Below are 72089 nucleotides of genomic sequence, written 5' to 3'. Positions count from 1 at the left end.
CATTGGAAATCAGTCTCTTATGAATGAAGTATTGATTCATGCAACAGTGTGGTTAAGTCTCAAAAATATCATGCTGAGCACCCCCAGCCCTAAAAAGCCAGCCACAAATGGGTAAAATACCATGTTGTTCCATTCATATGAAGCTCTGGAAAAGTCAACACTAAACTATTGTGATAGAAAGCTGGTCAGGGGTGGCCTGAGGCTGGAGGTAGGCATGGGGTTTGCCTGGGAAGGAGCAGGCAATAACAAACTTTCTGGGGTGATGGAAATGATTTCTCGATCGTGGTGGTATTCACATTGTGTGTGCATTTTTCTGAAATTCATGAAACTGAGCACTTAAACCAATTTTATTGGGCGAATTTTATTTTATATAAACTATTCCAGAATAAGCATTATTTAAAACTTACTTTTTTTTTTCTTTTTCAACGTTTTTATTTATTTTTGGGACAGAGAGAGACAGAGCATGAACGGGGGAGGGGCAGAGAGAGAGGGAGACACAGAATCGGAAACAGGCTCCAGGCTCCGAGCCATCAGCCCAGAGCCCGACGCGGGGCTCGAACTCACGGACCGCGAAATCGTGACCTGGCTGAAGTCGGACGCTTAACCGACTGCGCCACCCAGGCGCCCCTAAAACTTACTTTAATAAGCCTTCTGGGGCTCCCCGTTCTGGTACCCTCCTTTAAAATGAAAGCCGTTTGGAGAAAGGCAACACAGGGTGACGTGTGGATAGGAGCACAGTAGCTGGAGCCACGCTGTGTGGGTTTGAATCCTAACTCCACTACTTACCAGTCGTGTGGAATGAGCATGTCGTTTAATCTCTCTGGTCCTTGGTTTCTTCTACTTGTAAGATGCCTCAGCATTTTACTGCACAGAATTCTTGTAAGGCTGAAATGAGTTCATTAACGTGAAGGGCCCGGAGTAAATTGTCTAGCACACGGCCAGTGCCAGCTAGTTTGAAACCGATTTATGATGGACGTGTAAATGGCCCTTCAAGTTGTCTACTTTTTTCCAGTTACTGTTTTTTTCTCTTTTTTTTTAGAGTAGTGTTAGGTTTACAGAAAAGCTGAGTCGCAAATATAAAGAGCTCTCACATATCCACCTTCACCCAGTGAATTTCCCCTCTTCTTAACATCTTGCATGAAGGCGGCACATTTGTTACAATGGATGAGCCAATACTGATACATTATTATTAGCCAAGGTCCATATTTACGTTAGGGTTCATTCTTTGTGTTGTGCATTCTGTGGATTTTGACAAATGTATAATGACTTGTATTAACCATTACAGTACCATGCAGAAGAGTTTCACTGCCCCAAAATTCCTCTGTGCTCTGCCTGTTCATCTCTCCCTCCCCTCACCCCCTAGCAACCACTGATCCTTTTACCGTCTCCAAAGTTTTGTCTTCTTCAGAATGTCATATAGTTGGAATCATACAGTACGTAAAATTTTCAGATTGGCTTATTTCGCATGGTGATGTGCATTTAAGTTTCCCCTATGTCTTTTAAAGGCTTGATAGCTCATTTCTTTTCAGTGCTGAATACGATTCCGTTGTCTGGACGCACCAGTTTATCCGTTCGCCTACTGAAGGCCATCTTGGTTGCTTCCAAATTTAGGCAGTTGTGAATACAGCTGTTGTAAACATTCATGGACAGGTTTTTGTGTGGTCCTAAGTTTTCAACTCATTTGGGTGTAAATACCCAGCAGTGCAGCTGCTGGATCACACGGTAAGACTATGTTTAGTTTAAATGGTATAGCCATACAATGGAATATTATATAGCCCTAAAAAGGAAGGAAATCCTGACGCATGCTAAAATGTAGATGAACCTTGGGGACGTTATGCTCACTGAAACAAGCCAGAGACAAAAAGACAAATACTGTGATTCCACTTACATGGGTTACTTTGAGAGTAGTCAAAATCATAGAAAAAGAACGTAGAGTGGTGGTTGCCAGGGGTTGGGGAGATGGGAAATGGGAAGTTGTTGTTCAACGGATGCAGAGTTTCAGTTTTACAAGGTGAATGAGAAGGAGTTACGAGATGGTGTAGAGAGTTCTGGAGATGGATGGTGTGGTGGTTGCACAACATTATGAATGTATTTAATACCACTGAACTGTACACATAATGGTTAAGATGGTAAATTTTAAAACTGAGAACAAACTGAGGGTTGATGGGGGGTGGGAGGGAGGTGAGAGTGTGTGATGGGTATTGAGGAGGGCACCTGTTGGGATGAGCACTGGGTGTTGTATGGAAACCAATCTGACAATAAACTTCATATTTAAAAAAAAAAGAAGCCACGAAAGGACAAAAAAAAAAAAGATGGTAAATTTTATATGTGTTTTACCGTACTAAAAGCCATTGGGGAAAAAAAGCCACATAAAGTAGAGAGGGGCACCTGGGTGGCTCATCGGTTAAGCATCCGACTTCAGCTCAGGATAGGACTTGGAAGGGGGTAGGTTCTAGGAGTAAACACAACTTGATGCAGTCCTCAAGAGGCTTGAGAGCAAATCACATAGAAATTAAATAATAAGGCAGTATGAGGTCCAGGACACAGTGGCTGGCACCACACAGTGAATAAAGATCAGAGGGACTGGAGAGTCCAGGGGGCTGTGTGGTATCCGGGGAGTGTGCCTGGGTGGGGGTGAAAAGGGACAGTTTCTTCCGGGCCGGGCCGGACCGGGTGGGAACGTCAGGGGAAAGGCACACCTGGGAAAGCAGCTTAATCCCTGCTCAGGAGGGGCCCCTGGGACATCTGGGAGCAGGTGGGACGTGGCTGGGCATAGAGTGGCCCCTGGAAACTTGGCAAAGGCACAGAATATGGGGTGACAGGTTCTGGAGACAAGCTCCGCCCACATTGTAGTTTTGCTGCTCTCCTCACTTCCCGCTTGACCGCTCCACCGGGGGAGTCTCCAGCTGCGGGAAGAGGGGGACTCTCGCCTGGCAGAGTCATTTAGAGGGGGCCTGGGGGACAGTTCCACATCTCATGCCCAGACACCTGGCTTCTGCCAGCTCTGACCACCTTGGCTCAAAGATGCAGCTAAAACAGGGAGGGGGAGTGCCGGACAAAAATGAGAGCTTTTCTCCAGAGCGATGGGCTGGCATCTGGCAGGGCCCGCGCTCCGGGCCACAGCCCAGCAAAGCCTTGCCGCCTCCCAGAAAGCATGTGAGCGGCCTGGCCAGGTCACTCGGGGTTGGCCGAGGACACAGACTGACTCTGTTCCATTCCGGCCGGTGGCATTTAGGAAGCTCCTGCATGCCAGACCCAGTTCAGCACTCTAGGGGAGGGAGAGGAGGCGCGAATCCTGTTGGCCCACCGGCCCCTTGCTCCTGGGGGAGAAGACCCAGGAGGCGCCTGTCTTATATTTTAAATATCTGGATGGGAGGACGGGAGGTTCAGAGGAAGGCATGCTTCCAGGAAAAAGTCCCCAAACCCCAACCGTCTTGTCACCAAAATGGCAGGAGAACTGCTGCAACTGAACTGTGGCCCCCCATATCCACATGCTGAAGCCCTACCCCCCATGCGATGCTACTTGGGAAGTAATGGGTTAGGTGAGGTCATGGGGGGGGGGGGCTCATGATGGGATTTATGGCTTCCTGAAGACAGGGAGACAGATCAAAGCTCTCCCTCTCTCTCCTCCCACCAGGTGAGGACACAGCAAAAAGGAGGCTGTCTGCCTGCGGGCAGGGCCAGAAACAGGTTGCCAGGATCTGGAACTGCGGGCACTTTGATCTTGGGCTTCCAGCTTCCAGAACGGTGAGAGATAAGTCCCTGTGTTTAAGCTGCTCAGGGTGTGGTATTTTGTTTCAGCAGCCTGAGCCGACTCAGACAAATGCACAGATGGCGGATGGCGCTTCCTTCCCAGGCCTCCCCACCACAGCTGACCATTGGCAACACTGTGACCCTGGGGCTTTGGCTTCTCTGACCCTTCCCCTTCACACACTCCTCTGCTACGCACAGGGTCTCTCGCTGAGCCCCCATTGTCTACCTCCGATGTGGGCAGCATAAATTAAGGTGTCCCAAGTGTGTGAACAATGGTCTCTCCAACACCCCCTTCCTTCCGCTACTGCCCTAACTCTCATCCAGGTCACCACCTGTCCCCGACGGGTGGCCCCTAATGCTCTAGGCCAACAGTGCTTCTCAAAGTGTGGTGCAGGGACCACTGGGGGCTACCGTGACCTTTGCAAGGAGTCCACGAGGTCAAACTATTTTTATAAAAAGAAGATCTTACTTTCCTTTTTATTCTGATTTTCTGGAGCTGGCAATTTGCCAGGAGCAGCAAGCGCCACTTCCTCCAGATTGGCGAACTGGTGTTCTGGAGCGCTCCGGGAATGTCGGGCAACTTGGATTTCAGTTTCAGTTGTTCTCTTCAGGAAACGAGGGGTTGAATTAGACAATGCAGGCCCCTCCTAGCTATAAAAATAGCGTTGTTCTATTTTCTTTGAATCTTGGTATTCTTTCTTGTAGACTGAGATACAGTTATATCTTCCCCACTGACCTCGCAGAGCGATTGAGAAGGCGAAAGAGATTAAATGTGCATGTGCTCTAAACAGGGAAAGTAACTCCATAATTATTGGATGTGATTATGAAGAGTGGAACAACCCAAGAAACATCAATGTAGTCAGAGGCCCATCCCCAGCTACCAGCCTCCTTGGTTGCTAGGAGACCATTGCAGGGATGCTCAAGCCAATGCAGCCTGTGTCTCCAACAGCTTCTACTTTAGGAATTGGAATCATTTTTCCTTAAAAGATTCCTGGAGCTCTCGAGCTGAAGTAAAACAAACTAACAAACAAAACCCCCGCTGTCTGTGGCTCAACGTAAATAATTTCTGGCCATTCAATTTCATTCTCCTGGTTTTCCTTTTAGCCCATTATCTGTCTATTTATCATCTCAAAACTTTTAAAATTATGAAATATAACCTACATACACAAAAGTGGATAAAATACAAAAATGAGCATAATGAAACCGTCATATAATTACTGCCCAGCTCAAGAACTAGAATATTACTGGCATCCCAGAAACATTCCCACAACACACATGTTCCTTCCCAAAACTGCCTCCCAGCCCTGAAAGTAAACACTCTCCTTTTTTTTTTTTTTTTTCCTGTAATGACTTTCCTGCTTGTCTCTCCTTGGTCTCTTATTATTGGAGGCTCCAGGGCTCAAAGTGGGTTATCCAGTTCAGGCCCCCATCTTCAACTACTTCTGGATGCTCTCAATTCCCCAGTGTGTACCTCTAGCCTGCTCCTCTCTAAATTCAGACTCCTGTGTCCGACTCTATGCTTCACGCCTCCCCTGGGTATCTAAGTGACGCCTCAATTCTGCTATGTCCCAAACTTTACTTCTGATCCTTTCCCCCAAATCTGCCCACATCAGCAAGGGTAAGGCTATCCTTCCTGCTGACTCTTTCACTTTTAAGCCCCCGTATTCACTCCAAATCCTTCACTGGATCTCCAGAATCCAACCACTCCTCACCTCCTGTACTCATCATCTCTCCTTTAGATGACTGATACAGCCCAACTGATCACTTGGCTTCTATCTTCACCTCAACAGTTGATTTCAAGCCTATAGACCAAGTAAAGTATCAGTCAAATTCCATCTCTGCTCTGACATTACCTTGTGATAACCTCCCATCACTCTGAGCGTAAAGCCAAAGTTCTTACAACTAACCCATGAACTCCTATAAGCTCTGCCCCCCCCCCAAGTACATGCCTCACTGACTTCATCTCCCCTTTGATGTTTCTGCTCTAGTTCCTCTGCCCTGTCCACTGGTCCCCAAGTGCCCCAGGTCTGCTCCTGCCCCAGGGCCTTTGCACAGGTGCCGTCATGCTGGAACTCTCCCAGGGTCTCCTTGGGCTTCTTCCCTTGCCTCCTGCAAGATTTTGCTCTAGTGCCATGTTCTCTGGAAGAGCATTCTTGACTGTAATATTTTAACTTCCAACTCCCACCCCTATGGCATTTCCTCTTTACCATCTCAGCTTTATATTTTTCTGTTTAGCCTTTAAATCTTCTAGCCTACCATATACATTATTCATTTATTTTCTTCTCCACTGTCATGTAAGTTCCATAGGGTTGGAGCTTGCTTTTTTCTTTTTCTTTTTCTTAATTTGTTTTCTTTTCTCACTGCTGTTTCCAGTGGAATATTTGTGGAATGAATGGATGGGTTTCTCTGAAGTCAGGGGAGCTGGAGGAGCAGAAGCCAAGCTGGTCATACTGTCCTGCTTGGCACCTCATGCCAGAACTCTCGATCATACTCACCTCCTGAAATCTCTCAGAAAATCACAAGTTCACACCTCTCTAGGTTTCATGATAATTTTACAGACATATTCACTCCCTCTCTACAAAGTCAGAAAAGTCATGTCCATTTGGCTGAAGGAAAACTGAGGAACAGAGGGAGTAAGCATGCTATTCAGAGCTTGGCTGCATTGCAGGAGCCACGGACTTCTTCAGAGTGTGGGTGTGTTGGGGGTGGGGGTTGTTGTATAAGAAAGGATTTGTGTGGTCTTCGTCTTTGGTTCTGGAGAGTAAGCCTCTAAAACTTTGGAATTTCCCCAGTGATGGGGGTGTGTTTTTTATTTACGGTAGGTCCCAGATCACCCCTGAGCATGCTAGGTGAGCCTGGGTGGGGCCTTGGGTAGTGTCAGGATGGGGGCTGGCCGAGCCACAAGGTTAGAGAGCTAGAACTTGGGCTGATGATATGGGGGGTGAAATTCACACAGGTACTGTTTTCCGAGATCTCTTTTCTCTTTATCAGCCCTGGTCCCCCTGTGTTGGTTTCATTTCAACAAAGGCAAAAAAAAAAAAAAAAAAAATTCTTTGTGAGTCTCGGGAAGATGGTGAATCTTTATTTCAGTGATTGTAATTTTTAGCTCTAGAATTTTGTTTTTCTTTTTAGTCTTTGTCTTTATTAATATTTCCATATTATTCAAACATTGTTTTCTTGCCTTTCTCTACATCATCCTTTAGTCCTTTGAGCACCTAGGACAGCTGTTTTAAAGTCTATGTCTAGTAGGTATGCCATCAGGCCCTTTTCAGGGAAAGTTTCTGTTGATGTATTTTTTTCCGTTCAATGGGCTATGCTTTCATGTTTTTTATATGCCTTCTGATTTTTTTTTTTTGTTGAAAACTGGACATTTCGATCTAATAATGTCTGGAACTCAGGAAACTCTGGGAACCAGATCTTCACCTTTCCCCAGGGCTTGCTGGGAGTTTTTATTTTGTTTTTGTTTGCTGTGTTTTTGTTTTGTTTTGTTTTTTAATCGTTATAGGCTGCCTCTGTGCCAAGGATCCTCCTGCAGTGTAGACCAAAGGTCTTCTCAGGTCTTTTCTAGGTAGGCACATTTCCCTGGGCCCATGTGTGGTAACTTTCCAGTTTTCCTCGGGAATATGATGTCTTTTACTATTTCTTTTTTAAAAATTGGCAGCTGTCAATGGTGTGCCACTCAAGACACAAACTCACCCAGGTCTTCATGGGAAAGGAGTGAACCTCAGATTTACTCTTGCTTCTTCTTGGGGACATACAGCCAATTAACTCGCCCTCCATCAGAGCGTTCTTCTTCATGAGGCCCACTAGATCCTCACAATAAGCCTGTGAGGTGCCCAGAACGGGCCTCATTTTTCCCATTTTACAAACAAAGTGTAATGAGATGGAGGAATTTTTATTCACTCAAATTTCAGGTGGAGGGAGGTGTAGTTTGGAAATTCCCAGCTACCTGGTGGGCTCTTCTACATCAGAGAAGCAGTGGGGCAGGGAGATGGGGTCACAGCTCCCCAAGGGCTGCCTGAGGCAGGGAGGGTCACGCTTCAAGTGCAGACTTTGGAGGGTGTGCAGTGTGAGAAGGTGGTCTTGTGCAATGGCACAGAGCTGTAGGCTGTCTCCCGGGGGTATCTCAACATCTTCGGAAGAGGCACTGATCCATGAAAATGCTAGGGGCACTGGATTTCTCGACCAGAATTTTGTTTTGTTTTGTTTTTGTTTTTGTGTTTTCTCTTCCCTCCCCCTACCCCCAACAAGACCTTTGAAGGTCATGGCCTGGCATCTGAATATGGTGTGAAATGGACTGGAGGTTGTACAAAAGACCATAGGAAGGCACTCCAGAAAGGACAGATGTGAGGGACATTCACCACTGTAGTTTTGTTTCCCCCGAAGGGACAGGAGGAGCCCTAATGGACCCCTGTGCTGCATTTTATTGGCACATAGAGCTCATATAACAATTTGAACTTTATGGAGGTAAAGGGATTAATCTTCTTCCCCCACCCCCCAAATCCTTCCCTGAAGTAAACAGTGTAAAATGTGTGTATCCTTCCACGTGTGTGTTTTAATTTGGACTCCAGGTGCCTAGAACCACACTCTTCATAAGCCCCGGTTCATGACATACTCTCATCCTTGGTTCCTTGTGCATGGCGGGGTTTATTCTGTTTTACATCATTATTTATTAATAAAAGGAACGCTCATGAGTACAACATCCAGTCAAAGATCTGGAGCACCATCAATGAATTACATTTACCTACACACCCCTCTCATATTGTGATGTTCTATACCTCCACAGAGGCAACCGCTATTCTGAAGTCTATTTGTCAGATTATAATTTGCTTATGCTTATAATTTCCCTCTTTTTAACAAGTTAGAAATGATCCACTTCCTCACCAAAATCTACCAGGCCTCTTAAATTTTGCCATTTGAATGAGTGTAGGATGATATCTCATTGTGATCTTGATTTGCATTTCCCTGATTGCTAGTGAGGCTATTTCTTCATATGTTTATTGGCAGATGGGTGTTTCTCCTGTGCCTATTCATTTTTCTCTTGGGGCTGTTGGCCCATGTTTTCCCTGAACTCTTTGTCATTTTTGAGACATCCAATGTTCATGGATTAAGAAGACAATCTCATAAAGATGCTGATTTTCCCCAAGTTGCTCTGTAAGTGTATTTCAATGTGGGTAAAAATTCTACCAGAAATTTTACAATATGACACGGAAAAGCAACATATCAAGAATAGTGAAGATGCATCTGAAGAAAAAGAATAAAGTTGGAAGAATCGACTCACCAGATTTAAAGATGTACTGTAATGTAAAGTATATTAATTAAGAAAATGTGGGGGGCACCTGGGTGGCGCAGTCGGTTAAGCATCCGACTTCAGCCAGGTCACGATCTCGCGGTCCGTGAGTTCGAGCCCCGCGTCAGGCTCTGGGCTGATGGCTCAGAGCCTGGAGCCTGTTTCCAATTCTGTGTCTCCCTCTCTCTCTGCCCCTCCCCCGTTCATGCTCTGTCTCTCTCTATCCCAAAAATAAATAAACGTTGAAAAAAAAATTAAAACAAAAAAAAAAAAAAGAAAATGTGGTATTGGCATAGGTGTAGACAAATTGACAATGAAACAAAATAGAGATACTGCAAACAATCGCACTCATGTATAGATTTTTTATTTATGACAAGTTTCAGACAAATTACTGGCGGAAAAGGGACTTTGAATAAATGAAGATGAAAATTTAATTATCTATATGGAAGAAATGGAATCCCAGTTGTCACCACACACAAATTCCCAGTTGTCACCACACACAAAATCAATCCCAGATTATTAGTAACATGAATGTCAAAGTCAAAAATTGAAAACTTTTAGAAGACAGTAAAGGGGATTACCCTTCTAACTTTGGGGTGAGGAAGAATATCTTAAACTAAAAACCAAAAGCATAAACAAACAAAAAAAATTGATACATTTTATTGTGTTGAACTTCTGTACATCAATATACAGCTTTAAGAAAGTGAGAATACAAGCTACAAACTAGAAGATGTTTATAACAAATATAGCCTCCAAATATTAATGTTAATAACTTCATTATTTGATCTACTATACAAATATATAAAAATGGATCACATATTTTTTTTGTAATTTAGCTTTATTTTTTATTTTTTAAAATTTACATCCAAATTTGTTAGCATATAGTGAAACAATGATTTCAGGAGTAGATTCCTTAGTGCCCCTTACCCATTTAGCCCATCCCCCCTCCCACAACCCCTCCAGAAACCCTTAGTTTGTTCTCCATATTTATGAGTCTCTTCTGTTTTGTCCCCCCCCCCCGTTTTTATATTATTTTTGTTTTCCTTCCCTTATGTTCATCTGTTTTGTCTCTTAAAGTCCTCATATGAGTGAAGTCATATGATTTTTGTCTTTCTCTGACTGACTAATTTCACTTAGCATAATACCCTCCAGTTCCATCCACGTAGTTGCAAATGGCAAGATTTCATTCTTTTTGATTGCCGAGTAATACTCCATTGTGTGTGTGTGTGTGTGTGTGTGTGTGTGTGTGTGTGTGTATACACATATATATATATACATATATACACATGAGATATATATATATATATATATATATATATATATATATATATCACATTTTTTTTATCCATTCATCCATCAGTGGACATTTGGGCTCTTTCCACACTTTGGCTATTGTTGATAGTGCTGCTCTAAACATGGGGGTGCATGTGGATCACATATTTTTTTGAAATGGTTTAATAATATGTGAATTACCAGAAACTTGCTCATCTACATAAAAGTATATCAGAGACAGCTTTCCAAGGTCTGTTTTATTTATTTATTTATTTATAATAAAAAGTCCTAATTTTTTGGAAAATTTTGTTTATTTATGTATATAAATACATGTACAACATAGTGATTTCATCAATTTGGTACATCATCCAGTGCTCCTCATGACAAGTGCCCTCCTTAATCCCCATCACCTATTTAACCCATCCTCCTCCCCTCCTCCCCTCTGGTAGCCATCAGTTTGTTCCTATAGTTAAGAGTCTGTTTCTTGGTTTCTCTCTCTCTCTCTTTTTTCCCCTTAGCTCATTTGTTTTGTTTTTTAAATTCCACATGTGAGTGAAATTATATGAGATTTGTCTTTCTATGACTGACTTTACTTCACTTAACATTATACTCTCTAGCTCCATCCATGTTGTTGCAAATGACCAGATTTCATTCTTTTTTATTGCTGAATAATATTCCATTGTATGTATATATCACACATCTTTTTTTAAAATTTAAATCCAAGTTAGTTAACATATAGTGTAATAATGATTTCAAGAATGAAATTTAGTGACTCATAATTTATATCTAACACCCAGTGCCCATCCCAAAAAGTGCCCTTTTTAATACCCATCACCCGTTTAGCCCAGCCCCCCAACCAACACCTTTCCAGCAGTCCTCAGTTTGTTCTCTGTATTTAAGAGTCTCTTATGGTTTGTTTCCCTCTCTGTTTTTATATTCTTTTTGTTTCCCTTCCCCTATGTTCATCTGTTTTGTTTCTTAAATTCCACAGATGAGTGAAATCATATGATTTTGTCTTTCTCTGACTTATTTCGCTTAGCATAATACCCTCTAGTTCCATCCAGGTTGTTGCAAATGCAAGATTCCATCCTTTTTGATTGCCAAGTAATACTCCATTGTATATCTATACCATATCTTCTTTATCTATTCATCAGTTGATGGACATTTGGGCTCTTTCCATACTTTGGCTATTGTCAATAGTGCTGATATAAATATTGGGGTGCATGTGCCCCTTCTAATCAATACTCCTGTATACTTTGGATAAATACCTAGTAGTGCAATTGCTGAGTCATAAGGTAGTTCTATTTTCAATTTTTTGAGGAACCTCCACACTGTTTTCCAGGGTGACTGCACCAGTTTGCATTCTCACCAGCAGTGCAGGAGGGTTCCTCTTTCTCTGAATCCTCACCAACATCTGTTGTTGCCTGAGTTGTTGTTAATGTTAGCCATTCTGACAGGTGTGAGGTGGTATCTCATTGTGGTTTTGATTTGTATTTCCCTGATGATGGGCGATGTTGAGCATTTTTTCATGTGTCTAGTAGCCATCTAGATGTCTTCTTTGGAAAATATCTCTTCGTGTCTTCTGCCCATTTCATGTATTTTAGGTGTTGAGTTTGATAAGTTCTTTATAGATTTTGGATACTAACCCTTTATCTGATATGCCATTTGCAAATATCTTCTCCCATTCTGTCAGTTGTCTTTTAGTTTTGCTGATTGTTTCCTTCACCGTGCAGAAGATTTCTATCTTGATGAGGTCCCAATAGTTCATTTTTGCTTTTGTGTCCCTTGCCTCCAGAGACATGTCAAATAAGAAATTGCTATGGCTGAGGTCAAAGAGGTTGTTGCCTGTTTTCTCCTCTAGGATTTTTTTTTTTAATTTTTTTTTCAAAGTTTTTTTATTTATTTTTGGGACAGAGAGAGACAGAGCATGAACGGGGGAGGGGCAGAGAGAGAGGGAGACACAGAATTGGAAACAGGCTCCAGGCTCTGAGCCATCAGCCCAGAGCCCGACGCGGGGCTCGAACTCACGGAGCGCGAGATCGTGACCTGGCTGAAGTCGGACGCTTAACCGACTGCGCCACCCAGGCGCCCCTCCTCTAGGATTTTGATAACTTCCTACTTTATATTTAGGTCTTTCATCCATTTTGAGGTTTTTTTGTGTGTGTGTGTATGGTGTAAGAAAGTGGTCCAGATTCATTCTTCTGCATGTCGGTGTCCAGTTTTCCCAATACTATTTGCTTAAGAGACTGTCTTTTTTCCATTGGATATTCTTTCCTTTGTCAAAAATTAGTTGGCCATACATTTGTGGGTCCATTTCTGGACTCTCTATTCTGCTCCATTTGATCTATGTGTCTGTTTTTGTGCCAGTACCATAATGTCTTGATGATTACAGCTTTGTAATACATTTTGATGTATTACAGAATTGTGATGCCTCCAGCGTTGGTTTTCTTTTCCCATATTACTTTGGCTATTCGGCATCTTTTCTGGTTCTATGCAAATTTTAGATTTGTTTTGGGGGCACTTGGGTGGCTCAGTTGGTTAAATGTCCAACTTTGGCTCAGGTTATGATCTCATGGTTTGTGGGTTCAGGCCCCACGTCAGACTCTGTGCTGACAACTCAGAGCCTGGAGCCTGCTTCGGATTCTGTGTCTCCCTCTCTCTCTGCCCCTCCCCTGCTTGTACTCTGTCTGTCTCTCTCAAAAATAAATAGAACATTTAAAAAATTAAAAAAAAAAGAATTGTTTATTCTAGCTCTGTGAAGAATGCTGGTGTTATTTTGATAGGGATTTCACTGAATGTGTAGATTGCTTTGGGTAGTATCGACATTTTAACAATATTTGTTCTTCCTATCCATGAGCATGGAATGTCTTTCCACTTTTTTGTGTGTCTTCTTCAATTTCTCTCATAAGCTTTCTATAGTTTTCAGTGTATGGGTTTTTCACCTCTTTGGTTAGGTTTATTCCTAGGTATTTTATGGGTTTTGATGCAATTGTAAATAGGATTGAATCCTTGATTTCTCTTTCTGCTGCTTCATTATTGGTTTATAGAAATGCAAACTATTTCTGTTAAATGTATTATTTAGAACTCACTTCTTTTAATAACTGTATATTTTGTAGCATGTAGATTTCATAATTTATTCAACCATTCATTCCACTGTGGATAAGCATTCAGATGATTCCAGTTTTGTGATTACAAGTGGTTCTGTATTTAGGAATGTTTGCCATGGAGACAGATTGCCTAGGTTGGAATCCTAGCTTCACCCTAGCTATGTGCTTTACCAAGCTGCCGGAGTTAAGTTTCATTTCCTTATGTGGAATATGGAGGCAGTAATAACTCTTGCTTTGTGGGATTGTTACAGGGATTAAATGAGTTTATGCACATAAGGAGGAGTGGAGAACCATGCCTGGCTACAGTATGAAAGCTCATGAACGTCAGCTATGTATCCGGCAAAGTGCAAACATGTTTTTCTTTCTGTAGTACAGACTTCTAGGAGTGGTCTGATCTAGCCAAAAGGGAGGATTATTTCAAATTTTCAGTTGATGTCATCAGGCTACTCGTGCTAAAGATTGCTGCAATTCATATTCCCACAAGGAAGCCATACACATGAGAGCACCCGCCTATTTCGCCATTCCCTCACCAGAACTGGAGGGCACCCAGTTTTGAATGTTTGGCAATCTGAGGAGAAAAAAAAACCCAATCACTTAACCTAATTAAATGTCTTAATTTGTACATCCTGCTGGCTGTGTTCAAATTCAGGCATGTAAACCAGCTGTGCTTCAAGGTCAGCCATCTCCTTAAAGTGACACTGAACCAACAGACATCCCCACCTGCCAAGTGATCATAGCCATGGGATGAGAAAGCAAAAATGAGCCCTGGATGGAGCACACTATCCCCACTACACTCTCCTAAATGTTAGCAGAATAGAACATGTGGTAACATTAGAATGAAAGTCTTTTTTTTTTTTTAGAGCATTTTGGCTATTCTCTTTCTTTCTTTCTTTCTTTCTTCTTTCTTTCTTTCTTTCTTTCTTTCTTTCTTTCTTTCTTTCTTTCTTTCTTTCTTTTAAATCGCCCCCAGTTGAGAACAACTGCTTTATTTTTTTTTTAATTTTTTTTTAACGTTTATTTATTTTTGAGACAGAGAGACACAGCATGAACGGGGGAGGGGCAGAGCGAGAGGGAGACGCAGAATCAGAAGCAGGCTCCAGGCGCTGAGCCATCAGCCCAGAGCCCGACGCGTGGCTCGAACTCACGGACCGCGAGATCGTGACCTGAGCTGAAGTCGGACGCTTAACCGACTGAGCCACCCAGGCGCCCCTTTCTTTATTTATTTTTATTTGAGAGAGAGAGAGAGCGCCCAAGCGGGGGGTGGGGGGTGGGGGCAGAGGAAGAGAGAGAGAATCTTAAGCAGGCTCCATTCTCAGGGTGGGGCTTGATCCCACGACCCTCGGATCATGCCCTGAGCAGAAATCAAGAGTCAGACGCTCAACCGACTGAGCCACCCAGGGCTTGACCATTTGTTCCTCCATATAAATTTTAGAATCAGCGTTTCTATTTAAAACCCTCTTAGAATTCTGGCCGGAATTACACGGAACCCATAGATCAGTTTGGGGAGGATTGATTTTTCATAATCGATATCTCAGCCATCTTTGCCAATGAACATGGCATATTTTTCCACTTTTGATCTTCCTTACAGTTTCTCATTAAATTTGTATAATTTTCTCCATAAAGGTCTTGCTCATCTTTTGTTAGATTTATTCCAAGCACTTCATATTTTTATTGCTATTATGAGGGGCATTTTTCAAAATACTTTTCTAATTTGGTTGCCAATGCATAAAAATGCAATTGTTCTTTTGATATTAAAGCCTTGCTGGCTTTCTTATTCTAATAAATGAAGATTCTTTTATTAGAATCCATGTAGGCAAGCATATTATTTATGAAAAATGATGCTTTTATCTCTTCCTTTCCAGTTCTTATAATTTTGTTTGTTTTCCTCGGCCTCATGCACAGACTTGGTCATTTGGTGAGAGGCTGAATAGAGGTGGTTGTAGTGGGAATCCTAGTTTTGTTTCTGACTGTACAGAGAATGTGTAACTTTTCACCATTACACATCAGGCTGGCTGCAGGCTATGGTACATAACCTTTATCAGGGTCAGGGAGCCCCCTTCGGTTCCTTACTTGTCTGTAGATTTTTATTATCATAGGTATCTTGAATATTGTCACATACATTTCCTGTATCTACTGATGTGATCATATGGTCTTTATCTTTTTTTTTAATGTTTATTCTTGAAAGAGAGAGATAGAGTGTGAGTGGGGGAGGGGCAGAGAGAGAGAGAGAGAGACAGACAGACAGACAGACAGAATTTGAAGCAGGCTCCAGGCTCTGAGCTGTCAGCACAGAACCTGACCAGGGGCTCGAACCCATGAACCACGAGATCATGACCTGAGCCGAAGTCGGACTCTTAACCGACTGAGCCACCCAGGTGCCCCGGTCTTTGTCTTTAATTAAGATGTTCAATTACAGAAATACATTTCTTAGTTTTTCCTTTTCCTGCTGTCTTTTTCTAGTTTTAGCATTAGACTAGCCTCATAGAAGGAGTTGGGGAGTGTTCTCTCTAGTTCACATTATCTGGAAGAGTTTGCGTAAGATGGGAATTATCTGTTCTTCAAACACTGGTAGAATTTTCCTATAAAACTACCTGGCCCAAAGAGAAGATTTTAGATTATTAACCCATTCTTTTCTGAGTGTAGGACTTTTCAAGTTCCTTATTTCTTCTTGAATAAGCTTTGGAAAAGTTGAAATTGTATGGGATTTGTTTATTTTACTTAAGTTTTTAAACTTAGTGGCATTAATATTCTTATAATTTTCTCTTATCTTTTTAATATCTGCTTTATTTGTAGTTATATCTCTATTTTATTTGTAAAATTATTTGTGCCTTCTTTTTTTTATGAACAATTTTGCTAAAGTTTCATTCATTTTTATCAGTGTTTTTTGTAAAAATTTTTAAAAATGTTTATTTATTTTTGAGAGAGAGACAGACTGCGAGTGGGGGAGGGGCAGAGAGAGAGGGGGACACAGAATCTGAAGCAGGCTCCAGGTCTGAGCTGTCAGCACAGAGCCTGACGTGAGGCTTGAACTCACAGACTGCAAGATCTGAGTCGAAGCCAGATGCTTAACTGACTGAACCACCCAGGTGTCCCCATTTTATCAGTGCTTTCAAAGCAAAAACTTTTGGTTTTGCTGATCCTCTATTTCTATGCTTGTTATTTGCCTTACTCTATTTTTTTCATTGCTATCCTTTTTTCTACTTATTTATTAAATTTTGCCATTTATGCTTTTCTAATATGTACATTTTACAGCTATAAACGTTCTTCTTAAGCACATTAGCTGCACCCAGCAAGTTTTCAGATGTAGTATTTCATCAATGGTCAGTTCTAATTATTCTCTAATTCTTAATATGGTTTATTCTTTGGCACACCAGTTGCTTAGAAATGTGTTTTAATTTTTCTTTTTTTAAAAAGTTTACTTATTTTGAGAGAGTGAGCAAGTGAGAGAGAGTGTGCATGCAGAGGAGGGGCAGAGAGAGAGGGAGAGAGAGAACCCCAAGCTGGGCTCTGCTCTGAGAACACAGAGCCTGCTTGGGATTCAAACCCACGAACCATGAGATCATGACCTGGGCTGAAATCAGGAGTCAGACGCCCAACGGACTGAGCAACCCAGGCGCCCCTGTGTTTTAATTTTTAAATACTAAGAGCTTAAAAAATTATCTTTTGTTATTAATTTGATGTAATGATATTGTGGTCAGAAAACACGGTCAGTGTGAAGTGAATTGCTCAAAATTTGTTAGGCTTAAATTAAAAAAACATTTTTAAGTTTATTTACCTATTTTGATAAGAGACAGAATGAGTGGGGGCGGGGCAGAGAGAGAGGAAGACAGAGAATCCCAAGCAGGCTCTAAACTGTAAGCATAGAGCCTGATGCAGGGCTTGAACTCACAAACCATGAAATCATGAACTGAGGCAAAACCAAGAGTCAGATGCTTGACCTACCAAGTCACCCAGGTGTCCCTGTTAGGCTTAAATTTTTTAAATGTTCTACCTGTGCTTAAAAAGTGTGTGCTCTATAAATGTTCAGTTATTAAGTTTGCTTAGTATGTTATTCAAGTGTAGTAAACTGACTTTTGCTGCTTGATCTATTAACTAGGAAAAGTGTGGTAAAATCTACTGTGATAGCAAATTTGCCCATTTCTCACACTGGTTTCCCTACATTTCTGAGGGGTCCAATTACCCATGTCATTTCAAGAACCCTTTCTTTCTAGAAGATGCTTAATAAATAATCTGCTGTTGTGGGTTGAGTTCTGTCCACTGAAAAGATATGAAGTCCTAACACGGGGACATGTGAACATGACTTGTTTGGAAATCAGGTCTTGGTGGATGGGATGGACTAAAATGCGATTGTATTGGGTCGTAAGTCCAATGATAAGTGTCCTTCTAAGGAGAGATCTGAAGACACAGAAGAGACCCAGAGGAGAAGGCCATGTGAAGACAGAGGCAGGGCTGGAGGGATGTCTGCCACAGCCAAGGGCGCCAAGGATTGTGGGCCACCACAGGAAGCCAGGGAGAAGACCCTTCTCCAGAGCCTTGGTGGGGAGTGTGGCCCTGTGAGCACCTTGCACGTCCAGCCTTCAGAACCATGAGAGTAAATTTCTGTTGTTTTAAGCCACCTGAGTTTGTGGTAATTTGTTAGGGCAGCCGCTGGAATCTAACGTGCCTGCTATTCCAAGGGGTTGATCTGAAGTGAATTTCTTGCAGGCCTGACGTTCACACCTCATCACCACGGTTAGGGCTCGTCTGTGTGAGAGTGAAGGATGAGTCTGTTGTGCTCAGCCTCTGCTCTCCAGATCTTCTCTGGCGAGCAAGCAGTGTGGGGGCGCCTGGGTGGCTCCGTCCATTGGGCGGTCGACTCTTGATTTCAGCTCAGGTTATGCTACCAGGGTCATGGGATCGAGCCCTGCATCCAGCTCCACACTGAGCGTGGAGCCTGCTTAAGATTCTCTCTCTCTCTCTCTCTCTCTCTCTCTCTCTCTTTCTCTCTCTCCCCCTCAACCCTTGTCCCCTCCTCGTGCTCTCTCTTTCTCAAGTAAAAAAAAAAAAAAAAGAAAGAAAGAAAGGGAGGAAGAAAGAAAAAAAAAAAAGACAACCCCCAGCATTATCCCCGGGGAACTGGGGAACTACCTGGTCGCATGATCACATCCTTTTGGTTCCCTACTCACAGTGGAGTCAAAGCGAGAGCCTGGAAAACTTCATATGTATTATCTTTATCACTTTGTACAATTCACACATTTCTGGATTTCCACCGATAAAATGAGTACTTTTAGGTGATTATGCTGCAAAGGATACAAAGCTTCTTCAGTGGGGAAGTTCAGGTTCTCACACAGAGAGCATGGGAGTTAGAGCAGCCACCAGGTGGCGACATGTCTTTCGGCAGCTGCTCAGCTGGCGTCTCTGATCAGGGGATGCCCCCTTCAGGCTCTAGGGGGGAAACTATCCAGATGGGATGACTGAGGCTGCACCTGGAAACTTTTATCCAAGAAAAATGGTGGATCTGATACTTGATTGTGACTGATTAGATGGAGAGAGAGCGTAGGAAGAAATCATGTAGAATGTTTCCAGGTTTCTGGTCCGAGTTACTAAGGTGGTGCATAGAGAGAGGAAGTATGGGGAACGAGGGGTTCATGCTCAGACAAGAGTTTCAGGATCCTGGGGACACTTAAGTAACACCTGGTAGGAAGCAGAAATCAGGGGCTGTAACTCTCAAGCAGAGTCTGGAAGGAAACGAAAGGCAGAGAATGGTATCTTGGAGGCAGGATGTGTTTTCTTAATATTAGCCCCAGCACAGCGTAGGGTCTAGAGTAGGAGCTGGAAAATTTCAGCCCATGGGAAGAACTGGCCTACCACTGCCTTTTTGTAAAGAAAAAAAATTTTTTTGGAGCAAATCCACACCTATTTATTTACATATGGTCTGTGACACATTTCCCACTACAAAAGCAGAGTGAAGTAAGTTTTGGACAGAAGTCCTACGGTCTGTGAAGCTCAAGTATTTACTATCTGGCCTTTTGGTGAGAAATTGTGCTGACTCCTGGTCTAGAGCAGCACTCTCAACCTTCAGTGCGCGTTGTCCAGTGACCTGGAGACCCTGTCAAATGAAGAATCCGGTTCCAGAGGTCTCGGTCCAGCCCTGAGACTTGGCACGTCTATCAGGCCTCTGAGATACTGGTGCTGCTGGTCTAACTGAAGTTTCTAGCGTCCCTATTAAACAGGTAAAAATAGGTGGCATTAATCTTTTATTTAACTCAACATAGCCAAAATATTACCCTGTCTTATGTAACCAATATAAACAAATTGAGACCTTTTAACTTTTCTGTGCTAAGTCTTTGAAATCTGGCGTATATTTTGCACTTACAGCCCCTTTCAATTAGGCCTGGCCACGTTGGCTTATTGGCTAGTGGAACTCTAGAATAGGCTGCCAGATTTCAAATCCCAGCCCCACACTTACGAGCTGTGTAGCCGTGGGCAAGTTATGTAACCTCTCCATGTCTGTTTCTCCACCTATAAAATGAGAATAATAAACGCACCTCCTCATGATGTTGTCTTGAGGATTACGCACACTAATAAAGTGTTTAAACAGCCTGCTGGGCACACTGCAGACCATTATTAGGCTTTTTGGATGATTCTGTACAGGAAGCACATTCTTTCCCTCCGGTAAAGGAAGGAGTCTGAGCCCTGCTGGGGCAGAAGGTGTTCAGCATATTCCTCAGTTCTCAGCCCACAGTTACCCCTTCCTGCAAGGATCTTTTTTTCTTTCGTTCCACAAATGTTTATTGAGCCTTTACTGTGTATCAGACCTGGTGTCAGGCACCAGGGATAGAACACCAAAATGAACACGAAAACCTTCTGTCCCTGTGGATTGCACTCTAGTGGAGAGATTCACAATGCATATAATGAATGTAGAGTATGCTAGAAGGTGGTACCATGGGGGGAAAACGCAAGCAGGGTAAGGAGGCTGGAAAGTGCTGGGGAGGGATGAAGTCAGTTTTAAGTAGGTGGCCAGGTGGCCCTTCACGGGACAGCTGTCATTGAAGGTCCTGAGGAGAGTGGGGTGGGAGCGGAGAGGGTCAGAGAGAGAACTTAACAGTGGGCAGAGAGGTGCGGAGTTGGGGCAAGCATATCAGGCAGCTTATAGGCCATTAGAAAAATTTTGGTTCTTCCCTTGAATGAAATGGAGAGCCAACTGGTTGGATTCTGTGGAAGTTTTTTTTTTTAAGGCTGCCATGTTGAAGGACAGCGTGGGAGTGGACATCCGTGTTGGCCCTGATCTGAGGCTTTACTGGGACATGTGGCTCTCAGTATGAAAACCAGGAACGACCTGGGCAAATAGGTGTGGTTGGTCAGCCTAAAACCATAACCAATTCTTTGTCCTCCTTCCATAACCAATCTGTGTCCTCACAACATGCATGTTAATATTGCACAGTCACAAGAGGTGTTCCCTCGTGACACGGTATTTTGTGCCAGTTACATAAACGGCATCATACTACACATTTCTTTGTTAAGTGCTCAACACTTTTTCTATGATCCATCCATGTTGCTGTACTTAGTTCCAGTTCATTGTTTATTTTTTAAGAGAGCACACGAGCAGGGGAGGGGGAGAGGGAGAGGGAGAGAGAGAATCCCAAGCAGGCTCCGTGCTGAGCATCTGACTCTTGATTCAATGCGGGGCTCGATCCCACAACCCTGAGATCATGACCTGATCCGAAATCAAGAGTCAGAAGTGTTAATCGACTGAGTCACCCAGGTGCCCCTGGTTCATTGATTTTAACAGCTGCCCAGTATTCCACAGTAGGCACCTGCCCCTTTCACTTATCCAAAACCTTGCTTGCCTCCAACAACAGACACTTGAGTAACACTGCTGAAAGCAACCATTTGTACCTCCCTCGTGGCCCCAGGCGGACATTTCCCTGGGGAGCACTGGCACTTGGACATAAGTACCACCAACTGTAAAGCACTTTCTAGAGCGCCTGCAGTGGTTTAATACCTAAGTCACAGTCCCCACATCACTGCCGACACTTAAAGTTTGGCATTTGAGGGGCTCTTTATTTTCATTTGATTTTCTCTGGGTCTTTCGTTGATCTCGTTAACCATTTGGGTCTGCCCTTCTGTGAACCATCTACTAAGACCCACAGCCCATTCTCTTCTTCCTTTTTTCTTGATTTGCAAGAAATCTTTTTTTTTTTTTTAATGTTTATTCATCTTTGAGAGACAGAGAGAGACAGAGCATGAGCGGGGAAGGGGCAGAGAGGGGGAGACACGGAATCTGAAGCAGGCTCCAGGCTCTGAGCCGTCAGCACAGAGCTCGATGGGGAGCTCGAACTCATGAACTGGGAGATCATGACCTGAGCCGAAGTCGGACGCTCAACTGACAGAGCCACCCAGGCTCCCTGGTTTGCAAGAAATCTTGTAAACATATATTAATCCCTTGTCAATTTGAGTCACTGCAAATGCCTTCTTAGTCTGCCATCTGTTAGCTTTGATTGTGATGGCTGCTGAACAGAAATCTTTACTTCTGATGTTTCTAAATCCATTCTTGCTTACATTGGGTGCTCTGTGGGGGAGGGGAGGGGTAAAAAGGTGACGACTTTTAAGGATAATTTAGAGTAAAAAAAAAAATTCTGCGTTATGCTTAGAACAAGATCAACATACAGAAACTACCTTCCTCTATGCTGGGTTTTGGGAAACATCCATCCAAGTTTGCCCCTATTCATTTCTACCTGATTCTGGGGTTTCTTTTTCCTTTTCTTCAAGGAGTGATTGGGTTGAGAAGAAAGGAAGGCACTTGAAGTAAATTTGGTTTTCCTAAGTTTTGCTAAACATAGCCGTAAAATGCAACACTCCCTTAGCAAACTTCATGGTGGGAGGGAGGAAGTGGACAGATTCCAGAGAGGCCCGGGACCCCATTTCACCTGGCACATCACACTGCATGTGGTGCTGAAACTGAGCAGAGCTCGGCCATCCTGAAAGAAGAAAGCAGACGGAGAATAAAAGCTTTGTAAAAAGAGCTGCTTCACAAGCCGTAGACACCCAGAAGTGGTCATGTGACCAAGAAACTAGATTTTGATTAGAACAAATATTGAGGAAGAACTATACGCCACAAAGTATTTCTTCGTTGGAACAGTTCTAAATATGCAAATACACGAAGCAAACGCATCACGATCCATGTGCAAGGAGGATCGTCAGGGTGGAACAGACACACTCACTGATGGACCACAGGGCCACAAAAGGTGGAAGGTAATTTAAACATGTTTATTTGAACAGAATGGAGAAGGGCTGGGAAGTTCCAGAAAATCTTCTTGGGCTGCCATGACCAAAATAAAATAACAAGGCTAAGTAGAACCTATTTAAGTGTCTTGAGGCGCCTGGGTGGCTCAGTAGGTTACGTGTCTGACTCTTGATTTCAGCTCAGGTCATGATCTCCCAGTTCGTGGGATCAAGCCCCCACATCGGGCTCTGCAGACAGTGCAAAACCTGCTTGGGATTCTCTCTCTCTCCTTCTCTCTCTGCACCTCCCTCACTCACACTGTCTCTGTCTCAAAATAAATAAACTTAAAAAAAAAACAAAAACCATTTAAGTGTCTCAGTCTTAATCTCAAATATAAGTAATAGATAAAGCTTGTGCCAGGTGGAAAAGATGGAATTTTAGGAGAAAGTGTGGGGTGTGGTTCCTGGAGTTGAGGCTGTGAAATCACAGGCAGGACGAGTATGATTCATCTTTCCAAAATTGCCCACTTCAGGGGTACCTGGGTGGCTCAGTCAGTTAAGTGTTTGACTTTGGCTCAGGTCATGATCTCATGGTTCGTGAGTTCGAGCCCCGTGTCGGGCTCTTTGCTGACAGCTCAGAGCCTGGAGCCTGCTTCAGACTCTCTGTCTCCCTCTCTCTCTGCCCCTCCCCTGCTTGCACTCTGTTTCTCTCTTTTAAAAATAAGTAAACATTAAAAAGCTCTTAATTAAAAAAACCCCTACCAATCATAAACCTGTGAGAACAGACCTGGGTACTTCCTAGAAATCATAATACAGTGACAGAGTAAGTCCCACACGGGGAATGAGGAGGGCACTCATGACCTGGCCACAGACCAACTCTTCCTTCCCCCTTCTCCTTTTTTCAGGAAGAAAAAAGTGTCTCCTTTTCCCTCCATTTCGTTGAGTTTATGCATTTAGACAAGCCGCCTGTCTTTTGCGACCACCCCCATTATGTTCTGTGAGGGGCTTTCAGCATTTTTCTCAGGGCAGAAATCCTTCTGCAGGCTGGGTTTTCTTATTTGGGTCTCTTACACACAACAGGCTGTTGACAGAAACGTTTAAGCGGCCGTGAAGTCTGGAGCTCAGAGCTAATTCACCTGCCAAACAGGATCAAGGGCGAAGGGCAAAGATAGGAGGCCAAAGCCGCTGTCTTGGCTGAGGCAGGGCTTAGTCAACCTTAATGGATATATTGATAGGAAGAGGCAACACTGCTGGGGGAACTAACACCTTCTTAAGAACAAATGGAAATGCCTCAGCCGGTCACTTCTTTTTTGTTAAGAAGAGGGGGATGGCAGGCTGAGGCCATCAGGCGCTCCCATCACACCCCTCCCAGGTGGGGCTTGGAGGACACCTCGAGGTGTTGGGTTTCACGCAGATGCTGATGCTCCAGGCAAATCGCAGAATCTGCCACGCGGGCCACTGGGGTGAAGGGGCACTGCTTTGTCCTCTGATGACCTTTCCATAAGAAGACAGTCTGACTCCGATACAGATGACGTTGGAGTCTCTGCTCCCAGACCAGTGTGAGCGCCAGAACCCCTCTGTGCAAACCATTAGCAGCATTTCAGGGTGGAAAAAAAAAAAAAGCCTCCCATGCATTCCACATTCGTGGGGCAAATGGAAACAGATAATAAACAAAAATCCCAAACCACGGCCTTTCAGCCCTGTTGACATGGGCAGCTGTTGGAAACAGGTACTTACTTCTCGTCAATCAAGTGGAGTAAAATTCAGACATCTTTAGATGCCTTAAATATTTTATTTGCCCTCAGGCCCAAGACCTATATTTATTGTCCTACCTCAGAAATTATTTAAGCAAGTTCTCTTTCAACTTCATCATCCCATTCTTTCTGCCTTCCAAGTACCGTGCTTCTGTGCTCACGCTGAACTCCCACTGTGCTCTGCTATTCCCTCACACCCTTCCATACATATGTCTGAGGCTCTTCTTTTTGTTAACAGCTGGCCCCTTCCCACTCCACCTGTCTCCATCATCAGTTTTTGGGTTATGGCTTGGGCTCACCTCCTCCCACCCCAGGGTAAACCTCTATACAGTCTCAAGTAGCTGAAAGAATTGTAGTTTCTAATAGTTGTTAGTAACATAAACACAGAGATTCACATTTCTCTGGAAACGAGCCCATGCTTTTAAGCTTAGATCTAATTGCAGAACCGTGTAATGTAAGGTTAGCATTTGATTTCACTATTTATAAGAAAAAATACATAAAAGTTCATTAATTCTAGTTTTCTGATCTATATTCAGAGTTAATATTTTATTTATTATTTATTTATTTTAAAGTAGGCTTCACACCCAATGTGGGGCTTGAACTCACAACCCGGAGATCAAGACCTGCGCTGAGATCAAGAGTTGGGACACCTAACCAAGGGAGCCACCCAGGCGCCCCTATAGTTAATATCTTAAAATGGTAACCTTATTAACAGTTGGCACCGAATGGCCTTTGCTATTGACACACGGGTTGATATTACACCTTGGTAAATATTTCTCCTTGTGAAATATTTGGCTTGTGAGCTGCATGCAGACCCCTCCCTCCAGAACACAGACGGAGCGTGCTTCACTGTATGCATGTAAATACGGCAAATGCAGGGTGTGAAGACTCAGACCATTTATTGTACCGAACTGACACTCCAGTTCAACTAAGCATTCTAACAGGTGACAAGATTCAAACACCAGAGGAAAACCTACTTCGGTCATAAGAAAGCAAGCTCACAGAGGGTCTGTGGGCCAGCGGATGAGCTTTCATTTTACTGGCTCTCCACACCCTTCTGTGTGCGAGTGTGGCAACACGAGGCTGCCAAATATGGAAACTCATCGGAGCCCACAGCACCCCAAAGGCCATTATCCTTATCCTGAATGGAAAGCATCATTGAAATTAAAAAAAAAAAAAAAAACACATTTAAAGATCTCCCTTAGTTTTTGTAATTCCTAACTGTAAAATATCACCTCAGTGACAGAACAAAGAATTTTCCTTGGTGGGGCACATCATTCATTACTGAACCGGAAAAGCAGTATCATAAAAAAGAAAACACTCAAGTAGAAATAAATAGCTAAATAATTTACGTGTCGGTAGTTTTGCTGCATTGCACATAATCACACAAAACCCTAAAGCTGATGTTTTTTTTTTAAAGCTTAGAAAACACATTTGCCTTTCCAAGCTTCTTGATGCATGCTTCTTCTAAGGAAAACTATTCTATGCAGGCCTGATGTTTAAACTTTAAATATCTGTCCATCTAAGAGGTTGCCAACCTGAGTGCGCAGGTGTGAACGAGTGACCCTCCCAGCCGTCCAGGGGGGCCAGATGCAGCCACACGCAGCCTCTCCAGCTTACCCAACCCCCCTCCCCCCAGGCTGGGGAGCGCCAAGGCCAGCAGTTGAGGGTGAAAATATGCAAGCAGCACTGGTTACAAAGGGGTATGTTTGTACTGTTACTGTGATGTCCTTCAATGGACTGCCAGATCTCTGTGAGCGTCCTCGGAGGTCTGGAAAGCAGCAGCGCACAGTGTGATGGCAGGAGAGCGTCTCCTGTAGCGGCACTCCCAGCAAGGCTCGACACGGCGTTTTCTTCCACGAAGCTGCCGGAAAATCCCACGGGTGCCATTTCTTTTGCTTTCTATTCCAAGTATTCTGAGTTCCCTGCCTTCTTGGCCAGCCCTTAATTGCTATGAACTCCTCTCCTGAATTAATAAGCTCCTCCCGTGCTTGCCTCTCAGCCCGGCCCCTCTTGCATCAGAAAGACCCACGTGAGATCCTCTGGAGAATGCAGGCCTCTCAACATAACTCAGCAAGCCCTCCTTCCTGAACAGCACTTTTTCAACCCGTGGGGGGACGCATGTTTGCTGGCTTACTGGAAAACTGATCTTGAAAATAATCTAGAGGGAAAGGTAAGAAGTGGAATTCTGGTACACACACAAATATTTCAGGATTGAAAACTGGTCAGCTCTTGCCCAGCTCTTTTTGTGCCCATACACGGTAACTAGCCTCCTGAACTAAGAGAATGCGGTGCGTATGCTTTCTTGAATGGGGTCGTTCGCGCAGGGGTCAGTGAACATCTTTAAGGGACATCTGTCCATAAAGGGACATTTAGTAAGTATTTTAGGCTCGACAGGTCACATACACTGTCACATATTCTTCCCCCCCTTTTTTTTTCTTTTAACAACCTTTTAAAAATTGAAAAACCATTCTCAGCTCAAGGGTCTTCTAGATTTTCCCTGTGGCCAACAGTTGGCCAAGCCCTCCTCCTGGGAGTTCTTTGGCAGGGGAACACGGGCACTTAACTATGTAAAGTATAAGGTCGCTTGGGCCTTGGAACCCTGATTTGGGATTTCTTTTGAAGACTGAGGTAGGTCCTTGCGGAGGGATCCCTAGGCTAGGTGCAAAGCAGAACTGGTTGTCTTGATTCTGCCCCCCAAACAGTACCGAGCTGGGCCACACTGGCACCCTTTTTTGTAAAAAGTGGCAATCTATGGTAGGAAGTCTGAACTAAGGCCCATTTAAATCTGGGCCTATGCTGGCTAATCCTTGCCTTGATCTTAAAGGCAAAAATCACATACTCCAGGCATTTGAAAAGTTTCATTCTCAGGTCACTTACTACTCCCAATGGTTGGCAGCAGAAAAGCTAACGCGTAAACACACTCCCTCTTCACCGCTAATGCCACCCACAGTCTACAGAACAAACCCCGTCAGAGGATCCAAGGACGAGCACGCCAGCTCACTCTGCTCCTGGGGTATCTAAAACACTGCTCATCGGTGGCTGGGTCTTGATGAGGGACAGCGTTTACCAGGGACCGAGCACTTGAATAGCTGGAGACCCGCGTTTCTGAAGCTGGACCTTTCACAGGGCCATTTACCTCCGTCCTCTCTGAAACAAGACCCCACACACATCAGAGGCTGTACCAGGACGCCGCTCCTCCAACCTTCCATAGATCTCAGAGACAAGTATTCTACCGATAACTCTGTGAAGAGCAGAGTAAGAGAATTTGCGTTTCTTTTATACACTTGTAATCTTTTCAAGTCATCAAGATACGGTATGCCATGTTTTAAATAATAAACAAGATAAAAATCTAACTTAAATAAGGGCTCCAGGATCTGAATCCTTTCTCTAATCAACGAAGTCTGAAAAAGCAGCTGATGGTTCTCAAAATAAACATTTGCTACCAACCAACCGAATTTCACTGTTCTAAGAAACAGCATATACACACACACACACACACACACACACACACACTCATAAAAAGAACTTCACCTAAAAAAACTAGGTATGAGAATTCCCAAAGCTTCTAAACAAAATGAATAGGTGTAAAACCACCGATCTCACATACACCAATCCAGCTGTCCTCTTTAGGTCTTTGTTTAAAATGTCGAACTTGTTTTCTCAAAATGTGAGTTTATTTCTTGTTGAAGTCAGACCCTTCTCTTCGTCCGGATTTACAGTGGTATTAACAACCATGGCCTCAATCATGGCCGTAATACAGAGAACCTGTAAGCATGGGGGTCTCCAAAATAAAACCACTGAGACCATTTTTAATTAAGGAGGGGAACACCAACTCGAAGTTGGAGGAAACTAGAGCACAATTAAGCCCGGAAAAACGTACCACTGAGAAATGCGGACGTGCCTGTCAGTAGGCACGAGCTCCAGTTCTAATGATGTCGAAAGCGGTGAAACTTGAGGGATTTTCCAACTCAAAGACATAATGTTCTAAGGCTGCTGAAAGGTGCGACTGAGAAAGTCATTACCCGTGGTGAGGAAAGACAATACATGAATGGTAATGGGGATTTTTCTACATAAAAAGAAATGAAACAATAAATTTTGAAGTGTGTGTGCTTTTGAAAGAAAGAGCACTGCATTCTCTCATCCTCTACCCTTAGCATTGTTCTCTCATGCACCCACATTCCCCGTCTCACACACATTCTTCCTCCTACACACACACGCTTCTCTCCCACACTCTCATATGCACACTTTCTCACACATTCTGTTTCACACACACATTCTCTCTCACATTCTTTCCCTCTCTCACACACACACATTCTCTCATACTTTCTCTCACACACGCATTCTCTCTCACTTTTTCACACACACACACAAAACACTCACACACACATGTGCACTGCTCTAGTCGTTATTTCACATCTTCCAGGACTATCAGTTTTAAAAAGTTACCTCCTGGTGCCTGCCTTTCTCCGTCTTGGGTATAAATGGCTTTGAGTTTTTCAGCCCCCAAAGAAAACATGTAGTGACAGACCTGAACAGTAAGTGAAAACTACACACCACCCTCTTCAGCTTAGAGCTTTTGAGACGGACAAAAAGAGGACTGCGATTTCCGCTGGGCGGGTTCTGGTTCTGAGAACGCGACACTCGTCAGTGCCACCACCACTGATGGGAAACGGCTTTGCCATTCCCTCCAAAGGCAAAGTGCAGCTGTTTAAAATTTAACATCCCTCAGAGAAAAGCCAAAAATCTTAGTCGGTATCCTATGCAGCAAAAACAAAGTCATTTTCCCTTTTTCCTCCACTTAAACCTGTATCCAGAACGGCTAACCACAACACTTCCTGGACAGGCAGAGCTTCCGACAGCGGAGTTTGTTTTTGTTGCAAGGAACAAAAAAGGGAAAGCAAAAACAAAGCCGAAAGAGAATAAGCAGGAGAAACCCTGAGGCAAAAATGGCTTTTCCTTCAGAAAGTCTTCCTGGGCTCTCGAACTCCCGTCCCTAAGTTCACGCGGCCATCTTCTGGGACGGCAGGCCTTCCTCCAGCCAGAGGGTGGTGGTCGAAGCGCCACGCAGCGTCCGCCTGTGAATGCGCCGCAGCCGCAGCAGGTAGAGGAGGATGGAGAGCAGGACCACCAGGAAGCAGCCCGAGAACAGGTAGTGATTGTAGACAAAGGAGAAGCCCCTCCAGTGAGCGTGACTGGCCCGGAAGGTCTCCTGCTGGATATCCCTGGGCACCGGGACACAGAACAAAGAGGGCGAATCAGGCCAGGAACGCGATGTGACAGCGCACGGGGCACGTGCCCTATCGGAGGAACCGGATTTAGGGCTCCGCTCGGAGACAGAAACTGCCATCCCGGTCTCCGGGGCTCAGTTTCTTTACCTCTGTAACAGAGGCCGCCTGGCCTAACAGAGGGTGGCTGTAAATATTAACAGGATACCACGTGAACGTGCGTTCAGGTACAATCACTGTAACTTGGGTCAAAAATCAGAGAACTTTAAAAGAACTGTGAGGGTTTCACTACGAGCTGGATGCCAATGTGGAATCAGACCACCTGTCTGGGAGCAGTAACAGCCACGACTCACACTGTTTTGCGGTTAGCCCAGCTAAACAGATTGCTGGGACATGCTCAATTAAGTGAAGGGGACAAAAAAAAAAATCCCCCGAAAACGAACTCCTCATTTGTGAGTGCACCAGGGTTATGTGGGGCCAGCTGACAGCCAGGTCTGCGAACGCGAACGGGGAAAACGTCCACCTTTATTTTCCCGATTCCGACCGGCATTTCCACTAACCACGAGCGCAGACCACAAGCTACGGAGCGTCGGCACTGCTTGTGGCTTTGACCGTGGGGCAGCTCACAGGTCGCTGTCACACGGCGTGGTGGGGGCTGGCAGGTGCCTCCAGACATCGACACACATCACTGACATCACTGTACTGAAATTACAGGAAGCACTAGTTCTGCTCCCGGATTTGTTATTTCACGTTTTAACAAAAAAGAACACATATCACTATATCACCAATACGTTTCCTGTAAATATTTGGTAAATTTGAGAAATATATTTGATGTCTATATTTCAATACTGTGGTTTCCTCTGTAACCTGTTATTGACTTCATACATTAAAAACAGTATTTGGAGAAGGAGTCCAAAGCCATAAAGGTGAAGAACCCCAGAACTAACCCTTCCGTGCAGGGGTCAGGGAAAGACACTTGGGAAAAATCAAACACTTTTGTGCTGCATCTGATGGGATGGGTGGGGTGGGAAGGATGCACTGCGGGGAAGACCAAAGTCAAAGTTCACTGACCACAGTCCTGCCCACAGCCAGCGCTTGCCCCAAACGCCCACAAACCACAGCTGCTGGGCTGATCATAACCACAGAAAAGCATCTTTTGTTTGATTCTCGTCACCAAATTCAGAGCCGTACCTTAACGGTAAAAACCGGGTCCTGTAAAGGATTGCTCCGAGGGTCCACTGAACCTCCTTATCGTAAACTTGTAAGGCTGTCTTTAAGTTTTTATAGTTGACAGGAAACGAAAAGCCCCTATGGAACACCTCAAACATCCAGGCAGACTTGAAGCACTGATACCTATGAACACCAAGCACAAACGTAAGCGGAATTCATTTGCTTGTCAAAATGAACTGGACGCCGAAACGGCCTTCCCCTGTGACCAACGCGGGTGCAAAGGCTTCCCTAGGCCTGCATCGAGCAGCTGGACCACCCATGTGCGCCTTTCCGGTTGATTTACTTGGTTTGTCCCCTTGTCCACAACCCAAAATAATTCACCTGTCAAAATCAATGAGCTCACGAAACTTGGTCTCGGTAGGATTTAATACATGGCCATGACATATTTTTACCTCAGGCGATCATTTACACTGATAAACTGCCAACTTCTTTGGACCTCAGTTTATTATAAAATGAGAAGGCACAGGGTCCTTTTCAGCTCTGTTATTTTGTGATTTGAAATCCTTATCAGAGACTTTTTGCAAAGTGCTGGGCTAAGCTAGTAATAAGACAGCCAATGCACTTAAATGACTTATAATGACAGGATTTTTGAAAAGCACCAAGTTACTAAGAAATAAGGCAGAATTTGATAAATGCCACTGGGGAGACATAATGCACGCTCTGGAGACTGAGGTGGGTGGCGTCTGCTTGAAGGGGCAGAGGAAGACGTGAGACAGTGCTGACCTGACTCTGAGGTCTGGGCAGGACTTCAACAGGCAAGGGACGGACAGGGGAACTCTAGGTGGAAGGAACAGCAAAAGTGAACAAAACACCGTAAGACATGTTTGGACACAAGTAGCTGTTGTCCTGTCTGAAAGGAACCCAGGGTAGGTGAGGGGAAACAGTGACCGATGAGGATGCAAAAGTAGACTGGGGCCTGGGTGTGGCAAGCCAGGGGCCAACACTCGTGCACAGCTTCTTGAAACCGCCTGGGGACGGCCACCCACTGCTTACTTTAGCCTGTGGAGGTCGGCGTGTGAGGCATACAGTCCTCGGTCAAAGCGTTCCCGCAGGATCGACCACTTTGTTGCACAATAATCCTGGAAGAAATTTCACCCCAAATAAATCACCGGTAAGTGAACAGGTTCTTCATTTTAAAAAGGGTTTACCAAATTCATATTCATAACAACCATATCCTTCCAATTAGGCAACACAAGCTTCACCTCTATGTGTACCGTGAACCCAGCAAATGCTCACTGATCAGCAAAGACCATGGTTGTTCTGTCTTAAAATTCTGCCAAAGTTATTGTTACAGAAAACTTCCCTGCCCACAACCAGCCTCTTCGAAACTGCTTAGTTTCCTCCTCTGTGACTGCCTGCGACTGGCGTAAGCTTCTGGAAGAGTGAAGTGGTACCTGAGCTGGTTCAGAGTGGCCGCCTGTGTCTGAAGCGACATAGTGCAAGGCTCGGGGAACACCAAGCTGATTACAGAAGGCTTTGTCTTTAGGTGAAGGGAGAGAGGTGCCATCTTTTCCTGAAGTTATTTGTAATATTATATATTTTTAGAGATTTTTGCTTTGAGAGAGAGAGAGAGAGAGAGAGAGAGCGAGAGAGAGAGCGCACACGGGCATGTGGCCGCAGGAGGAGCAGAGACAGAGGGAGGGAGAATCCCAGGCAGGCTCTGCACTGTCAGCGAGGGGCCTGACTCAGAGCTCGAACTCACAAACAGTGAGATCATGATTTGAGGCGAAACCCAAAGTCGGACACTTAACCAACCGAGCCGGCCAGGTGCCCCTGTAATAATAATAACTAAGATATACGAAGCATTAAGGGCCTTTTCTGAGTGTAATACTGAAGACCACTCCTTGGCATGGCTATGATTCCAACCTCTATTTCAAGGAGGAAGAAACTGAGGCTCTGAGAGATGGTGAAACTGCCCCAGGGAACACAGAACAACTCTCAGTCTGGGGTGAGAGGTAAGGACAGACATTTAGGGCAGAGGAAACACCATGAATGAAGACAAGATGGGAAGTAGCTTGGATGCAAGGGCAACAAGTAGCTATGATTGGAGTAGGTCATGAGAGGTCGGGAGAGGAGGCCCCGGGAAGAAGGCACGCTAAGGCATTTGTGATTTATCCTGGTATAAAAGGAAGCCGCTGAAGACAATAAATAGAGAGGAGACTTGTGCTTTAGACAGGTCTGTCTCTGGGAGCGGCGTGACTGATGAATGACAGAGGGAGACCACATGCAGGAAGGCCAGCAGGGAGGCTCCTGTAGTAGGGCAGGTGACAGACGCAGGCCCCGCTAGGGCGGAGAGAGTAGGACAGAAAGCAGGGAGGGCTTTGAGAAATGAATACAGGTAAAATAACATGCTTGATGACTGATTATGGGGGATGTGCGGCGAGGGAGGAATGAATGGTAGGGAGAAGTCTGGAACTCCTGAGTTTTGAGAGGTGACCAGATGGTCAGGGATGCCATTAACTGAGACAACATCACAGGATGAAGGGCACGGGGAGAAAATGGTGGGTTTGCTTTGGGTCATGAAATCTAAGAGGCACCGGGCATGGAGGCTGGAGCCTCTTCTTGGTGGGCAGTAGTTGCGAACCATGAGCATGGAAGAGACCAGCTAAGAGCCTGAGGGTCCACACCCTTCCAAGGGTGGAAGTCCAGGATCCCAAGGTTTAGGGGGTATGAAGGTAGGGAACCCTGGAAAGACCCTAGAAAGCATCAGAAAGGCAGCGGCCAACAAGAGAACAGGGGTCCCGGCAGCTAAGCGACAGGAAGGCTGCAGGAGTATGGCCTGATACCAGTGGCATTACTACAGAGTAACATACAAATCTGTCACCCGGAAGCCACTGGCCATCAGAGCAGTGCCCAGAGCGGTGGGCAGCAGGTGGCTCCCCGCAGATCTGTGACTCCTGCCGGGGCTACCTCTTTTGCTCAGCTAAGGAACAGGATCCCCAACAGGTTGCCCTACAGCCTTCCATCCTCCACCTTCCCCTGCTCTTGGGCTGGGCCTCCAAACGTGAAGGGGGGACACAGGCTGCCAGTGTCTACACCATCTCTCAAAGGCATGCAGGAGAAGAGGGTTTCTTTGAAGGTTACCTTTGCGGCTTTAGTAAAAGTAGCAGCGTTGTAGTCCCCCCCCATTCGTAACACATCCTCAGTGCAGTAGTAGAACTCCGAAAAGCCATAGAATTCGCTGTTCTGGAAGTGAATGGGGGGCTGGTAGACCCCGTTGAGGGAGGTCTGCGTCTCGTTTGTTTTATTCATGAAAGGCTGGATGGTCTCTCGGCACAGGTCAAAGTCTCCTGTTCCCCGGAGGTACATGGTCTGCCCGTTTTGCTGGATTTCATCCTTAATGTCCAGGGGTAAGCAAGGGTCCAGGTATGGGGTGTCAGGAGCCAGACCAGTCTGCTTCCCCAGGAGCCTACGGGACAAAGAGAAACTTGATTTGAGACTGGCAGAAAACCGTGTTTTCAAGCAGCGGCTGCAAGCCAGCGTTTCTCAAGACATGCTGTGTGGAACGTGAGCCCTGCAGGGTGTCCTGGGGGAACACGAAAGGGTTCCGGGATAACGAGGTCGGGGAAACAGGTTCTCGAGCTCCCTCTTGGAGGAGGTTGGTTCACCACCCATCCACACGTGCATACAGCAGATACCTACGCAGACACTGTAACAGGGTCCAGTGAAACAGCTACCTGGTCAGATTACCAGAGCTTTCTGTACCCTGGCACACGGCCTGCACTCTCGGCCCGTGTGCCTGTGGTTCCGGAGCTCCTCTCGGTCTAAAGTTCACTGCGGCTGAATGCCCACCAACTGTGTCGCTTCCACTGTTCTGCCACTAGAGCTTGCCGGTGTAATCATACAGAGATGAAAAGTGACCACAGACAGAAGTAACTGGCCCCGTGCAAGCCACATTAGATGCCTTAGAAAAACACAATAAAGGCAAGTCGCTCGAAAACTGATGTCAAGTTCAGTATTAGCATGGCTTAAAAACATTGGGAAATGTGGGAAAAATCTAGAACTTTAAAAATCAAATTCCTTTACAAATGTCTGTTAAGCCCCTGGTAATCTTTAAAAAAGCCAAAATGACACTGAGATGAGGTGTGGTGCATGCCAGAGAGATGACGGGTGTAGCCTAAGAAAAGACCTTAGTCCAGAGCAAAAGACTGGCAAACGAACACATAAATTAAAATAAGATGCTTGTGGTTTGACTCGATTTTTGATCCTCTGTTTTAACTGATTTTTTTTTAAGTTTATTCATTTTTGAGAGAGAGAGAGAAAGAGAGAGTGCGCGCACGCTCAGGGGAGGGCCAGAGAGAGAGGGAGACGCAGAATCCAAAGCAGGCTCCAGGCTGTCAGCACACAGCCCGATGAGGAGCTTAAACTCACTAACTGCGAGACCATGACCTGAGCCAAAGTCCGACACCTGACTGACTGAGCCACCCAGGAGCCCAGGTTTTAACTGATTTTTAAAAATCAACTGTTGATCCCAATTGCTGTAGATAAGAGAGTGTCCACTGTACTACAGGCTCTGAGAATTCCCATGGAAAAGAAATCTTAACTGTCTACTGGAATGCGCTGTGCTCACGACTTCCCGGTGAAATTTCCCTGCATCTGTCATCCCATTATGTGTACTCACTGCTCGTCACCATTAAGCAAGCGAGGAGCAGAAAACAGCTTACAACAACTGGACCTGCTAGTGTTTGATGCTGTGATGTCACATGGGCCGAAAAGGCTGTTTACGTCTTCGGAGACTGCCACTCAACTGACAGGTTGGTTATTCCTAAACTCAAGGCAACTCAAGATGGACCTGAATGTAGTTAAGTTAAGGTCTTCGCCATTAAATAAAAATGTTTAGTTTTTAAAACTCAATTGCTACTAATAGCAGAGAAATAGCGATGCGTTTCAAGGCTCAATTCATATGTAAAAAGTGATGACTAACATTTATAATTATTATCAAAGTCCAAGACTAGTCAAATTACTGTTTTTAGTTGCCCTACATCTAAATTAAGAAGTACCACTGAATTGTCCATTATACAAGTTTCTTGACATTAAAATCAATTAGTAAAAATTAACATTGCAGAAGGTGTTTCTCCAAAGTTGTAATTCATACGGCGCCTGGGTGGCCTCAGTGAAGCGGCCAACTCTTGATTTCCGCTCAGGTCATGATCTCATGGTTCGTGAGTTCAAGCCCTGCATTCAGGCTCTGTGTTCGCTGCACAGAGCCTGCTTCGGATCCTCTATTTCCCTCTTTCTGGCCTTCTCCGGTCATGCTCTCTCTCTCAAAAATAAACGAACATTAAAAAAAATTCCAAAGTTCTAATTCAAACATCACTTATAAAATATTTCTATTTTAGGTCTATTTATTATAGAAAATAATTATGCCACAATGTACCGTATAATATACCACGCTTAAAAAGAAATTATGCAACTACCTATCTCTCTCTCTTTTTTTTAAAGTTTATTTATTTTTGAGACAGAGACAGTGTGAGTCGGGGAGGGGGCAGAGAGAGAGGGGGAGAGAGAATCCCAAGCAGGCTCTGGGTCATCACAGGGCCCGATGTGGGGATGGAGCCCACAAAGCCGTGAGATCATGACCTGAGCCGAAACAAAGAGTCAGGCACTTAACTGACTGACCCACCAGGTGCCCTGGGACTACCCATCTCTTAACTAACACCACTCAATTAATGTCTGGAGCAGAAGAAGTTTTTATTGTTCTTCCTATTCACACATGTGAATTTCTGGAAAGTGTGGTACTGAATGGCTCTGACTTGGTCATTCTTCAAGTTCAGGCCTCCCCAGGCTTATTAAGATTAAACTGATCAAGGAACTATACACTACCATTTATCTGTATGAACTAGGATTTTTTCCCCTCAAAATTGCTCATCAAAACAAAGAAAACAAAACAGTAATTAATAGGATATTTTATATAACCCCAGATTTCAGATATTTTTATTCATCCACACAGCTTTGCTCTTCTTATGAACTGATTTCAAATAAATAACTGCTATATATTTAAACTGATAAAATGAATTTAAACTGATAAAGCATTGCTTTTGTTTTATATTTCTTCTATACCAGAATTCTTCATAAACTCATTTTTAAAAGTTTCCCTGCTAAAAATGTTTAAAACCACTAACTTAGACTTCTGGATCATTTCTTTCTCTTGAATACCTTCCTGCTCTATGGTTTTATCCACTAAATAACTGCACAGGCTGGTTTTCCAGAACACCACCAGAACAACACATAATTAATTCCCTTCCATCATCAATGACAATTTTATCGTCACGTACTGCTGGCCCCCAGGACATCTGCAGTAGCCCAGGTACTGAGTTTCCCAGGGACTCTGCAATGTGAAATACACTACCCAGGGCTCAAAACTCCTACTATGTTAATAATGAAATTTCTAATCCAGGGGGGTGTGGATTCGGGACTGAAGGCAGGACCCCGGTGCCCCTTCAATTATTTCTCAGCTAGCAGGGGAGTCGAAAGCTGACGGTGTGGACACACTTCTGCTGCTTGAGGTCTCCCTGCTTTGCCTGGAGAGGTGCTCTACAAGCAGAGACTGAGATCTGAAAGTGAACGCTGAGAAGCAGAAGGTGCTTTACCTGTTCTTTTGAACTGTGTTGGCAAATATTCGGTCTTCGTATCTCTGTCGAGCAGCATTGCCACCAAACCCAAGAAATGTGGCCACGTAGACCCGGTACACATGCTCAGTTTGGTGAACATCACATCCCAAGTTAAATTCAGCCAACAAGTTCTTAGCGACTTCTTCCTGCAGATGCAAGGATAAAAAACTTTAATATTTTAGCCAATACCATAACAATTACCTCCTGTGAAAAAGATCTATAAAGATTGTCATCTAAAAGCAGCAAAAGCTTCTGCTTCTGCGTTTCCCAAGGACCCTTCTAAGCATCTCTCTGAATTCAATATGACAATTCTGACTTAGGAAATTCCAGATGTGCTGCACATCTGTGATACCATTACTTTCTGTAAAGGGATGTGAGCGATGCAGTTCACATCCCCCAATCTAGAAAACCTACTTATGGAAGCCTATGCTTTAGGAATAATTCTAACCGTTGAAATGTCTCTAGACACAAATATGACCTCAGCGATTCTGTGAGAGAAAAAAACTGGGTGTCATCTAAATCTACAACCTCAAAGGGGTTTCATCAATTATGGTAATATTTTATGGAGGAACATGCATACGCCCTATTCAATAAGCGATGCAAAATTGTATAAACAGTAATATTACAACAACCGTATTTTAAAAAACTATAAAGAGGAAAAAAATAAAAAGAAATACAAAATGGTAACAATGGGTTGTTTTGGGTGATGCATACACAGAAAACTTTTAGCCCTGAGTTTTCAGTATTTTTTCCAAACCTGCTATGTTATTTGTTTTTGTTTTGTTTTTGCTTTATCTTGAGGAGGAAAACATGACTTTTAACAGAGTGCAATAGTTTCTAGAGGCATGCCTGGATGAGAAGTAGGAAACACAAATTGTAATACTTGAATTTACAAAGCATTTTTCTTAAGAGCTTAATAAATATACCAGTAACATTTAGTGAGTGAACACTGGGTGCCTGGCAGTACGTTAGATATACTATCTGCACTGAGCATTTCAGCTTTATAATAAGCCCATGTGAGAGGTACTTGCATTCACATTTACAGATGAAGAACCAAGTTCAAAGAACTTAAGTGACGTGCATCAGGTCACACAACTAGTGAGGCCAGCCTGACGAGGGAGCCTAGACTTGTCCAGCTGCAGCCTTTTTAAACCACTACACTATAGGATGGGAAAGTGCAGGAAACCAGGCTTTGGTGGAAATTTATAGCTGGGTGGAAACAGAATCGCAAAGACATGTAGCAATTCAGGAACACATGTAGAAACCTTTCTGGTGCTCACTATACAAGGCTGCCCAGCCTACTGGGGAACTATAGGCAGTGACTGAGAGCCACGAAGGGCATGGAGAGAAACAGAGGAACCCTGTTCAGAAATGTGCAAGGAGTGCATTCAAACCTCAGTCCTTTCCAGAAAAGTCAAAAGCTGTCTGAGCCTTATTAAAAAAAAAAAAAAAAAAAAAAAAAGAAAAGCAGCACGTTCCCCAACTATAACTTAAGAAATATGATGCCATTACATTAAGTTTTACAATATCTGTTGAGAAAAGAAGTGATTGAAGAGAAAATACAAACAAAAATTCAAGCATGTAACTGACGTTTATACCAAACAAAAACTGTGAAGTTCAGAAAACAAACCAGCCGACTTCAATGAACAAACACAAACGGAGGTTTGCTTGGCTTCCTCCTGACTCCTTTCTCCTGGGTCGGGAAGGTGGGACCTCAGCAAGCATAGTAAGGGTGTGTTCAGACTCAGGAAACAAAACAAAAATGGATGGAGACATGTTAAAGGAAAACCAAAGCAAACAGAAGAAAATTTGACAGATAATAACCTGCTGTGAGGAGGCAAAGCTTACAGTTTTGGGAACTTCGTACGCTATCTGGGTCGACACGCCTCCCATGTCGAGAATACCGGCTGTCCTTTTACGGAGAATGGCTTCCCTGCTTTCACTGCCAGGAATGTTAACCTCCACAACTGCCTCCTCATCTGCAAAGAACAAAAACAGCCATCGGAACAGAACAAATCCAGAGCACTGAGACCCCGTGAAGAGTCCCCTTGTTTTCATGGTACTTTCAAGCCTAACTAGGCAAATGCAATCCGCTCCTCCCACGTGAAGTCAAGGTAATGGTGTGAAACGTTAGCCCCCCCCCTCTCTGCTCCTACACACTCAGGAGCCTTTGCTCCTTTTCTATCCTTTGGATTAGATGGAACAGCCATCATTTCCAGTCAGACACATTAGTTGGAAACATGATACTTACCATCTTCAATATGCTCGAATCGTCCAAGGACAAAATTAATGCCAATCCAAGCATACACACCTACAGACATTTCACAGGGTGAAGAGAAGAAGAATAAAATTTTAAGATACTTGGTACAACTCTTATCGATGCAGTCCGTGCAAACAACTCATTTACTTTACTCCCTGACAACCTGGGAAAACATCATCTGAAATAACGCATGCCTATTGATGTATTTTATGTTTTTCTGATACCTCTCAACTTGAAAATTTACGGTTTCATATTAATTACAGAGGTAAAGATGTAATTCCCTCAGTGCTAGTTTTCTTTTGAAACTGTTTTGAAATAACGGAGTTTTCACTTTATCAAGTTAAACCTATCAATCGCAAGGTTCTAAAAACAAAGTAACTTTGACTCTTCCGTTCCTTTGTCTCTCATTTCCACTCAGTTGCCGCACCTGATTCTCTTTCTACAACATTCCCTATCCAGTCTTTACCCATTTTCATTTCCACCTGGATTTAAGGCGTCACAGAGACCTAGTCATTCCGCCTGCCCTCCTCCTCCACTCCAACTCTATTCTCTGCTACTGGTCTGACCCCCAGAACAAAGGCTGAACTCCACTGCCCCACGGCCTCACAATCCGAGACCCGTCCAGCTTTTTGTTTTTACTGACGAGAAATGACACGTAACATTGTGTAAGTCTGAGGTGTACAGTGTGTTACTTTGATACATTTATACGCTGTCCTATGACTGCCCTTGTAATGATACTTTCACGTTAGTTATAGTACAACATTACTGTCTATACTCCTTATACTGTACCTTAGAACTCTATGGCTTATTTACTACTTGTTATAATAAGTTTGCATCCTTAAATACCATCAATCTTATCCCTCCCCTTGCCCTGGTAACCACCATTTTACTGTTTTTTTATGGGCTTTTTTAAAAAGCCTTAAAAAAAAAGTTTATTTATTTTGAGAGAGACAGGGAGAGAGTCGGGGGGAGGCGCAGAGAGAGAGGGAGAGAGAGAATTGTCAGCAGGCTCCACACTGTCAGCACAGAGCCCAACGCAGGGCTCGAACCCATGAACTGTGAGATCATGACCTGAGCTGAAACCAAGAGGTGGACGCTTAACTGACTGAGCCACCCAGGCGCCCCAGGTTTGACTTTTTCAGATTCCAGGAACAAGTGATATCAACAACTCCTATCTTTCTCTGTCTGACTTATCTCACTTAGCATACTGTGCCCAAGCTCCATCCATCCTGTCACAAATGGCGGGATTTCCTCCTTTCTTACGGCTGAATAATATTCCATTATGTATATGTACTACATCTTTTTTAACCATTCATCTGTTGATGGGCACTTGGGTTGTTTCTGTATCTTGGCTCCTTTAATCAATGCTGTGGTAAACATGGGAGTGCAGACATCCTGTTGAAATCCCGTTGAAATCCCGTTTTTGTTTCCTTTGGGTGTATACCCGGAAATGGATTGACTGGATTGTATCAACTAGTTCTAATTTTTTGAGGAACCTCCATATTGTTTTCCGTATTTCTTGAACCAATTTACATTCCTACCTACAAAGTATAAGGGTTACCTTTTCACCACATTCTTGCCAGCACCTGCAGACGTCCTAACAGGTATGAGATGAAATTTCTTCATGGTTTTGATTTGCATTTCCCTGATGACTAGGGATGCTGAGCATCTTTTCATGTGCCATTTGGCCATTTTAATGTCCTCTCTGGAAAGTGTCTGTTTAGTTTTTTAATCAAAAAATTTTCTTAATTTTTTGGTTAAGTTGTATGAGATCTTTATATATGTTTGGGATATTAACCCCTTGTCCAGTATGTGCACATTTTTTTTTCCCATTCTGTAGGTTGTTTTTCATTTTGTTAATTGTTTCTTTTACTGTGCAGAAGCTTCTGAGTTTGATATAGTCTCATTTGCTGGTTTTTGCTTGGCTCATTTGCTTGGCATCATGTCCAAGAAATCACTGCCATGACCAATACTGATGAGCTTCTTGCCTACATTTTCTTCTAGGAGTTTATGGTATCAAGTCTTAGGGATTTTCTTTGATTCTTTTTGAATTCATCTTTGTGAGTGGTGTGAGACAGGGGTCCAATTTCATTGTTTGGCACATGTTTCCCCAGTCTTCCCAGCACTGTTTGTTGAAGACACCATCCTTTCCACTACTGGGTGTTGGCTGTATATGCTGGGATTTAATTCTGGGCTCTCTATTCCATTCCATTGGTCAATGTGTCTCTTTCTGTGCCAGTACGAAACTGTTTTCATTAACATTGCTTTGTACAATAGTTTGAAATTGGAAGCACGATACTTCCAGCTTTGTTCTTTTTTCTCAGGATTGCCCGCGCTATTAGGGGTCTTTTCTGATACGAAATTTTAGGATTGCTTCGTCTATTTCTGTGAAAAATGCTTTTAGCATTTTGATGGGAATTGCACTAAATCTATAGATTGCTTTGAGTAGTTATGTCAATTATAACAAGATTAATTCTTGCGACCCATGAACATGGGTTGTCTTTCAATTTGCCTTCTTCCATTTCTTCCAGCTAAGTTTGTAGTTTTCATTGTAAAGATCTTCCATTTCCTTGGCTAAATTTATTTCTATTTTATTGTTTTTGATGCCACTGTGAACAGGATAGTTTTCTTTCTTTTTTCAGATGCTTCATCATTAGTGTAAAGGAATGCAATTGACTTCTGTATGTTGGTTTTGTATCTTGCGACTTTATTGTAATTGTTGATCAAGTCAATGACATTTCCTGACTCTTTAGGATTTTCTATATATAAGATCATATCATCGGCAGATAGTGACAATTTTAGTTTTTCCTGATCTGGATGCATTTTCTTTCATTATCTTGCCTAATTGCTCTAGCTAAGACTTCCAGTACTCATTGAATAGGAGTGGTGAGAGTAGGCATCCTTGTGTTGGTCTCAATCTTAAAGGAAATGCTTTCAATTTCTCTCTACAGAGTCTAAGGTTAGCTGTCTGTCATATATGGCATTTGTTATGTTGAGCTGTATTTCTTCTACACCCAATCTGTTTAGGATTTTCATGAAAGGATGTTATATTTGTCAAGTATTTTTCTGTGATATTTTGAGACGATGCCATGATTTTTATTTTTCATTTTATTGATGTGATATAATTTATTGATTTGCGCATGCTGAAGCATGCTTCCATCTCAGTGATAAATTCTATTTGGTTATGGCATATAATCCTTTTAATGTGTTTTTGAGTTCAGTTTGCTAGTATTTTGTTGAGAATTTTTACATCTATATTCATCAGGGATATTGGCCTACAGTTTTCTTGTGGTATTTTTATCTGGTTTTGGTATTAACATAATGCTGGCCTCACAGAATGAGTTTAGAAGTTTTCCCTCCTTCTTGATATTTTGGAAAAATTTGATGGGAATTGGTATTAATTCTTTAAACGTTATTCTCCAGTGAAGCCATCTGGTCTTGGAGTTTTCTGTGTTGGGAGTTTTTTGATTATGGATTCAATCTCTTTACTCGTTATTGGTCTACTTAGATTTTCTATTTCTTCCTGATTCAGTCTTGGCAGGTTGTATGTTTTAAAAACGCATCCCTTTCTTCTATGTTACATACTTTATTGGTATAGAATTGTTCATAGTACAATTGAGCCTTGAACAGTACATAGTACAGTTGAGCCTTGAACAATGTGCGTGTCAGGGGCACTGACTCCCCAATAGTAAAAAATCCTTGTTAACTTTTGATTCCCTAAAAACTTGACTACTAACAGCTTACTGTTGATCAGAAGCATACTGATAAGTGTTGTTAAAAAGATCATAAGGAGAATATATGTATAGTATTGTACTGTATTTATGGAAAAAAAGTCCACAAGTGGCCTTGTGCAGCTCAAACCCACGTTGTTCAACGGTCAGCTGCAGTCTCATGATCCTGTGGTGTCAGGTGTAATGTCTTCTCTTTCATTTTTAACTTGTCTTTTGTTTTTTTTAGTCTAGCTAAAAGTTTGTTAAGTAGAACCAGCCCTTAGTTTCATTGATCCTTTCTACTGATTTTCTGTTTTCTATTTTATTTATTTCCACTCTGATCTTTATTATTTCCTTCCTTCTGCTAGCTGTGGGCCTCATTTGTTTTTTTTTAGTTCCTTGAAGTATAATGTTATATTGTTTGTTTGAGATCTAATTTCTTGATACATGCTTTTATTGCTACAAACTTTTAGAACTGCTTTTGCTATATCCCACAATATTTGCAATGTTCTATTTCCATTTGTTTTGAGATACTTTTTAATTTCCTTCTGAGATACTTCCTTTTGAGATACTTATAATTTCCTACTTTAATAATCTTCTTCTTTGATCCACTGGTTTAGAAGTGTGATGTTTAATTTCCACATATTTGTAGATTTCCTCACCATCCTCTTAATTTCTAGTTTCATACCACTGTGGTCAAAAAGACAGTTGGCATGACTTCAATCTACTTAAACTTGCTAAGATTTTCTCTGCATCCTGCCATATGATATACCCTGGAGAATGTTCCATGTGCAGTTGGAAAGATGTGTATTTTGCTGCTTTAGGATGGAATGTTCTGTACAGGTCTATTAAGTCCATTTGTGCTAACATGTGGTTCAATTCCAATGTTTCCTTGTTGATCCTGTCTGGATGATTCATCCATTGCAGATAGTAGGATTCTGCAGTCCCATCCATTATTGTTTTGTTCCCTATTTCTCTATTTAATATATCTTGATGCTTGGGTGTGGGGAGCATATACACTAATGTCGTATCTTCTTAATGTATTGGCCCATTTATCATTACAAAACGACCTTCTTTGTTTCTTGTTACCCTTTGGCCTTCAAGTCTATTTTGACTGATATAAGTTTGGCTATGCCTGCCTTCTTTCGGTTTCCATTTGCTTGGAATATTGTCTTCTACCCTTTCACTTTGAGCCCATGTGTGTCTTCAAAGCTAAAAGTCTCCTGTAGGTGGCATAAAGTTGGGTCTTGTTTCTTTTTTAATCCAGCCATTCTATGACTTTTGATTGGTGAGTTCAATCTGTTTACATTTAGGGTAGCTGTTGATATGTAAAGTTTTACTACTGCCATTTTATGTTTTGCCTTCTGTTCATTTTTTATTTAAAATATTTTTTAAATGTTTATTTTTGAGAGACAGAGACACAGACAGACAGAGCGTAAGTGGGGAGAGGCAGAGAGAGAGAAGATACAGAATCTGAAGCAGGCTCCAGGCTCTGAGTTGTCAGCACAGAGCCCGATGCAGGGCTCGAACTCACAAACCATGAGATCATGACCTGAGCTGAAGTGCGACGCTTAACTCACTGAGCCATTCAGGCACCCCTGGTTATTATTATTTTTTATTTATTTATTTTTTTTTTTTGAGAAAGAGAGAAAGAGAGCAAGCAGGAGAGGGGCAGAGGGAGAATGAGAGAGAATTTCAAGCAGGCCCCACACTGTCAGTGTAGAGCCTGATGCAGGGCTCAAACTCATGAACTGTGAGATCATGACCTGAGCCAAAATCCAGAGTTGGACCCTTAACTGACTGAGCCACCCAGGTACCTCTTGCCTTCTGGTTATTTTGTCTCTCCCTTTTTTTTCCGCTTCTGTTTATCTTTGTAAATTTGTGGTTTTCCATGGTTTCCATGATTTGCTCAGGCTCCCCCTTTATGTTTTGTGTGTCTCTGCTTTGATGTTTGCTTTGTGGTTACCATGAGGTTTACATAAAGCATCCCACAGACAGAACAGTCTTTTTTCTGATAGCAACTTCTCTTTGTTCACCTAAAAGTTTCCATCCTTTACCCTTCCCCTTTTATAGCTTTGATGTCACAAATTTTTTTATGTTGTGATGTTGTCACCAAGCTGTAGTAGCTATAGTCATTTTTAATGCTCTTCTCCCTTTAAGCTTTATACTTGTTTTATGTACTATTCTAAAAAAAAGTCAGTTTTCTAATTCTATTTATCACCTTAATTAGGCTTCTGTGCGCTTTCATCTTTTCATTTCAGCTTGAGAAGCTCCTTTCAACATGTCTTAGAAGGTGGTCTGGAGGGGGTGAACTCCTTTAGCTTCTGTTTGTCTGGGAAAGCCTTTATTTCGCCTTATATATGAAGGATAACTTTGCCAGATACAGTATTCTTGGCTGGCAATTTGTGTTTTTCAATACTTTAAAATGTCATTCCATGCTCTCCTGGACTACAGAGTTTCTGCTGACAAATCTGCTGATAACCTAATGAGACTTCCTTTGTAGGCTGTCTTTTTCCCCCGGCTTCCTTCAAAATAATTTATCACTGCCTCTTGACAGTTTTAATGGGATGTCTCAGAGCGGGTCTTTTTGCACTGCTAGAGATGCTGGTCTATTAGCTTCTTAGGCTTGCGTATCCAGTTCTTTCTCTGGGCTTGGGAAGTTCTCTAGGACACCTCTTTAAATACGCTCTCTGCTCCCTTCTCCCGCTCTTCTCCTTCTGGGATCCCCTTTAATTTTGTTGGTTCTCCTAATGGGGGTCTGATAGTTCTTATAGGGTTCTTGCTCCTCTTCTACAGGAAACAGTTCTATCTCCCTGTCCTCAAGTTGCTTATTCTCTCCTCCATCTGCTCTATTTCCAATGTTTTTTAGTGCCTTCCTCATCTCATATGTTGAATTCTTCAGCTGCACATTCTGTTTGGTTCTTTAGAATTTTAATCTCTTTGGTAAAGTACCCCTCCGTTGATTAATTTTATTCCTGAGATCACTGTACTGCTTCAGTTTTCTTGTAGCTCACTGGATTTTTTATAATTGCTATTCAGAATTCTTTACCAGTTAGATTTGAATATTCTGTGCCTTTGGGTTCAGTTACTAGAAAATGGCCACGTTCTTTTGTGATACCATATTAACGTGACTTTTCAATGTTTGATAAAAAGTGTTCAAGTAGTGAACACCTTTCTTATTTGCGTATGGCTTTTTTCACTTTGAGTCTAACAGTTCCACAGGTTGGTAATTTAAAAAAGGATGACTGCAGAGTTGGTGGAGGTGTGTGCTTAGTACTTGGGGCTTTGAATGTGCCCACAGCCTGCTAGCGGATCCTCAAAAGGTTGGGGGTGGGGTGTTCTAGAGATCCATGGGCAATCCTCTTGCCAGAATCCTGGGGCAGACAGCAGCAAACACATTCCTTCCGTTCTCTGAGCCTTCCTTTGCCTTTCCCTCCTCCCAGAAAGAGCAACAGGTCCTGCCGTGTGCTGTTAGGTAACCCCCCACTCACCGCCTTCACCCTCCACCTCCCCTGCTAGAAAATTCGTGTTGGCCCACTGCTGCCCCTGCCGCCACTTGCCTGGCCCCAGGGCTTCCTCTGAGGTTCAAGCCACCCACTTTCAGATGGATGGGTCTCTTGGGTGGCCTTTAGCTGCGTTTTCTGGGTTATGGATGTCTGAGTAGTTGGAAATCAAATGGGAGAGAAAAAAGGAACAACTCATGCTGCCATGATGATGGGGCCGCCAAGACCAGTCCCAACTTTTCAAATGAGTACCACTTTTCCAAAGGGCCGTAAGCCATTCAAACTGAAATACTTTTCTTTCCCCATCCATCATGCAGCTTTTCTAACCTGTGTTGACTCAAATCATTTCTTCAGCCTGGAATGTGCTTCCTCTCTCAGACCCCCACCCTTACCGTGCTCCGGCATGCTTTTAACCATCCATTGGGGCACAATTCAAATGTCATTTGCTCCATGAGGTCCCTGGTTACAAAAAAAAAAACCGCCTCCCTCTTTCAAACTCCCATTATACTTCTTCCCCACTCTCCTCATGGCACCTAAGACTCTACCTCATATGGCGGCCAACTGTGTACCTCACTTGTCTGTAAATAGCTCAGTGGCAGTGTCTGAATTTCACCCAGTTGGTATTTTCTACAGTGCCTTTCACAGAGGAGGTATGTGCTGAAATGATAGATGATTTTGAAATAAATGCTTTTGGTCTCCATTTCTAGCAAGCTGTTCCCCAAATAATTTCATTGACTTGTCATTTCATTTTCAAGTTGAAGCATTTCTTTGAAAACGGAACTAATATTTTCTTGGTATATCAAAGTCAAGAATAATTTCCCTTTGTAGCAAGTAAATCAACAGAAGGCTCCAGTAACTCAGTAATTATCGTAACTCCATAAAACTGTATAACTTAGGCAAGGAACACAAACCTTTCCTATCAAAATGAGTCCAAAATATGTGTCCTAAATGCAGTGAACACAAACTAAGTTATTCTTTTAATGGCTTACTGTTTGGATAATAAAGACTGTCGTATAAGAAACTAATTTTGCCATTTAAAGATACTATTTCCAGGCTATGATTTCCCAAATTTTAAGACATTAAAAGTAATTTAATAAAGCGTACACTGGGAAACACGGGGAAGATTTAAAGGAATAACTTCCCAAATTTCAAGTTGAAGACCAAGATACCAACCTTCTTGTTTCCCTGAAATTACTTCTGCATGAGAGTCAGAAAACAGAAAGTCAAAGTGCACGGGGATGTCGGTCAGAAGGTCTTCCAAGATGGCTTTCTGCTGGCTGTAAGACAAGCCCCAAATTTACAGATCAAGATGCATCCTACGTCTTTTGTTTAAAAAAAAAACAAACCAAACCAAACAAAAACTGTGGCTCTGGTACATCCTATAGGAAAACAGTAAATTTTAAAACCAAAGCAATTCATTAAAGAAACCCGTTTATTTTAGGAAGGAATTTCATGAGCTGTGTGGATTCTGTGATTCCTAGACATAAAAGTACAACCGCAACCCTTACACTTACAACAGAGAAAATCTGGTTTTTAAATGACCACCTTATAGTTTACAGTTTATAGAAATACACAAGTACATTAAAAGATTTCTGGGGAGTTCCGGCTAAGGGAATAGTTCTGGTAATATTCCAAATGTGAAAAAGGGATTTTTAATGTTTTCCTTTTGGATAATAATGGTATGTGATGAGGGGCGCCTGGGTGGCTTGGTTGGTTAAGCGTCTGACTTCGGCTCAGGTCATGATCTCACAGTCTGTGAGTTTGAGCCCTGCGTCGGGCTCTGTGCTGACAGCTCAGAGCCTGGAGCCTGTTTCCGATTCTGTGTCTCCCTCTCTCTCTTCCCCTCTCCTGTTCATGCTCTGTCTCTGTCTCAAAAATAAATAAACGTTAAAAAAAAAAAATAAAAAAAAATAATAATAATGGTATGTGATGATACCATGTGATGATAATGGTAGAAGAGGAGAAGGAAAAGAGACAGGAGGGAGGAAGGGGAGAAAAATAAACTACCACCACCACCCACCCGGCCCTGGCCTCACGTGGAGGATCACCTTTCGGGAAGGATTCTCATTCCAGCTGTGCAGAGAATGTAGAGAGGCGTCTCTTTGTGTTTTGCCCGTGGTACATGCTCTGCAGCAAAGTTCAAGAGTGGAGAAATGTAATCACTGACTTTCTCCGGAGAGGTAGCAAATTCTGAAATGCCTACAGAAAAAGGACACTTCCATTAACAAGGAGATGGTTAACTAATAAGTTACATTTCTTTGATGTGGCTAATTTGAGAGAAATTCAAGCTACATACCACCCTCTCCTGGTTTTCCCCTATCTTTCTAGCAACAAGCTCTCTTCCTTAAATGATGGTGGTATTAAATGTTCAGTCCTACACTTTCTTCTCAGTCTCCAAAAAACTGAGACCCAGCTGAGCAACTACTATGTGTCAGACACTGGGATCACCTGCACACAAGCTCATGCCTGCCCTCGAGAACACGTTCCTGCTTTGCTCGGGCAAGCACACTCACTCCCACGGCTGCCACACCATCTATATGTCTTGGATCTCCAAGTGTCACCAGTAGCCACCAGACCTCGATCCCCTTCTTCACATCAGTAGGCGGTAACTGTCTACTGGACACGCCTCAAACTCACGCCTCAAACTCAACACATACACGTAAGACAAATCTGAACTCAACTCCTGCTTTGTAGTTACCTACCCCAGTGACCACCATCATTGGCCATCCAGCGGCCCAAACTGGGATCCCGGATAAAATCCCTCTGCCTCCCCTAATATGCATTCTGGGTCTCACTGATTGCCTCTCCCTGGTTCCTCTCACATTATTTCATTTCTCCTCATCTCTTCTGGCAGCCTGACACAACACATCCTACCCTCCAGTCTTGGTGATCCCTCGACCATGCCCCAGGCAAAGGGAGTCTTCCTGGCTTTGAATTTTAGAAGTCCCCAAATTTCTCATTTCACAGATTAGGAAACTGTGGATCCAGAAAGATGTAATGATTTGTAGGACCAATCAGCAGAAAACAGACCAAAAGCCAGATTTTTTTTTTTTTTTTTTTTACTCCACATACTCTTCCAACAGACACCAAGCCCTAAACTACCCAGAATCCACTAAGTAAGGAAATAGCTAGAGCTTTGCTGAAATGCTATATATGAAAGGCCCTGCTCCAGCACTGAGAACTGCTATAAAAAGGTACGTGAATTTCTACTTCAAACATTTTCTGTAGCATGAGAGAGAACCATGTTAAACCTGATTTTAAGGAGATTCTGGTATACACCCTGGGATGATGTCCCAAAGGACACTCCAAGGCATGAAAGATTTTACCTTATTCCACGTGAGCAGTTTAATCACTGACAGAATTTGGTATGTGAAGCTGGATGAAATGCAATGTGCTTTATAGAGCTTTATATTTCAATCTTCTAGTGAATTTTTTTTTTTTTTTTGATCAGTATCACTTTAACTCTGAAAATGTTTCTAGATTAGGGATGCATAAAAATTTAAGGGACGTGATAACAGAAAACTAAAAATTAAAAGCCATTCACTAAGACTCATAGAAAAAAATGATCTTTGTTCATGGAAATGTACTCTGCTATCAAAATAATGCTTATACAAGAGACTCAGATTCAATTCCTTCTCTTTATCCTTGAGGTAGAGATTTTGCATTTTGTGAGCAATATGCTGGTGCCCAGCTGCCCACACATCAAAGAACAATCAACTTGAAGATTGACTGAAGAAGGAAGTGGGGCCTAAATTATTCAACGAAGAAAGGGAAGGATTCAGAGGGCCAACAGTCTATGTTATTAGGAACTATGTGAGAGGACAGGTATTTTATCGTATTAATACTAAGCCCCCTTTTCATTTACATATTTGAAATAGGAGGTAATAAGCTATGATAATTTTTTTTAATCAGTATTCTCTAATATTTTACAAGATAAATTCCTTGGATTGTTTGGATTTTATATCTTACTATGTAATACACTAGTAAGATGAAATAAAAGTGTTGAATCTCTATTAAGATCTGTGGTCCACTGTTTTAAATCAGTGATTATCAACTATCAAGACATAAAATGCCTATTTCAAGGCACTCTAATGGACACCCTCCATTCCTAAAACTTCTGACAGAACAGCACTGCCCATGGAAATGGTGTACATACATAAAAAGGTTGAGAACCACTGATTTAAATTCTTTAATGGAGACCGCAAATCCCAATTGCGTAACACACTGACTTAGAAACTGTGGTATCATTAAAAATTGGACATAATAACACCAGCTCATCAGTAATAAGTCACTCTAGTTAAATAATCCAGTTAGAAATATACTGGGGCACTTTTTAAAAATGGGGGAAAAAAGAAATATACACCAATGTATTAGGGTACAGATATCCATGAGTTATCTGAAATTACTCTGTCATTAGGGATAGAGTCCAATGGTTACCAAATAGGAAAAACACATCCCTCCATAATTAATGTCAACTAGCGAACATCTTAGGAGACACATGAGTAAGGCACCGTGGTAAACGCTGCAGGAGACCAAAAGAAAGACATGGTTTGGGGTATTTTATTAAAGAGTTAAGTCACCTCCTGCAGGATGGGCAGAAAATGGAAGAAAGGAAAACAGTCAGGTCCTGGGGTGAGTTCTGAATTAGAGCGATGACTCTGGGGAAAGGAAGGGAAGGACATGAAAAACCTCACGGAGAAGAAAGGACAGAAGCAGGTTACCAGTCAGATATCTATCTTTTACATACCGGGTTTTATTTTCATAACCACTGGCTTTCGGTTTTTATCCCTCATTTGGCGGATATCCAGCAGATCGTGAGGATTGCCGTTATGCCTCGGCCAGCAATAGACAAATATCCGAGACCCACTGCTACCACAGTCCACCACGACACCGTAGTTCACGTTGGGGTTATTGGTGTCTGTGGCCTCAATGTCAGTAACTCGTGCCAAGTACCTTGTTTACAAAAATGAACATTCTTAGTGAGGCAAAGATGATCATCTTAAACCTTAACCAAGCAAATGCAATACATAATGTCGAGGCAGCAGATTCTAAGCTGATCCACAATACCATTTTTACAACTGCCAAACAATTGAAGACTCAAAACAAAACAAGTGACAGCGATAAAGATTATCTGAATCAGATACACAGTCATTATTCCTTGTAAGAAGTTCAAACAAGCACTGAGAAGCAAAACTATTCCCAAGCCATGGACATTAACTGAAAAATCAGCTTAAAAGGTATCACAGGAAAAGCTTATGTTTAAATCCTCGTATGATGTGGGTTTGGTAGTTAATGATTAAACCATTTCAAACAGTTTTATTTTTCACGCCATGCTGTATTCAGTACAGATTCTGTTTCCTACAGCCACATGCTTCTTAAATTCCAACCTAATCCCAAAAGTCTCGAAGCTGTAAAATGGACGTATGGCACCCCATCTGGAAAAGAAATGTTTTTTTCTCTTACCTTTGAAACTTCTTGTCTCTGGATAGCCGCCCATACTTATTTCGGATTATGACAACAGAAAAGTATAAAAGTGAAGCAGCAGCAGCCAGAACACTAATAACAATAATCTGGCGTAAATTGGTATTCAGAATTCGAGGACACCCCACTGGAGAGATGCTAAAATGCCAGGAAGCAGGAAAAAGACAGGAGATGCCGATCCTAAAATTCCAAAACACAGATTTTTAAGCAATCTGCTCCAAAGTGGCTTCTCCTCACCTAAACTGATGCCAAAGGAAGGAGGCCTCTGGCTTCAGCCACCTCTATTTCCTTGCTGGTAGTAAGCCAGTATACTGGTCTGTATGCCAGTATCTTCCATACTGCTACTTTGCTATGTAACTCATTATTATAAAACTACACGAACGAGAATTACGTCCTGATGGTGTTTGTCCCCCTTGACATTATGTAGATTATTATTTCTATTCTGCTTTGTTCCAAAAAAAGAACTAGAAACAATTTACAAGAATATGTTCAACACGATAAACATACAAATGTATAACAAAGTCAGGTTTAAGGATGATGAAGCCAAAAAAACAATCTAGTACAAAGAAATACATGTAATAAGACAGGCCTGCAAAGGTGGCTCAGCATCGTAGTGGCCAAAACCTTGCCCATTAAATTAGAAACATACAAATAGCTCAGGAGGAGTAAGATTTTCTTAACACCCCCCCCCCCCGCCCAACTCCTGCTCTTTTGCTCTCTCTCAAAATTAAATGAACATTAAAAAAAATTTTAAAAAACCTTGCAACCTTTAGAATAAATGTTACTGTTCTGTGGTTAATTTCTACACTCTTCCCTTTAAAGAGTGCTTCTTGGACTAAAATATCTCACAGAAGGGGGGATAGCCTGCTAACCCAATGGAGTTTTCCACTTAGAGTTTCTAGTCTCCCTGTGAGTCCCTGGGCCACTCCATGGAGTTTGTCGTCCCTGCCCACACCTCAAGGCTTACAGTTACCCTGTGCTTAATGCACTCCTCACAGATTCCAACACGCATGCCCTTTACAGTAAGCTACATTAACCCCTAGAAAATCCACCTGGCAAGACCACTTTCTTCCTGTGACAAGCACCCCAACAAGGCCTGGAAGGACAAAGGTGTTAAAACACAAGTGTAGCGTAACTTTGAACACTGTGCACTTGGAATTTAGATTTTTTCTTTTTCCTCTCGAGACCTGTCTCTGTGGCACCAAAATCTCGGGTTTTAGAGTGTCAGTGATTAGACACCGTCACTTACCTCCCCATGCTGATGGGTCAGAGACCGGGCAATGTTCTAGGAGTCAGTCCTCACACACCACTACAGAAACGATGGGGTCCTCCTGGAGTTAGAGCATTCCTGTTCCAGAAAGCGAGAAAAATCACAAAGACGGCACAATCCAAGAAGACATGAATGTTGTTTTACCAAGTACGTGTTTGAATCCAACCACACGTGATCTGGTACGTGATCCTTGCACTGAAGCCGTTAGAAGAGCTCACTGAGAGCAACACACTTCTTAGTCAATTTCACGCTGTCAGAGATACAAGCCTAAATCAAAAGAGATGGTAATATGACCCATCTCCCCCACCCCAGCAGCCGTCAGTTTGTTCTATTTAAGAGTCTCTTATGGTTTGACTCCCTCTCTGTTTTTATCTTATTTTTCCTTCCTTTCTCCTATTTTCATCTGTTGAGTTTCTCAAATTCCACATATGAGTGAAATCATATGAAATCTGTCTTTTTCTGACTGACAGAGAGATGAATCACTGGGTTCTACTCCTGAAGCCAAGACTACACTATATGTTAACTAACCTGAATTTAAATTTAAAAAAAATCAAAAAAGAGATGGTAATAGTCTAGCACTAGTTCGTCACTCTCTACCTAAAAGCCAATCAGTGACCCAAAATACCAGGTTGCCAAACAGGTACTGAATTAAGGAAGATTAGGGGTGGGGGTTGGAGGTAGGCGATAGGCAAAATGATTAAACTGAACGGGAATCTGAAATACCCATTCACCTGATAAATGACCGTTAGATCCCTCTTATGCACAAAGTACCATGCAAGGTACTATGTTCCTTGTCTCTAGGCCTCTGAACGTGCTACTCCCTCTGCTTAGAAACCATCTGTGCAACTCACTTTCTCACTTTTTACTCAATGTCACCTTCTCAAGGAGGCCTTCCCTGGCCACCCAAACCATCATTGCAAGCTGTCCCCTCTGCCCATCTCTTTCCTTTGACTTAGTTTTTCTCCTTAGCGTTTACTTATTTATTAGTTATACAGAACTTACTATGTGCTGGGCCCTGCTTATTTACAAATATCAAGTTACTCTTCTTAATGACCCACAGGTAGCCACTATTTGTATACCATTTTACAGCTGAGGCAGAGGGGCTAAGAAACTTGCCTAAGGTCACACTGCCAACAAAAGATGATCATATGCAAAACGGCTGAGGTTCCAGCAGGAGAACCCATGCTCTCATCCTCATCCCCCAACGTACTGTGTGATTACATTTTTCTCGTGCTCAGGTGTCGAGCTCCACAGGGGGCCAGATTTCTGTCTGCTTGGTTGACTGCTGCGTTCCCAACATCACAGACCCTAGGAAAGTGTCTGGCAAAAAGTCAAGTTTCTGAGTTCTGGAGGCCAAAGAGGTTGAGAATTGACACACTAGAGTGATCTTTCCAAAACAACGAGGAATCTTGACACGTTCCCACCTCCCGACTTTTCTCTCCCACTGAGGAAGAAGTCCTAACTCCTTAGGATGGTAAAGGAGGGCTCTCATGATCTAGCCCCGTGCTGTTCAACATAGTAGCCATTGCCATGTGTGGCTGAAGTAATTAGAATGAAACATGTAGCTTCTCAGTTGCACTGGCCACGTTTCAAGTGCTCAACAGCCACACGGAGCTTCTGCATTAGACTGCACTGATCTCGTCCCTGTCTTTCTAGTCTTATCCCGACAGGCTAGACAGATACATACCCTATGCTTTAGCCATGCTAAACACAAACAGCAGGTCACTGAAATGCCCATTCCTCTTTTTAGAATGCCTCTCTCAATAGGTTCATCTGTTGGTATTCCTAAATACTGCTTGCTACACGAGTCGGGCGTGAGTTCCCTGTGAAAGCTTCCCTAGTCCTCCTCCTATCTCCAGAGCATTTGCTCCTGACAGTAGTGAGCTACAGTATTACACTTGTGGTTGACTTTCTCATTACACGGCAGGCCTCTCATTGGCAGGGACAGCCTCTTATTCTTCTGTTTCCCCAGTGACCAGTGCCTGTCACACAAGTGATGAGCAAGCACTGTCTGCTTCATGGCTGGCTGGGATGGGAGATATGAAGATGAATCAGATATGGACCCAGCCCTGAAAGGATTTATAACACAGTAGAGGGGTTACTGCGTGCATGCGCGTGCGTGCGCGTGCACACACATACACACACACACCCTCCCACACACACACAAAGGTATTATAGGGTGATAAGTAGTAATAATGCCTACTTGATAAAGGGGGAGAATCACTTTAACTAGTTCAGGTTTCAATATGGCATCCATATTGTACCATGTACCCCAAGTTTGAGACAAACAATATTTGACTTAACAGTTTACACAAAAAAGAAAAAATATATCAATTACTGACATGTTTAAATGAATTCTGATGCGTTTTTATAAAGTAGCTGCCTTTTAGCATTTGAATATGGTAAGATAACTGCATCACAACATTTAAGAGAATTCCAATGGTTCAAAAATTTAAAGTTTATCTCTCTATTTTGAGAGAGAGAGAGAGAGCAAGTGAGCAGGGGAAGGGCACAGAGAGAAGGAGGGAGAGGATCCCAAGCAGGATCCCTGCTGCCAGTGTGGAGCCCAACATGGGGCTCGAACTCATGAACCATGAGATCATGAACTGAGCAGAAACCAAGAGCTGGAGGCTCAACCAACTGAGCCACCCAGGCACTCCATCAAAAATTTAAATGTTAAAAATATGCATTAAAATGTTAAGATGGAAATGTACCCAATCTCAGAATGTGTAAGGCTTTTCTACAATTGACATCAATGTCTTAAACCATAAATGTAAGAAAATACATCATATGACTTAAAGACTTATGAGTGCTTAAAAAAAAAATCCCTTCCCAAATAGACAAAGCTTGGGAAAATTACTTGTGACATACATGAAAAAGGTATATATCCCTTATATATAAAAGGTTCTTCTAAATAAGAGAAATAATGCCTTAGAAAAAGAAGGATAATTGGAAATTAACCAAATAAGAAATACAAATGGCTGATATAATGTAACTTCGTTAGTATTTAGAGAAACATAAATAAAAACAAGACTTCACAATTATCAGATTAGTGGAGACTAAAGTCTGACAATACTTTGCTAACAAAGGAGAACACTGTTGGGGAGAATCTAAATAGGTCTAACCTTCTGGGGGCATATGGGTAACACATATGAAAATTTTAAACAGACTTACCCTCTGCTCTATCACACTTACAGAAATTCAACCTTAGGAAATTATAGGGTAAATTCACTCAAATATGTGTAAAGAAGTTCGTGATAGTATTGGGTGCAACAGCAAAACACTGCTACTAATGTGCATTGCAGTGGGTGGGTTACATTACACGTGGTCCATTTAGGCAGTGGAACATGATGAGACTATTATAAAAGTGATGATGCAGATCTGTATTTATTGACATGGAAAGATCCCCATGATATATTAAGGGAAAAAAACCGCATCACACATGCCCAGGAAGACGGGGATAGAACAGAAACCAAAATGTTAACAGTGGTTGGTTATTGCTAAGTAGTGAGATAATAGATCATCTATTTCTAGCTTATTCTTCCCTAGGCTTGCCTTTATTTCTTAAAGGGCATATATTAATTGTACCATCAGAAAAGACAACGGAACTATTTCTACCAAGCTACCTTCCACTGATCTCTCCAGTTTTCAACATCAAATCCTCTTCTGTACATTATCAAGAAAGCCTACCTTAAAAACCGTGACATAGGAATTCCAATCTGGACATTTTTTGAAATAGATAATTATGTGATAGCTGAACTAAGAACAAAAGAAAATAATATTCTAGTTAATAGCTTAAAGTCAAGGTCCTAGGGGGAAGAAAGAGCTTTAATGATTCAATGATGAGAACTAGGAGGACATACAAAGGGCACAGAGAAGTAACAAACCTGGCTCCAGATTTCGAGGAGTTTGCACAGCTGGTTACAGAGAAAATTCTAATACCCAGAAAATAATCAAGAGAGTAACAGAAGGCAATGTTAAATTATCCTGACTCTTCCTGTAATAGTTCAGAGAAGAGCACACTGGAGGCTGTTTAGAATGATCATAGCACATCTGGGGCGCCTGGATGGCTCAGTTGGTTAAGCATCCAACTTCGGCTCAGGTCATGATCTCACTGCTTGTGAGTTTGAGCCCCGCGCTGGGCTCTGTGCTGACAGCTCAGAGCGTGGAGCCTGCTTCAGATTCGGTCTCCCTCTCTCTCTCTCTGTTCCTCCCCCACTTGCACTCTCTGTCTCTCTCTCTCAAAAAATAAACATTAAAAAAAAAGTAGAATGATTACAGCAAACTTAGTAAACGTTATTTAATCTGATGTTTGCCTTGGAACTTTGTCTTGAGATATGTGAGGATTTTGACAAAAAGGATAAACAGATATTTCTGTAACTGACAAAACTGTGCTTAAAGACAGAAGAAAACAGAACAGCTTATAAACTGCTGAAGTAATTACTTTTATTTAGGACAAAAGTATGGCCAAATATTACCCAGCAGTCAGCAATATGGTAATTTGATCTCAAAATGTAAACTCCAATTGTATTTGTAGCTAAGAATCTTGGCACCTGAGTTTAGCAAGGCAAACTCTAATATTACGTAAAACTGCCACGTTTTTAAAAGGCCCAAATTGTGTTAGACCTACCACCAGAGAGATCCATTAACTCATGATTTCAGTTAGTGGGGCCCTCCTTAGTTGAACATTCTTTAGTGGAGTGAAGCTCATGGGGTCATGGTTCAATGTCAGTTTCTCAGTGTCAGTCCTAAGGAAAACAGTGAAAACAATATTAATCAATTGCAGAGTGAAATGGCTCCCTGGTGAAAAATGCAGCATGCAACATAACAGACATTAGCAAATTCTCAAATCACAGGCAAACAAAATCACAGGCAAATGAGACTCTGGAAGAGCTAGGCCTGTGAGTAAAAAAAGGTAAGAAGACATGATGGAAAGAATATATGAATATCACAGGATTACAAGAGGACCTTGAACAATCAAAGGGCCCACAAACACTTATGCAGAACTTGTAGGAAACAACGGTCTTGGGAGAGTGAGCAGCCAAAGTGAAGCACTCTGTGCCTCACTCATTTGTGGGGAAAAAGACAGCAAAATAACTTAATTCATTTTTTTTGTTTTAAGAATGCATAGTTGCATTTATGATCTACATTTTATTCAACATCTATTTTTAAAATTTTTTCTTTTTAAAAAATTTTTTCAATGTTTGTTTATTTTTGACAGAGAGGGAGAGAGAGAGAGCGTGAGTAGGGGAGGGGCAGAGAGAGGGAGACACAGAATCTGAAGCAGGTCCCAGGCTCTAAGCTGTCAGCACAGAGCCCAATGCTGGGCTCGAATCCACAAAGTGTGAGATCATGACCTGAGCTGAAGTTGGATGCTTAACCAACTGAGCCACCCAGGGACCCCAAACTATTTGTTTTTAATGTTTATTGATTTATTTTGAGAGAGAGAGAGAGAGAGACAGAGAGAGAGAGAAGTCGGGGGGAGGAGGAGGTGCAGAGAGAGAAGGAGAGAGAGAATCCCAGGCACGCTCCTCGATGACAGCAGCTGACCGGGTGGAACTCACACCCAGGAACCATGAGATGGTGACCTGAGCCAAAACCAAGAGTCAGATGCTTAACTGAGCCACCCAGGTGCCCCTGGTCCCTATTTCAAATGACTTTTTTTCTAGTCACACTCTTCCGGCATTACCTCTGCAGTTTCTGAAATCTGCAACTCTGATTTTCCTCAAGTTCCAATTCCACATCCTGAGCTTACTGCCACCCTGCTACTGCAACTCACTCAGTCCAAGGCTGGGGTCACGATCTCTTGGCAGAAACTAATACCACCTTCCAAATTCTCCAGGCCTAAGAGGGGGATCACCGTGACTGGAGCTACCTGGTTCTTAACTCTGAAGCCTACTTATCTGTGGGTCTACCTATTACACCATTTATTGGGGCCTGTCAATTCTTTTTCAAACATCACATTTAGTCCACACATCTAAAATGACCACAGCAGACATTACTACCACAAGACAGATTCTAGGCAGGTCCCCTACCTTCGGCTTTACTATGAACACCGCACTTCAGAAACACCTCTGTGCAAAATGCTACATTCAAAACATGATCAGCTCAAGAAACTTCTGGAGCCTACAGGTCAACACCAACTTGCTTGGGTGGCATCTGAAACCGTAACATCCATCGACTAGGCCCATCTTATTTTATCAACTTGTTCTCTCCTCGGCCCCAGAGAACATCTCTCTGTTCTAGAAAGGTGGGTCTCTTATTGCCCCCACACACTCTTCTCATTCTTGTCTCTGGCCTTTACTAATATCCCTTCTTCTAGTATGTCCTGCTTTCAACACTACACTTCTTTCAAAGCACAAGTCAATATTGTTCTTTGCCAAGATCTAACCTGTTTTACTTTCTCACGTTTTCCCACACTCTGAAATCTTTTTATTCAAGCGTAGGCTGTTTTATTTTTATTTATTTTTTAGTAGGCTTCACACCCAACAGAGGGCTTGAACTCACGACCCCAAGATCAAGAGTCACAAGCTCTACCGAATGAGCTAGCCAGGCACCCAAGTGTAGTTTATTTTAAGTAAACATGTTGAACAAATATGTACAGAATATACATCCTTAGATCCACTTTTATTCTTGTTTCTTCTCTGTAGACCATAGGCACAAAGGTTGAGATCAGGCATTGACATTGGATGTGGAAGAATGTAGGCCATGGATTCAATATGTAACAAACACAAGTGATTAGTCAATGTTAACATAAACACAGAGAGAAATAATTAAACCACTAATACAAATTAGTACTACGTTCTGTAATTCTGCTACTGTGTCAAACTGAAAAAACCTGGTACAAAGACAAAATAACATCAAATACAAGATAACACAAAAAACAGGATTCTTTGAAGGCCTCTCCAAGGTTGGAAAATGTTCATTACACAAAGAAGGGCACAGTAAACGCTGCAATGTAAAATTAAACCAGGGATTTGAGTCTCTAATTTAGAATTCTTCAGTAACTTCTAGTTTATCTTCTAGCACGAAGTTCCCGAACTGTAACGCATCTCTTCTCTTTCGCAATAGTGATCAATGTTCTCTGAGAGCACCGCTGTTCACCTAACTGGGGTCTGGGTTTCCCTGTGAGTTCTGGGACATATTCTAGAGAATGAGAACTGTCCCTTTAAAAGGCGTCCACGCATTACTCAAGTTTGAGAAACACTGCTCTCACTGTCACTTTATTGCCCGATTAGTTCCATTTTTCCAAGGAGCAATCTAAAGCATAAAAGTAAAAACAGAGCAAGGCAAAACCGAGGCTGAAAAGTACCAATGTTAGGAAAGGCGACAAGCAAGAACCAGTCGTGCAGCATCCCCTCTCCCTGGCCAGGTCCCCCGCCAGTGGGGGCCAGATCCGCCCACACTACGTGTGCGAGAGGGAAAATCCAGCGTGGTCACCGGAGCCGGCGCGACAGCACGGCTGCCAGCTTTCTCTTGCCAGGGGCTGGGGGAGAGCACCTGCCGCCCGGGGTCACGGGGGCTGACGGCCGGGGCGCCCGGATGTGGCCGCGCGGCCAAGGCGGCGGGGGCGGCGCGGACGTGAAGACCGCCAGCAGGCGCGGGGAGCGCTCCCGGGGCACAAGGGCTCGTCCGCGGCCCTCGCCGCTCCGCCGCGTCCCACGCTCCAACCGTCCCAGCCCCGCCGGCCGCTTCCTCGCCCTCCCCTCGTCCGCGCCGGGAAGGCCGCCTCACCTGCTCGCAGCGCCCGACTTGGCGGCCGGGGCCCCTGGCAGCGGGAAGCTGCAAGCGGAACGCATCACGGCCACCGCAGCGCGGCGGCAGCGGCAGCCACACGGACCCGGCTTCCTGGAGGATCCGTTCCTTTCCGGGAGCCGCACCGCCACCCGGCTCTAGCCCGTGCGCGTCACCGCCCGCTCCCGGGGCGCGCACGCCGTGGGGGCGGAGGGGAGAGAAGCGCGGCGCGGGGGGTGGGGCTGCGCCAGGGGCGGGGCCTGTGCCCCGATGATTGGCGTGGAGTGCAGAGCTCTTCCCAGGGTAATGACCGGCGGGCAGCTCGCCTCTGAGAGTGCCTAAGGTGACAGCGGTGTCACAGAAGTAAAGGTAAGTCTGGCTTGGCTACCGCCTGTGGGTCGTAGCCAGTCTGGTAGTCAGCAAGCTGCAATGTGTTTGTGATAACCAGGTGATCTTTCCTTGGTGCCCCAAGGATTATGGAAAATAACACTTGAAAATCTGACAAAGTCTAGGCATTTTCGCTCAACTCTTGATATGTTTACAATTCTTTCAGTAGCTATGCCTGTTTTTATTTTTAAGTTTTTATATAAACTCCAGTTGGTTAATATACAGTGTAATATTAGTTTCTGGTGTACCATTTAGTGCTACAACTATTAAAGTCCCAGGAGAGAAGACAGGACCTAACCTCTTTGACATAAGCCATAGCAACTTCTTACTAGATATGTCTCCTGTGGCAAGGGAAATAAAAGCAAAAGTAAACTTTTGGCGCTTTATCAAAATAAAAATTTCTGCACAGCTAAGGACATAATAAACAAAAGCAAAAGGCAACCTATGGAATGGGAGAAGATATTTGAAAATGCATATCTGATAAAGGGTTAGTATCCAAAATCTATCAATAACTTATAAAATTTGATACCCCCCAAATGAATAATCCAATTAAAATGGGCATAAGACATGAATAGACATTTTTCTTTTCTTTTTTAAAATTTTTAATGTTTATTTTTGAGAGAGAGAGACAGACAGAGAGAATGAGGAGGGGAGGGGCAGAGAGAGAGAGAGAGAGGGAAACACAGACTCAGAAGCAGGTTCCAGGCTCTGAGCTGTCAGCACAGAGTCCGATGCAGGGTTTGAACTCCCATACCGTGACCTGAGCCGAAGTCGGACGCTTAACCGACTGAGTCACCCAGGTGCCCCAGACATTTTTCTAAAGAAGACATCCAGATGGCCAACAGACACATGAAAAGATGCTCAACATCACTCACCATCAGGGGAATACAAATCAAAACCACCATGAGAGACCACCTCACCCCTGTCAGAATGGCTAAAATCAACAACACAAGAAACAACAGGTGTTGGTGAGGATGTGGAGGAAAAGGAACCCTTGTGCACTGTTGGTGGGAATGTAAACTGTGCAGCCACTCTGGAAAACAGTGTGGATGTTCCTCAAAAAGTTAAAAATAGAACCACCCTGATCCGACAATTGCACTACTAGGTATTTGCCCAAAGAATACAAAATTCTAATTCAAAGGGATACATGCACCCCAGTGTTTTTAACACTGCTATAGCAGCATTATCGACACTAGCCAAACTCTGGAAACAGCCAAGTGTCTGTTGACTGATAAATGGATAAGGAGGATGTGGTATATATACAATGGAATATTACTCGGCCACAAAAGAAGAATGAAATCTTGCCACTTGCAACAGAGTGGATGGAGCTAGAGAGTGTGATGCTAAGTGAAATAAGTAGCTATCCCTGTTTTACAGATGGGGAAACTAAGGCTCAAACTCATCCAGTGATTCTCTCAAGGTCCAGGATTTCATCCTTGCCAAAAGTTAGGTGGTAGAGCCTGTTCTCGGGAGACGGACCTCACCCATACACAATGGTTCTGAGAAGAAATAGTAGGGTGAACACCAGTTCCTGAGATTGACCCATGGCCTTGCACTTAGCTCAAGGCCACTCTCTCTAGCTTGACAAAAAACTGCCTTGAAGTCACAGACCTGGAAGAGTCCTTGAGAATCACAGCTTCTGTTCCCCTTTTCCTCTTTTTTTTTTTTTTTTTTTAAACAGGTGAATACACTGCTATCCAAGGATAGGAAGTGACCAGCCAGCCTAGACACTTTAAAATGTTTTTTTAAAGTGAGAGCCCTGGAAAAATCTACACTATTCCCCTTTCAAGTAAAACAAACTTGGAAAGAACTAGTAGTTACATATTTCGAGCAGAATCCTTCTTGGTCTAGCACCAGCCTGGATCATCTCTTTGGGGTAATGTTTCATCCCTGGATTCTGATACTGTTCATGAAAGAAAGCTAGCAGTGACCAGGGAGCCTTGTGCTTTAGAAGTAAATGCCGTCTTTTTTACTACTGCTCCACATTAGAGTCATAAAGCCATAGAATGTTCCAGCCCAAGAGACTGTAGACACTCTTTCCAACTACCTCCTTCTGCTGCTGAGGAACCTGGACCCAGAGAGGTTGAGTGACTCACCCAAGATCTGGACACAAAGGGGGAAGCTGTACCGATGGTTCTGATCCCTACTTCAGTGCCCTTTTATGGCAATCTACTTTTTTATGGCAATCTGTTTCTATTTTAAAAATGGCCAGCTTGGCTAGCTTACACATTAAAAACTTCTGCAACATGTACTTAAGGTTGCTTTTAGAAGCTTAAGTAGTTGGCCACTGACATGCTGTGATTTTATGGCCATTCTCCCTCAAAACTATGTGCCCTTCAAAGCCCTCACCATCAGAGATATTGGTTTGGATTATGGTAGTCTCCCTTATAGCCCCCACTAAAATGCCAGACTAGTATTACTACACCATTAGCATTTCTTGATAATTTATATGTGATAATTATCTGATAAAAGCTAGGAAAGACAAGTATAAAGAAGGTATGAAAACATGGAACATGGTGTATTCATTTCCTAGAACTGCCCTAACAAATTACCCCAAACTGGGTGCTTCAAATGACAGAAATTTATGGGGTGCCCGGGTGGCTCAGTCAGTTAAGCGTCCGGCTCTTGACTTCAGCTCAGGTCATGTTCTCACAGTTTGTGGGTTTGAGCCCTACGTCGGGCTCTGAACAGGAGGTGTGGGGCCTGCTTGGGATTCTCTTTCTCTCCCTCTCTCTCTGCCCCTCCTCTGGCCGTGTGTGGGCACGTGTGCTCTCTCGTGCACTCTCTCTCAAATAAATAAACTTTAAAAAAATGACAGAAATTTATTTTCTCACAGTTCTAGAGGCTAAAGTTCTGAAATCAAGGTGTTGGGAGAACCATGCTGTCTCCAAAGACTCTAGGGGAGGATCTTTCCTTGCCTCTTTTTAGCTTCTGGTACTTGCCAGCAATCTTTGGCATTTCTCAATTAGTAGATGCATCACTCAGATTTCTGTCTCTGTCATCACATGGTGTTCTCCCATGTGTCTGTGTCCAAATAACCCTCTGCTTTAAAGGACACCAGTCATAATGGATTTAGGGCCCAACATAACCCTATATGATGTCTTCTTAACGTAATTATATCTGTAGAGACTCTATTTCCGAAGAAGGTCACATTCACAGATTCTGGGTGGACGTGAACTTTTGGGGGACACTGTTTAGCCAGTACATGAGAGGACCATCCCAGTCTAGGTTGTCAAGTAAGGCCTCTTCAAGGAAGTGGCGTCTGAGGTCACACCTGCAAGATGAATTGGTATTAACGAGAAAGAAGGGTGAAATCTGGGTCTACATGAAGAGGTCGTACAGTGGAACCAGCAAAGAGGCTCTGAAGGAGGAAGGAACACGACTGTCGGAGTGATCCATCAATTTATTCTCACTTATTAACAAAAGAAACAAAAAACTGAGCTAATTGGAGATAACACTGAGTACTTTATTCTAGGCACGGTTCTAGTTCATTAGAAAACACTTGAAATAGAATGATACTGAAACTACATCAAAATTCATGGAATGCAGCTGAAGTAGCACCCTCTGAGAAATTTATTCCTTGAAATGCTTGTTTTAGTAATGAAAAAACATTTGACATCCATTATCTAAGGCTCCATCTTAAGAAGTTAGGGTAAGAAGGGGCACCTGGGTGGTTCAGTTGGTCGAGGGTCTGACTTCGGTTCAGATCATGATATCACAGCGTGTGATTTTGAGCCCTGCATTGAGCTCACTGCTGTCAGCGCAGAGCCAGCTTCTGATCTGTCCCCCCTCTCTGTGCCCCTTCCCCACTTGTGCTCTCTGTCTCTCAAAAATAAATCTTAAAAAAGAAAAGGAGTTAGGGCAAGAAAAGCAAATTTTACCAACCTTTTAAGAAAGGAATTATACCAGCGTGCCTCGGTGGCTCAGTCAGTTGAGCGTCTGACTCTTGATCTAAGCTCACGTCTTGATCTCAGGGTCGTGAATTCAGGTCCTACATTGGGCTTTGCACTGGGCCTGAAGTCTACTTAAAAGAAAAAAGAAAGAAAGAAAAAGCAATTATACCAATCTTACATAAAGTCAGAGAAATAGAGGAGGAGGGTCAAAATGATCTTGATGCCAAGAAATAAAAAGGAAAGAAAGTTACACATCAATATCCTTTATGAACACCGATGCAAACACTCTAACAGAACATTGGCAAATTAAATCCAGTAATATCTGGAGTCAGTTTAACCAAGTGGAATTTCTTCAAGAAATGCAAGGTTGGTTCAACATTTTAAAATCAATCAGTGCAATCCACTACATAAACAGTGTAAAGGAGACAGTGCATATGATTCACATGATCTTAATCAATGTAGAAAAAACATTTAACAACATTGAACACTCATTCATGATTTAAACCAAAAAGCTCTCATCATCTGTAAACGGAATGATCTTTCCTCAGTTTGATAGGGTATCTATAAAAGAACTATAGCTAACATGGCCATGAAAACAAAGTATCTCATTACCTGCTTGGTATTTTAAAAGTATTAAGTGAAAGTTTGAAAAAGAGCGTGACATCTGGACTGCAGAAGCCATCTTGCAACCACGAGGCAACAGTAATGCGGGTGAGAAGGCCATACTAAATATGATGAAACAGATAGGAAGAGTTGCTTGGGATTGTCATGGCATCCTGAAACCACTGAACTAACACCAGCCACAGGATCTACCTCCTGATTTCCTGTAAGGAGAGGAAACTAAAGCCCCTATTTGTTTAAATTCGTTCGGGCTGGATACCCCATTACCTGCTGTTAGGTCTTTAAAAAGATTTGTGGACTGGTTGATTGAAAACTAGGAGGGCCCTCAAGAGGTCCTATCTCCCAGCTGCCTTACTTTGTCAGTTTAAAGTCTATTTACATTTTACAGATGAGACAGCTAGGCTCCCAGAGGCAAAGCGGCTCCCGCAAGCTCCTAAGACTGGGAGACAAGAGACTTGAATGTGAAGAATACCAAACTGGGAGGTAGGCACTTGAGCCCTAGTCCCTGCCATGCTGCCAATTGACTGTGTAAGCTCAGAAAAGTTAGTTTACCTCATTGGTCCTCACCATCTGTACGTTTTTTTAAAAAGGTAGATGGGAGGTGTCTAAGGTCCTTTTCAGGTCCCAAATCCATAATTTCTAAGAGGCAAAAGAGAAGACTAGAAACAAGGTCCTCCTCCTCTTCCTTCTCCTTATGGAGTCAAACATAAAAGAGCCCTTTCCTTTTCTCATTGAACTCTGGATTGCTTTCCAATTGTGCTTATGGGAACACTGATGAATGGCTCAGTATTTAACCATCAGTCTTTAAAACCCAAACAGGATTTCTCTTAAATTATCTTCTTGAAAAAATCCTCTCACATGGCAATTGCTTGACGTCCTGCTGGCTTTGCTCTCTAGATGTGTTAACCAAACTGGCTAAACTGTCCCTCCCAGCACTGTGGACGTTCAGAGCAGGTACCTGTGAGGTGCTGTGGATGTCACAGAAACACAGGAATCAGGTGGCCCTTGGACATGGTGGGTCCTATTGTTCTCCCCTGGTGCTGTTTGCCTCCCTAAGTCATTCATGCACAGACTGGTTGTTGAGCAACTTGGCTAATAATCCTATATACTTGCACAGAATTTGTCTTCAAGGAGATCATAACACTTGACAGACATGACCTCATTTATAAGCCCAGCATTCCTAAGGCAGGGAATGGGCCAGGAGAATTCTTATTTTATGGTATTCTTTTATGGAGAGGAAGCGCTTGAGATCCAGAAAGAGCCAGTGACTTGTTTAAAGCAGTATCAGAATTCAGAGTTTGCTTTGACTTTTTCTCATCACAGCAGCATGATCAACTGTACCCGAAAGGGTTCATGTGGGATATGGGTCATCACACAGACATACACACACGCATGCACACACACAGGCACACACACACATAGGGAGTGGACATGGTTGCTGCTCAGGACCCATTCTTCTGTTTTTGGTAACAGTATCTCAGATTTCTAAAAGAATATACCTGTCTCACACTCAGTCCATTGAGGTCAGAACATGACCCTGGCCTAGTTCGGCAGAGTAATTTCGTTCCCTGACCACTGTGATTAGCACATGAATCATTCCATTCTGATCAATATAAGCCACATTCTTCAATATCAACTTCATCTGCAGAAAGGATGATATTCTGGTTTCCATACAGATTTTGTTCCATTTCGCAAACCTTTCAGCCTTGGGCAGGGAGCAGCAGGTTATTTATCAGGCCCCTTGAATCTTGCCACTTCTGTGTTCCTCCCTCACTTGAGCTAACATACCATTATCCCAAGCATCCTTCATTTAGTCTTTATCACCTCAAGGTTAGAGTTGAAATTCATAGCGGATCAGCTCTGGGAATCAACAGGTGATTAGATGTTATTGGTAGGTTGGCCTCACGCCCCAAGGTCACGACTGAGGCCCCTCCAGGGTTTTAAGCCCCAAGTCCTAACACTTCACATATCCCCGGGTTCTCACATGCTTAACTGCTTGCTTGTTCCCAGCGCGTTCTTTATTTTCATGCCTCTGTGTCTTTACACACATTTCCTATGACCGGAATGATTTCCTCTTTCTTGACCGCCTAGGAAAAAAAAAATCTATTCATCCTTCAGTTTGCCCATCTGAAGCTGTGTTATTGTCAAGTTGTTCCTGACCTCCAGGCAAGAAAGTCTCTCTCCTTTATCCATCAGCACCATCACTTGCTATAACTGCTGTTGGTCCTTGCTACTAGCTTATTCCTCTGAGTATCCTTAGACTGGAGCGTGTATGAGTCCAATTCAGCAAGTACATTTTGGGTGGTCGGGCTGTGCTCCTCTCATGCCCTGCAGAACTAAGGCTCTGGCTACCTTGCCTTCCACACCAGAAATAGATTTCACCCGTCTTCTGCTGCAATGATTCCACTTTGCCTGGTCTCCAAATTCATCCCCATTTCAAATGCATATGCTGTATTTCTTAGAGTAGCTGTAATGTCAGGTAATGTTGACTTGAACGGAATTGGATGTTTCATCTTGTTCAAGTCAGGCTAATAGTTCCATCTGTCAGAATCTTTGGAATTCATATTTTATTAACCAACTTTCTCATTACCCTTCTTAGCTTGAATCATATCTATTTGCATACATGTCTTAGTTCCCATATCCTCTCCTGCTAGACTGTAATCCCTTTGGAGTCGGGTATCGTGTCTTCTAATTCATACCTGCCAGAGTGTTTAGGACAGTGCTAGATACGTAGGAGGTGCTCCAAACATGTTTGCTAAGTGACTAGTGAATGAATGAAGGAAGGAATGATATTACTTTCCTTACAGACAGAGCTCGGCGAGATAAGTCACTTCTCCGCTCACCACCCTTCAAAGTCACTGAAGTGAGGGGACAGAAAAGGGAGAGTAAGCAGTGGGTGATCCAGAGATAAGCTTTATCTTTCTACACTATATTCTGAATGTACCTGCCTTGTGGTGCCTAACAGGAAATTCTTTAGAGTTTTTGTAGTTGGATGGAGAATTTTCCACTTCAGCGATGCAGGTCGAACTCTATTTTTACATCATCTCATCGTTTCAGTGGGAAGTGGGGACGAAGAGTCAGTTGTGTATTCTCAGTACAGCATCTTTCTCTGTGATGCCTTCTCTGCCTTCTGTGTGAAATCACAAGCTGTCGCCCTTCGACAGCACACTCTATGCCCATCCATGCTTTTCTCTTTCTCTGTAGCTCATATCACTGTCTGAAATACCATATATTTTCTTCTTTTGTTAGTTTCCTGTTTGTCTCCCCATATCAGTCAGGCAGCAGAAATCATATGTTTTTTTTTCCATGTTTATTTATGTTGTGTGAGAGAGAGAGAGAGACAGAGCACGTGCATGCACACACATGAGTAGGGGAGGGGCAGAAGGAGAGAAAGAGACTCTCAAGCAGGCTCCTCGCTGTCAACACAGGGCCTGATAGGGGGCTTGATCCCACAAACTGTGAGATCACGACCTGAGCTGAAATCTAGAGTCAGACGATTCACCAGCTGAGCCACCCAGGCATACCAGAAACCACATATGTTACTTCAACAGGAACACTGCAATATAAAGAATTGTTACCTAGTAGGACATGCTTAACTACTAAAAGAAGTTTAAAAAAAGAGAGAGAGAGATTTCCATAAAATGGTCCAGAAGAAGAAAATTCAGCCAAAAGCATCTACTACCTCTAGGCTCGGTGGGAGGAGTGGACAGGAAGGAACTGAGGACTCGGGGAATGTCTCCCCCCCCCCCCCCACCCCACACACCCTACTGTCCCCATCCTAAGGCTGAGGTTTGGAATTCTCCCAGGAGTGTGGCTACCTAGGACTGGCTGCGTAATATGCAGACTTAATGCAAACTGAAAATGCCGGGCTCTTTGTTCACTCTGTGAACAAACTCTATTCCCTCTGGATGTATAATCTTACGCGTCTCGGAATATATGCACGTACTCCTACTGCCGGTCCTACAAATGTTTGTGTCCATTCTAGAAGGGAGAAAACAGAAGGAATAGCCTCCTGGAAAAAGTGGCATGAGATAGGGTTGAGGAGACAAAGGGAACAATTACCGTGGAGAGGAAAGACTTCTTTTTAAAAATTACCGCCGGTAAAATACACACGACATAAAATTGGCCATCTTAACCCCTTTTCAATAGGGTTAAATATCTTTGCATTGTTGTGTAACCGATCTCCAGGACATTTTTGTCTTGCAAAACTGAAACTCTATACCCCTTCAAAAACAACCCCCTAGTCTCACCTCCCCTCAGCCCTGGAAACCACCATTCTACGTTCTGTTTCTGTGAATTTAACTACACTAGATGCCTCATAGAAGTGGAATCGTACCGTATTTTTCTTTTGTGATTGGTTTATTTCACTTAGCGTAATGTCCTCCAAGTTCAGCCTTGTTGTGGCATGTGTCAGAATTTCCTTCGTGGCTTAAGGCTGAGTAACATCCCTTGTGGCTATATACACAGTTAGTTTCTCCGTTCATCCACTGACAGGACACTTGAGTTGCTTCCACATTTTAGCTATTGTGAATAATGCTTCAGTGAACATGAGGGTACAGATATCTCTTTGAGACTGCTTTCATTCCTTTTGTATGTAGTCTCAGAAGCCGGATTGCCAGATCATATGGTAATTCTCTCTTTCATTTTTTGAGGAACCTCCGTACTGTTTTCCATAAGGGCTGCACCAATTTGCATTCCCACCAACAGCACACAAGCGTCCCGGTTTCTCCGCATCCTCACCAACACTTGTTATTTGCTGTTTGTTTCTTTTCCTTTGAGGGTAGCCATCTTGATGGGTATGAGGTGGTATCTCCCTGTGGTTTTCAAGGCTCCTTTTGAAACAGAGGGGAGGAGGGGAAGGTGAGTGAGAGGCAGAGCTATTTTGAAGTGATTAAGAAAGACACTCCTAGCCAATCTCCATTTTGTCAGCTGCCTTGATGGCAGAGTCATAAGCCCAGAGAGGAAGGTATGGAGCGGGGAGGGGCTGGAGGGGACTGGCAGAGGTTCAAACAGGAGCCAGCAGGGAGGTAACAAGTGAATAAATCAGGGGTGATTACAAAAACAACTGAGCAGTGGTGAGGCTCCAGCTGAGGTCAGGAGGCTTGAATACCTGATGAACCTGATCCTGGTGTCTCCAGCAGCCAAGGAGTCAGGAAGGAGCAAAAAAGACTCGTGGGGTTATCTAGATTGGTGACTGGAAATCTTTTCCTGTTTGTGACGTCGCCCTGCCTGCCACGAGCAGCTGGGGTGGAAATGATTATCGGTGTTGGGAGAATAGAGAGGGTGTTGCAAGTGCCCATGGGAACCACTCCTTCTCATCTTGTGATTAGGGATCTAGGAAAAAAATACCTGGGTGAAGTGCCTTCCAACGAAAACCGGGGTTCCTTATATAGGGCACTGGGAAATCTTTAAGGAGATCAGCAATACAGGAAAGTGCGGCAGGATGCAGGCTCCCCAGAACAGGAGTTCTCAAAGGATGACAGCAGAAGTGAGGGCATCCGGCTCATCTGGAATCCTGGTATTCACTGCCCCAACCCATACCCACTGCATCAGAAACTCTGGGGATGAGGCCCATGAATGGCTATTTTATAACAAGCCCTCTCCAGGTGACTTGGATGCAGGCTCAAGTTTGCATGCTGTACCCCAAGGAACAGTATAAAGGGCCAGCAGACGACTAACATGAAGCAGAGAAGGACTAGAACAGAAGTGTATTTGAAATGAGATCCTGACAGAAGGAAACAGGGGTCGGGATGTCAGCTGGACAGCAATTGGGGCCCAGAG

The 72089-nt window shown here is 43.2% G+C and overlaps 1 protein-coding gene across 6 annotated transcripts; it reads right to left on the bottom strand.

Moving 5' to 3' along the window:
* Positions 1-19586: 19586 nt before the first annotated feature.
* Positions 19587-61568, bottom strand: ENTPD4 (ectonucleoside triphosphate diphosphohydrolase 4). 6 transcript variants are annotated; one of them, XM_086703446.1, is made up of 14 exons: positions 61408-61567; positions 53653-53751; positions 52386-52583; positions 51670-51875; positions 48971-49121; positions 48096-48199; positions 39701-39760; positions 39274-39428; positions 37429-37595; positions 33923-34247; positions 31832-31917; positions 31562-31615; positions 30800-30961; positions 19587-19623 (listed from the first exon to the last, which is right to left on the bottom strand). In XM_086703446.1, the coding sequence occupies exons 2-14, from the start codon at positions 53658-53660 to the stop codon at positions 19602-19604; spliced, it is 1698 nt and encodes a 565-aa protein (XP_086559572.1). In that variant the 5' UTR covers positions 53661-53751; positions 61408-61567; the 3' UTR covers positions 19587-19601. The 6 variants fall into 6 exon arrangements, with proteins under 6 accessions (XP_086559572.1, XP_086559569.1, XP_025788805.1 ...); XM_086703443.1 differs by lacking the exon at positions 19587-19623 and adding an exon at positions 27640-29605 and having other exon boundaries at positions 39298-39428; positions 61408-61568; XM_025933020.2 differs by lacking the exon at positions 19587-19623 and adding an exon at positions 27640-29605.
* Between the last annotated feature and the right edge of the window lie 10521 nt (positions 61569-72089).

This window comes from Puma concolor, chromosome B1 (assembly GCF_028749965.1).
Source record: "Puma concolor isolate L17-30 chromosome B1, mPumCon1.1.hap2, whole genome shotgun sequence".
Taxonomy (NCBI): Eukaryota; Metazoa; Chordata; class Mammalia; order Carnivora; family Felidae; genus Puma; species Puma concolor.
This window is presented reverse-complemented; position numbering and strand designations above follow the sequence as displayed.

Bases quoted from the DNA above. Each gene is read 5' to 3' on its own strand.
- ENTPD4 (XM_025933020.2), bottom strand. The intron at 48,200-48,970 runs GTGATCCTCCAC...CTTGTCTTACAG, and splicing joins ATGAGAATCCTTCCCGAAAG to CCAGCAGAAAGCCATCTTGG. The intron at 29,606-30,799 runs GTACGGCTCTGA...CCCGGTGCCCAG, and splicing joins ACCCGGTTTTTACCGTTAAG to GGATATCCAGCAGGAGACCT.